The sequence below is a fragment of the Equus asinus genome, chromosome 25 (genome assembly GCF_041296235.1).
Source record: "Equus asinus isolate D_3611 breed Donkey chromosome 25, EquAss-T2T_v2, whole genome shotgun sequence".
In the NCBI taxonomy this organism is placed as follows: domain Eukaryota; kingdom Metazoa; phylum Chordata; class Mammalia; order Perissodactyla; family Equidae; genus Equus; species Equus asinus.
Genome location: NC_091814.1, coordinates 15,173,075 through 15,243,714, shown reverse-complemented (window position 1 = coordinate 15,243,714; position 70,640 = coordinate 15,173,075). Strand labels below are relative to the sequence as shown.

At 43.5% G+C, this 70,640-nt stretch overlaps 7 protein-coding genes across 7 annotated transcripts in view; all 7 read left to right on the top strand.

The window, feature by feature from the left end:
- The window catches only part of LOC139042072 (small proline-rich protein 2I-like), a 1,290-nt gene extending 691 nt beyond the window's left edge, over positions 1-599 (top strand). Inside the window, exon 1 of the mRNA XM_070497780.1 lies at positions 1-599. This exon is cut by the window's left edge and continues 691 nt beyond it. Within this exon, the coding sequence (XP_070353881.1) occupies positions 15-203 (189 nt within the window). The 5' untranslated portion in view covers positions 1-14 and the 3' untranslated portion in view covers positions 204-599.
- Positions 600-10,140: 9,541 nt separating this feature from the next.
- Positions 10,141-10,774, top strand: LOC139042064 (small proline-rich protein 2I-like). Its single transcript, XM_070497739.1, has one exon. It carries the CDS (start codon positions 10,190-10,192, stop codon positions 10,376-10,378), a length of 189 nt encoding a protein of 62 aa, XP_070353840.1. The 5' UTR covers positions 10,141-10,189; the 3' UTR covers positions 10,379-10,774.
- Positions 10,775-20,316: 9,542 nt separating this feature from the next.
- Positions 20,317-20,950, top strand: LOC139041991 (small proline-rich protein 2I-like). The gene has a single exon (XM_070497378.1). The coding sequence runs from the start codon at positions 20,366-20,368 to the stop codon at positions 20,552-20,554; it is 189 nt and encodes a 62-aa protein (XP_070353479.1). The 5' UTR covers positions 20,317-20,365; the 3' UTR covers positions 20,555-20,950.
- An 8,879-nt stretch (positions 20,951-29,829) lies between these two features.
- On the top strand, positions 29,830-31,121 carry LOC139042073 (small proline-rich protein 2I-like). The gene has a single exon (XM_070497782.1). It carries the CDS (start codon positions 30,537-30,539, stop codon positions 30,723-30,725), a length of 189 nt encoding a protein of 62 aa, XP_070353883.1. The 5' UTR covers positions 29,830-30,536; the 3' UTR covers positions 30,726-31,121.
- Positions 31,122-40,665: 9,544 nt separating this feature from the next.
- LOC139042074 (small proline-rich protein 2I-like) lies at positions 40,666-41,299 on the top strand. The gene has a single exon (XM_070497784.1). It carries the CDS (start codon positions 40,715-40,717, stop codon positions 40,901-40,903), a length of 189 nt encoding a protein of 62 aa, XP_070353885.1. The 5' UTR covers positions 40,666-40,714; the 3' UTR covers positions 40,904-41,299.
- Positions 41,300-50,833: 9,534 nt separating this feature from the next.
- Positions 50,834-51,467, top strand: LOC139042000 (small proline-rich protein 2I-like). Its single transcript, XM_070497420.1, has one exon. It carries the CDS (start codon positions 50,883-50,885, stop codon positions 51,069-51,071), a length of 189 nt encoding a protein of 62 aa, XP_070353521.1. The 5' UTR covers positions 50,834-50,882; the 3' UTR covers positions 51,072-51,467.
- A 9,530-nt stretch (positions 51,468-60,997) lies between these two features.
- Positions 60,998-61,631, top strand: LOC139042004 (small proline-rich protein 2I-like). Its single transcript, XM_070497423.1, has one exon. The coding sequence runs from the start codon at positions 61,047-61,049 to the stop codon at positions 61,233-61,235; it is 189 nt and encodes a 62-aa protein (XP_070353524.1). The 5' UTR covers positions 60,998-61,046; the 3' UTR covers positions 61,236-61,631.
- Positions 61,632-70,640: the final 9,009 nt, after the last annotated feature.

Genomic DNA, 70,640 nt, shown 5'->3' with positions numbered 1-70,640 from the left:
AAGACTCCAGAAAGATGTCTTCTCAACAGCAGCAGTGCAAGCAGCCCTGCCAGCCCCCTCCTGTGTGCCCACCTAAGTGCCCAGAGCCGTGCCCGCCCCCAAAATGCCCTGAGCCGTGCCCACCCCCACAGAGGCAGCAGAAATGCCCTCCTGTGCAACCTCCTCCACCATGCCAGCAGAAGTGCCCGCCCAAGAGCAAGTAACAGCTTCAGCAGCATCAGGATCTGGAAAAGAGAAGGACCATTGGCTCGCCTGCTTCCACAGCTCCACCTTCACCTTCTCTTCCGAGCCTATCATGGTGGCAGAAGCGGCTCCTCCACCCTTCAGCCTGTAAAATGCCCGTGTGACTCCTGACAGCAAAAGGGTTCCTTCCTGAGGCTGTCACACTGCTCCTCTCCAGGAGGTAGCCGAGGAAGGGCATCCTCAGCTGTGCCAGCATCCCAGAGCTTCAGGAGGAAGAGCAGCAGCTCTCTTCCTGGGTGCCAGCAGGGGATGCTCTTGATGTCTTCTGTGTCTGTCTGTCCCCTGGGCAGGCGTTTGTATCACCTGGCAATTGTTCCTTTTCTTCCATTTCCTGAATAAAGTGCCATTTTGTGGGATGGGATATTGTCTTTCTTTGAAAACCTGCTTGTCAGCAATATCCTCTCACCCTTTTGGGTTTCTTTCTATCCTTCTTTGTCCCAAGCCTCAGGTCTCACATTCAGTGTTCTCTGAATTTTGGAGCGCTACCTAACATTCTTTCAATCTCATGTCAAATCCAGGTTATTTCCCTTAATTACTGCCTGATTGATTTTAGGAACAAAGTGTTTAATTCCTCAAGATTTCAATCTCTCTGCTACAAATTGGGGTAAATCCTATTTACATTACCCACTTTTCTCAGGCATGAGATTGAATGGTAATTTAGTTGTCAGAATGCCTGGCACATCTTAGCCCTCGGTAAGGCATCAGATCGTCCTTGTGTCCATCCTCATCATCAACAACCTCGTGACCACCCTCACCCTCACCACAACCTCCACGTTTGCTGCAGCTGCAACGTGCAAGTGTAAGATGCAGAACCAGGATAGGAAACAAGAAGATTCTTAAACTTTATGACTCTGTCGTATTCCGCTGTTCTCTTTCTTTTCTGATTCACTTTATTTTTTACGTGATGTTGCAGATGAAGAGCTTTTCGGGAGTAGCGGAGTCTTCTGCATAAAATCATGGTAGTTCTGAACTCGTGGGGAGCCCAGAAGGAAGAGAAGTAATAAGGCTCCCTACAAGGGAAATCGCTGCCTCCTCTCCCCGTGAAGCCCCTGCTCTTCTTCCTCCAACAACGCACCAAACTTCAGGGTCATGTCATGTATTCTCACCTCCAAAACTCCTTTCTTGGATGCTCTGACCCCATGTTTGAAGAATATTGGGGTTTACATGGTTGCTTAGATTTACGAAATTACTGTTGCCATGCAGCTTCTTTTTGAAGTGCTGAGCCTACTAGGCAGGTCATCTGTGGAAGGAGAGATATGTTCTGTAAATATCCTTTCTGTGTTCCTAAGTGTCCGCAGACTTTAGCGTTAGTTGAAATCACACACACACACACACACACACACACACACACACACACACACACCCCTTTGCCGTTGAGAAATACAGAATTACTTTCAAAACAACAAAGTCTTCCTATTAAATCATAGTGTGCTTTGTCCTATTGAATCTTAAGAAGGTCTTCCTCTCGGTCCATTCTCCACTCCAAAGCTCGAAGTAACAGACTCCAAGAGGATGGAGCTGCAGATGGAAGGAGAGTCCCAGATTACTGCTCAGCCTGCATCAGATTGCGACATGAATGAAAATTAACCCTGTTATTTGAGGTGGTTTCTACTGTAGCTGGCGTTATTTGTTCTCATAGAGAAATGGGTTGTAGGGGAGTGCTACCCCAACAAACCTCCACTCTGTGGCCTATACTGTGGAGTCTGCATGTGCTTGGCAAGGAAGCAGGTACTGGAAAGTTTAAAAATGTTCTTAATATCAAATATGTAAATATGATAGATGTTCGTCAATGGCAAACGTTTGCTGAAATGGCATCTTGATAGCGCGTCTAACTGTTGGTTATTTGTATTGTCCAACAGGGTATTTCACCGGGCTTACATTCAGGAAATCCTTGCTTAGTTTGCAAGCCAAATATGAAAAGAAAAGAATAGAGCCCAGAAATTCGAAGTCTGGTGGAATTAGAAGAGTGAGTGTTCGTGAGCCCCAACGAGTGAGAGATGAGAGGAGAAACGGTTTTGAACTTGAAGTTCACGCTCAGTTGACTGGAACAACACAGAAAAGACGTAGACGTGTGTAATCTTTCCCCCTGTCGTGCTGGATAGTCTCAGGCAGCTCCATTCGGTTCCGAGAAAGGCAGTAAAATCAAGCAGACCTGAGAATGACTTCTAGGAAAGGGCCTGAGTGTGGTTACTAGACCACAGAAACGACCGGAGGAATGACAGGTATCACATTCCTAGTAAGTTTTTGGGGGAATTGATGACTACACAAACTGTGAGCCGAGACTCAAAAGACTTTGATTTTTCAAAAAGAATACAACTCTCCAATCCCCCTCTCCCGCTTTCCACCCCACCCATTTCTGACATGCTCAACAGAGGTAACAAGAAAGAATTACCTCTGGGAGGTGAACAAAGGGGCCAGAGGATGCTGGATGAGGGATTCTCTCCCAGAGAATTGGATCAGAACATGATCAAGGCAAGGAGGAGAAGGAATGGTGAGGTTCCCCAACTTAATTTCCCCTTTGTATGATAGTTGTTCTCTTTCATCTTTCCCACAGCTTTCTCAGGTTATAATGCACAGATGAAATTGCATATATTGAAGTTGTACGAAGTGATAATTTGACATATGCGTACTTCGTGAAATGATTGCCACAATCAGGTTAATTAACACATTCCTCAGCTCACGCATTTACCAGTTGTGTGTGTGTGTATTCGCATGCTTGCGAGTGATGAGAGCTCTTAAGGTGTACTCTCTTATCAAATATCAAGTGTCCAGAACAGAATTATTAACCACAGCCACCAGGCATTACAACACACCCCCGGGGCTTATTTATCTCAACACTCAATACTTGTACCTTTTGACCAACATCTCTGCGTCTCCCTTACCACTCAGGTCCCCTCAGCCACCATTCTACTCTCTGTTTCCATGAGTTCAGCTCTTGTAGATTCTCCAAATAAGCGGTATCAGTCAGCATTTGTCTTTCTCTGTCTGGTTAATTTCTCTCTGCATAATGTCATCTAGTTTCACCCATGTTGTTACTAATGGCAATATTTCACTTTTCTCCATGGCTTGGGAGTATCCCGTTATATACGTGTATATATTTATGCACAAGTATAGGCACCCACACCCACACACACATTGTCTATTTCCATGCATCTGTCCATGGACACTTAGCTTGTCTGCATATCTTGGCTGTATGAAAATTGCTGCAATGAACACGGGAGTGCCGATGTCTTATCTAGGTACAGTTTCATCTCCTTCGGATACATGCCCCAAAGTTGGATTGCTGGATGATATGGTAGTTCTGTTTGTACTTTGTTGAGGAACTTCCACACTGTTTTCCATAGTGGATGGTCCAATTTGCATTCACCTCCACCGTGTACAAGGTTCCCTTTCTCCACATCCTTGTCAGCACTTGTTATTTGTTGTGTTTTGATAATGGTCATTCTAATAAGTATGAGCCGATGTCTCGCTGTGGTTTTGACTTGCGCTTCCCTGATGATCAGCAATGTTAAGCACCTTTTCATGCACCTGTTGACCATTTGTATGTCTTTGGGAAAATATCTGTTGAGGTCCTTTGCCTCTTATTTACTAACATTATTTGATTTTTCTTTTTTCTTTTTTTTTTTTTTGCTATTGACTTGTATAAGTTCCTCACAGACTTTGGACATTAACCCTTATCAGACATAAAGTTTTCAAATATTTACCCCCTCCTGTAGATTGCCCATTCATCTTGTTGATGGCTTCCTTTGCTGTGCAGGAGCCTTTAATTTCTATTCTATCCAGTTTCATTGAGATAGTTATGACACATAACACTGTGCCAGTATGAGATTTCCAATATAATGATCTGATACATGTGTATATTGTGAAATGATTGACACAATAAAGTGAGTTTTCACATCCATTACCTCACATAGTTACGGCTATTTGCATGTGTGGTGAAAACCTTGAATATCTACTCTCTTAGTAACTTTCAGATTTACAACACAGCGTTGCTAACCAGGATCAACATGCTGTCCAGTACATTCCTATGGCTTATTCATCTTGAAACTGGAAATCTGTACCCTTTGACCACTTTCACCCATTTACCATGTTTCCTTACACACCCACCCCAACCCCTGCCGTGCTCTCCTTGGAAACCACCAATCCACTCCTCAGTTCTCTGAGTAGTTTTTGTTTTAGATTCAACATGTAAGTGACATCACACATGATTTGTTTTTCCCATCTGACAAATTTCACTCAGCAAATGCCCTCCAGGTTCATCCTTGTTGTCACACATGGTAGGATTTCCTTATTTGTCATGACGGAACAATATGCCATTATATCTATCAATCAATCCACCTGTCGTTCTATCTATCTAGCTATCATCCATCTATCTTTGTATCGCATTTTCTTTATCCTGTCCTCCACTAATGGACGCTGAGGTTGTTTCCATGTCTTGGCTCTTGTGAGTAATGCTGCTGTGCACCCAAGAGTGCAGATACTCTTCGACGTGGTGGTTTCCTTTCCTTCAGATAGACAGCCAGAAGTGGGTTTGCTGGATGCTATGGGCGTTCTGTTTATTGTTTTTTGAGGAACCTCCATACTGTTTTCCATAGTGGTCGTACCAAGTTGCAGTCTCACCAACAATGTACAAGAGTCCCCTCTTCTACTCATCCTCACCGACACTTGTTGTCTCTTACCTTTCTCAGAATAGCCACTCTGATGGTGTGAGGTGCTTTCTCATGGTGGTTTTGATTTGCATTGCTCTGGTAATTAGTGAGGTGCAGCCCCTTTTCCTTGCTATTGAGCTGTGTAAGTTCCATGCATATTCTGGAAACTAACCTCTGATGGGATCGTGGTTTGCAAATATTTTCTCCCAACTTGCAGGCTGCGTCTTCATAATGTTAATCGTTTCTTTTGCTGTGCAGAAGCTCTTCTGTGTGTTTAATTTTACTTGTTTATCTTTTAATTCTTAGTTTTGTCGATTGTCCTTTTGGTGTCCTATCTATAACATCATTGCCAAGACAAATGTGAAGGGATTTCCCCAGTTTTCTTCTAGGAGTTTTATGATTTCAGGTGCTAACATTTAAATCTTTAATCCCTTTGGAGTTAATTTTTGGGAATGCTGTAAGGTAGGGGGTCCAGCTGTGCTCTTTTGCATGCAGCTGTCCCGTTTAGTCAACGATCATCCTTTCCCCATTCAATGTGCTGGGTCCCCTGGTCAAAGGTTAGTTGGCTGTATATGCTTGCTTTGTGCCTGGTCTCTCTATTATGTTCGGGTGGTCCACCGTCTGTTTTTACGCCAGTACCATCCGTTTTGATTACCACAGCTTTGTAATATAATTTGAAATCAGGAAGTGTGATGCCGCTAGCTATGTTCCTCTTTCTCATGATTCCTTTGGCTTTTTGATGTCTTCTGTGGTTCCATACGAATTTTAGGATTGTTTTTTCTATTTTTGTGATAAACGTCAACGGAAGTTATAGGGATTGCATTGACCCTGTAGATTACTTGGGGCAGTATGAACATTTTAACAATGTTAAATCTTCCAGTCTTTGAACACTGGAGATCTTCCTATTTATCTGAGTCTTCCTCAATTGCTTTCATCCTGTCTTACCGTGTTCAAGGTCCAGGTCTTTCACGTCCCTGATTAAATTTATCCCTAAATATTTTGTTTTTGATGGCATTGTGAATGGGATTACTCTTAGTTTCCCTTTAATAGCTTCTTGTAAGTGTAGAGAAACACCACTCGCTTTTGTATATTGAGTTTGTAACTTTCCTGTCAAGTTGTTTATTAGTTCTGAGAGGTTCTTGGTGAGTTCCTCGGGTTTTCTATGAGATTTACATAAGAGACATGTAAGTTATGCGATCAGCAGGCTGAGACCATTTTCCTTTTCATTGCCAATTAGATCTTTTCATTACTTTTTCTTGCCTAATTGCTCTGTCTAGGACTTTCAGTACTATGTTGAAGAGTGGGGAGAGTGGGCACCCTTGAGTTGTTCCTAATCCTAAATGGAAAGCTTTCTGATTTCACCATCGGGCATGCTATTATCTGTGGGCTTGTCCAATATGGCCTTTGTTATGTTGAGGTACGGTCCGTAGCTATGTAATTCGTGGAGAGTTCCTATCATGAAAGGATGTTGAATTTTGTCAAATGCCTTTTCTGCATCCATTGAGGTGATCATACGATTTTTATCTTTTGTTCTGTTAATGTGATATATCACATTTATTCATTTGTGTCTGAGGAGCTTTCCTTGCAACCCAGGAAACAATCCACATGGATCATGGTGTATGACCCCTTTGATGTGCTGTTGAATTCTGTTTGCCAGTATCCTGAAGTGGTAATGGAGATTGAGCCTTATACTCAGAAACAAAAGCAGAAGGCAGACATCCAAGGGGACTTGCAATTGTCATTTCTCTAAGAAGATCAGGAATATCTCAGCATGGTTAATTCGTGTCTCTTTATCTCTATTTCTCCTCTGTTGTGTTGTAGAATTGTGATTTGAAGGGACTATATTATTCAATGATATAAGACTTATAGTAGTACAATGTGAGATAAAACGTTGAGTCATGAGTTGGAGAAAATTTTCTTCTTTCATCTAATTTTTCTTATAGTAATGATTCACGGTAAAACCCTTAGCAAGTGAGGGACTGGGGATTTAGGATTGAACCTGGGCTTATCTGACTCTTAAAGTCCATAAAGGGAAGCTCTAGGTATGTAGATCAAAGATACACAGATAGATAGTTATATAGATAAATAGATAGATAGATAGATAGATAGATAGATAGATAGATAGACAGACAGATATGTGGTGTTTTGTGTTTGTGTATTCTGTGATCGATGTCTCAGGCTTCAGATGGTGAAACTTGGGAGAAATTGATCGTTAGATGCCGTTCTTTGTCTTGTGGCAGCTCTTGATGTATCTGATCTTGAGGAACTCTGAGTGTGTCTGTTCACCTCTGCAAAATGAAAAGTGACTCCTGCCTGACTTGTTCCGGGCACCAGAGCCGCCATGTCTTTGCTGCCTGCACGGTGATGATTCACAGCCTTTATGAGGGTTGTCCTCAGTGGGAGACTTTCCAGATGCAACCGAGAGTGGATTATCTGAAACTGGAATCCCATTTGAGCAGCTAATTCTCAAATTTTGGATGGCAGAAATCAGACATTTCTCTGAGGATTGACGTTCAGGTGGGGTGTGAGGTTATGGGGCGTGGTAAGTGACCTGCTGAGGAAAGGCTCTTCTCTTGGCTCCCTGAAAAAGTCTAGGTGAGCCATTTGGTGATGACACTGTTTTCAGTCACATGACCTGAAAGTGCTGAAGTGATGGTTCTGTCCTGCCAGGTCACGGCTGAATGTCAACCTTGGTCAAAAGCTCTTCCTTACTGACAGGAACAATGACAGTTCTGGGAACCTAACCTGTTCAACTGAGGGGGTGTGATGCTAGATTGACTTAGGGATCCTTCACGTTCCGTGGCTCCGCAGCTGAGTGTTTCACAAGTTTCGAGCGTCTCCTCTTCCTCCTCCTCCTCATTTTCCGTTTCCCAGTATAAGTCCACATTTCTTGGAAAGCTTCCTGACAATTTGGCCAAGACAATGAGCCTTGAGTCACGTCACTTTAAATGTTGAATGCACAGCATTTAGTCATCCCCAATGACTGCATGAAGATTTAGCAAAGATGTGAAATGGCGACCCACTAAATGCGTTGATCTCATCTCCTGAGTGATGGATATGTCCCAAAGGGGATGGGTAAGAGAGACGTTGAAGCGACTCAAGTGCCCTGCAACTTACGAATGCATAAAGAAGATGTGGTATATATATATGTATATATATGTCGCATATATACATGTATATATGTATAGAAACACACACACACTGGCACACACAATGGAATACTACTCACCCACAAAAAAACCCAAAATCGTGTCATTTGCAACAACATGGATCTACCTTGAATGTTTGATGTTAAGTGACATAGGCCAGACAGAGCAAGACAAATACTGCATGATTTCACTCACATAGGGAAGATACGCAAACACACGGATAAAGAGGACAGATTAGTGGTTACCAGAGGGGAAGGGGCTTGGGGGCTGAGTGAAAGAGGTAAAGGGTCACATATGGATGGCAATGGATAAAAGCCAGAGTAGTGGCGGTGAGCACGATGCAGCCTATACAGAAAGTGATAAATAATAAGGTATGCTGGAAATGACCCAATGTTATAAACCATTATGGTCTCAGTAAAACAATTAGAAAAAGGAGAGGTATACACTGTGGAGGTGAGAGGATAATGTGGCAAGATGAGGGGTCCAGAGGGCTTAAGGAAAAGACAGAGAAACAGCATGCAAATATACTTAAAAAATCATTGTTTTAAAGCCCTAAATCCTGTTTGGAAAGAGAGTGTGAGAAAGCAAATATAGAGGATCAGCCTAAGTCCCTATTTTCTCCTGCTCTTCAGATATTAGTGCTCTGACCCTCTGAATGATGCTAGGTGATGCCGTGGTCCCTGTGGATTCCATGAGGCCCACTTTGGTACAGATATATAAAGGCGGCAGTTTTATGCCCTCAAATTGCAGGAGCAAAGCAGTGAACACAGCATTCTGGAGGTCACCATTTGATTGACCGTTTCTAGGGTTTTTTTTATGGGATGGCTATTGTGCCAATCTGCTGCCTTATCTCAGTCCCTTTTAGAAGAAGAAAAGGAGAGAAGATGAGCAAGCCATGGATCCGAGGGAAATACAGTAAAGGAAGGACTTGGGTTGAAGAGAAAGCTGTCACCTGCTAGTCAGGCTCTTTTCAACCCAGCACATACAGCAAGATGGCAACCATCCAAAGTGGAACCGAGCAGGCAGTTCTATGACTCAGGGAAGGTGGAAGATAGGAGGGGTCTTCTTCCCCAATCAAGAGAGAGGGCCTTGGACCACCAGTTGGGGAATCGCCTAAGTCTCCCCCTGCCGTAAGTCCCCGACACTGAGAGCTAAGGCCGGACCTTGTGAGTCATGAGCACCTAATCCAGAGAGGAGATCCTGGTTCAGGAGATTTCCTGTTTCCAGTGTCCCTGTCAGGCCAGTTCTGGATGGGTTTGCATTTTGTTTGGGAAATTCCGGGGCAGGCCAGTTTTTGGCAGTTGCACTTCGCTCTGGGCTGGGCGTCAAGCCCTATAAAGAGGTGCTCTGCTGCACGACTGTCATCCTCCTGGTACTCGAGTCCCAACCTCCTTTGGAGAACGTGGTGAGTGTGATTTGTTCCGTTGATCTGTTTTGTGGTGCTCTCAGATGTTGAATTTAGTGTGCAGACAGCAAGTTTGTTGAGTCCATAGGTATGATGGTGGGTTTGATGCTACTTAGGTGATGGAAGCTTAGCCTTGAGGCACAATGATATCCTGTCTTGATTCATGTTTCGGTAGCTTGTTTGAGGTCGTGTATGGAAAAGCAATTCACAGGAAAGGTTTGAGATGAAGAAGAGGAAAGACCAAAGTATTTTTCTCTCTGCTCTGTCTCTTTGATTTCCCTTTCCTCCCGCTGGGGTTTCCGAGGCTTAGTAGGTGTGAGGCCCTTGCATTTTTCCTGCTGGCCGTTTGCTCTGTACCTAAGTCAACCTATGGGGACTTCGGAAGAGATCCCGATGATAGTAATTGCTTGCGAGTTTTCCCAGGATTTCAGAACTTCTGATGGCCTTTCATGAAGATGATATTTTCCCACAGAAAACATGACTTGGTTCTTGCAGAGATATTTCCTTTGAAAAAATGATATGAGCAAAGAGAGGATTTTCTCAGGACTGATGAGGCAGTTGGCTAAAGAGGAAGCAGGGTGGTGGAAGGCGCAAAAGAGGGAGTTGAGAGATGAAAGCCCAATCTTGGAAATGGGAGAGGGAACATCTCCCGCTATTCTATCAGCCGCGGTTTCTCTCTCTGGAGGAGTCCCTTCTTGCGAACACTGTCTCTAATTTCTTTCAGCTCCGAAGACTCCAGAAAGATGTCTTCTCAACAGCAGCAGTGCAAGCAGCCCTGCCAGCCCCCTCCTGTGTGCCCACCTAAGTGCCCAGAGCCGTGCCCGCCCCCAAAATGCCCTGAGCCGTGCCCACCCCCACAGAGGCAGCAGAAATGCCCTCCTGTGCAACCTCCTCCACCATGCCAGCAGAAGTGCCCGCCCAAGAGCAAGTAACAGCTTCAGCAGCATCAGGATCTGGAAAAGAGAAGGACCATTGGCTCGCCTGCTTCCACAGCTCCACCTTCACCTTCTCTTCCGAGCCTATCATGGTGGCAGAAGCGGCTCCTCCACCCTTCAGCCTGTAAAATGCCTGTGTGACTCCTGACAGCAAAAGGGTTCCTTCCTGAGGCTGTCACACTGCTCCTCTCCAGGAGGTAGCCGAGGAAGGGCATCCTCAGCTGTGCCAGCATCCCAGAGCTTCAGGAGGAAGAGCAGCAGCTCTCTTCCTGGGTGCCAGCAGGGGATGCTCTTGATGTCTTCTGTGTCTGTCTGTCCCCTGGGCAGGCGTTTGTATCACCTGGCAATTGTTCCTTTTCTTCCATTTCCTGAATAAAGTGCCATTTTGTGGGATGGGATATTGTCTTTCTTTGAAAACCTGCTTGTCAGCAATATCCTCTCACCCTTTTGGGTTTCTTTCTATCCTTCTTTGTCCCAAGCCTCAGGTCTCACATTCAGTGTTCTCTGAATTTTGGAGCGCTACCTAACATTCTTTCAATCTCATGTCAAATCCAGGTTATTTCCCTTAATTACTGCCTGATTGATTTTAGGAACAAAGTGTTTAATTCCTCAAGATTTCAATCTCTCTGCTACAAATTGGGGTAAATCCTATTTACATTACCCACTTTTCTCAGGCATGAGATTGAATGGTAATTTAGTTGTCAGAATGCCTGGCACATCTTAGCCCTCGGTAAGGCATCAGATCGTCCTTGTGTCCATCCTCATCATCAACAACCTCGTGACCACCCTCACCCTCACCACAACCTCCACGTTTGCTGCAGCTGCAACGTGCAAGTGTAAGATGCAGAACCAGGATAGGAAACAAGAAGATTCTTAAACTTTATGACTCTGTCGTATTCCGCTGTTCTCTTTCTTTTCTGATTCACTTTATTTTTTACGTGATGTTGCAGATGAAGAGCTTTTCGGGAGTAGCGGAGTCTTCTGCATAAAATCATGGTAGTTCTGAACTCGTGGGGAGCCCAGAAGGAAGAGAAGTAATAAGGCTCCCTACAAGGGAAATCGCTGCCTCCTCTCCCCGTGAAGCCCCTGCTCTTCTTCCTCCAACAACGCACCAAACTTCAGGGTCATGTCATGTATTCTCACCTCCAAAACTCCTTTCTTGGATGCTCTGACCCCATGTTTGAAGAATATTGGGGTTTACATGGTTGCTTAGATTTACGAAATTACTGTTGCCATGCAGCTTCTTTTTGAAGTGCTGAGCCTACTAGGCAGGTCATCTGTGGAAGGAGAGATATGTTCTGTAAATATCCTTTCTGTGTTCCTAAGTGTCCGCAGACTTTAGCGTTAGTTGAAATCACACACACACACACACACACACACACACACACACACACACACACCCCTTTGCCGTTGAGAAATACAGAATTACTTTCAAAACAACAAAGTCTTCCTATTAAATCATAGTGTGCTTTGTCCTATTGAATCTTAAGAAGGTCTTCCTCTCGGTCCATTCTCCACTCCAAAGCTCGAAGTAACAGACTCCAAGAGGATGGAGCTGCAGATGGAAGGAGAGTCCCAGATTACTGCTCAGCCTGCATCAGATTGCGACATGAATGAAAATTAACCCTGTTATTTGAGGTGGTTTCTACTGTAGCTGGCGTTATTTGTTCTCATAGAGAAATGGGTTGTAGGGGAGTGCTACCCCAACAAACCTCCACTCTGTGGCCTATACTGTGGAGTCTGCATGTGCTTGGCAAGGAAGCAGGTACTGGAAAGTTTAAAAATGTTCTTAATATCAAATATGTAAATATGATAGATGTTCGTCAATGGCAAACGTTTGCTGAAATGGCATCTTGATAGCGCGTCTAACTGTTGGTTATTTGTATTGTCCAACAGGGTATTTCACCGGGCTTACATTCAGGAAATCCTTGCTTAGTTTGCAAGCCAAATATGAAAAGAAAAGAATAGAGCCCAGAAATTCGAAGTCTGGTGGAATTAGAAGAGTGAGTGTTCGTGAGCCCCAACGAGTGAGAGATGAGAGGAGAAACGGTTTTGAACTTGAAGTTCACGCTCAGTTGACTGGAACAACACAGAAAAGACGTAGACGTGTGTAATCTTTCCCCCTGTCGTGCTGGATAGTCTCAGGCAGCTCCATTCGGTTCCGAGAAAGGCAGTAAAATCAAGCAGACCTGAGAATGACTTCTAGGAAAGGGCCTGAGTGTGGTTACTAGACCACAGAAACGACCGGAGGAATGACAGGTATCACATTCCTAGTAAGTTTTTGGGGGAATTGATGACTACACAAACTGTGAGCCGAGACTCAAAAGACTTTGATTTTTCAAAAAGAATACAACTCTCCAATCCCCCTCTCCCGCTTTCCACCCCACCCATTTCTGACATGCTCAACAGAGGTAACAAGAAAGAATTACCTCTGGGAGGTGAACAAAGGGGCCAGAGGATGCTGGATGAGGGATTCTCTCCCAGAGAATTGGATCAGAACATGATCAAGGCAAGGAGGAGAAGGAATGGTGAGGTTCCCCAACTTAATTTCCCCTTTGTATGATAGTTGTTCTCTTTCATCTTTCCCACAGCTTTCTCAGGTTATAATGCACAGATGAAATTGCATATATTGAAGTTGTACGAAGTGATAATTTGACATATGCGTACTTCGTGAAATGATTGCCACAATCAGGTTAATTAACACATTCCTCAGCTCACGCATTTACCAGTTGTGTGTGTGTGTATTCGCATGCTTGCGAGTGATGAGAGCTCTTAAGGTGTACTCTCTTATCAAATATCAAGTGTCCAGAACAGAATTATTAACCACAGCCACCAGGCATTACAACACACCCCCGGGGCTTATTTATCTCAACACTCAATACTTGTACCTTTTGACCAACATCTCTGCGTCTCCCTTACCACTCAGGTCCCCTCAGCCACCATTCTACTCTCTGTTTCCATGAGTTCAGCTCTTGTAGATTCTCCAAATAAGCGGTATCAGTCAGCATTTGTCTTTCTCTGTCTGGTTAATTTCTCTCTGCATAATGTCATCTAGTTTCACCCATGTTGTTACTAATGGCAATATTTCACTTTTCTCCATGGCTTGGGAGTATCCCGTTATATACGTGTATATATTTATGCACAAGTATAGGCACCCACACCCACACACACATTGTCTATTTCCATGCATCTGTCCATGGACACTTAGCTTGTCTGCATATCTTGGCTGTATGAAAATTGCTGCAATGAACACGGGAGTGCCGATGTCTTATCTAGGTACAGTTTCATCTCCTTCGGATACATGCCCCAAAGTTGGATTGCTGGATGATATGGTAGTTCTGTTTGTACTTTGTTGAGGAACTTCCACACTGTTTTCCATAGTGGATGGTCCAATTTGCATTCACCTCCACCGTGTACAAGGTTCCCTTTCTCCACATCCTTGTCAGCACTTGTTATTTGTTGTGTTTTGATAATGGTCATTCTAATAAGTATGAGCCGATGTCTCGCTGTGGTTTTGACTTGCGCTTCCCTGATGATCAGCAATGTTAAGCACCTTTTCATGCACCTGTTGACCATTTGTATGTCTTTGGGAAAATATCTGTTGAGGTCCTTTGCCTCTTATTTACTAACATTATTTGATTTTTCTTTTTTCTTTTTTTTTTTTTTTGCTATTGACTTGTATAAGTTCCTCACAGACTTTGGACATTAACCCTTATCAGACATAAAGTTTTCAAATATTTACCCCCTCCTGTAGATTGCCCATTCATCTTGTTGATGGCTTCCTTTGCTGTGCAGGAGCCTTTAATTTCTATTCTATCCAGTTTCATTGAGATAGTTATGACACATAACACTGTGCCAGTATGAGATTTCCAATATAATGATCTGATACATGTGTATATTGTGAAATGATTGACACAATAAAGTGAGTTTTCACATCCATTACCTCACATAGTTACGGCTATTTGCATGTGTGGTGAAAACCTTGAATATCTACTCTCTTAGTAACTTTCAGATTTACAACACAGCGTTGCTAACCAGGATCAACATGCTGTCCAGTACATTCCTATGGCTTATTCATCTTGAAACTGGAAATCTGTACCCTTTGACCACTTTCACCCATTTACCATGTTTCCTTACACACCCACCCCAACCCCTGCCGTGCTCTCCTTGGAAACCACCAATCCACTCCTCAGTTCTCTGAGTAGTTTTTGTTTTAGATTCAACATGTAAGTGACATCACACATGATTTGTTTTTCCCATCTGACAAATTTCACTCAGCAAATGCCCTCCAGGTTCATCCTTGTTGTCACACATGGTAGGATTTCCTTATTTGTCATGACGGAACAATATGCCATTATATCTATCAATCAATCCACCTGTCGTTCTATCTATCTAGCTATCATCCATCTATCTTTGTATCGCATTTTCTTTATCCTGTCCTCCACTAATGGACGCTGAGGTTGTTTCCATGTCTTGGCTCTTGTGAGTAATGCTGCTGTGCACCCAAGAGTGCAGATACTCTTCGACGTGGTGGTTTCCTTTCCTTCAGATAGACAGCCAGAAGTGGGTTTGCTGGATGCTATGGGCGTTCTGTTTATTGTTTTTTGAGGAACCTCCATACTGTTTTCCATAGTGGTCGTACCAAGTTGCAGTCTCACCAACAATGTACAAGAGTCCCCTCTTCTACTCATCCTCACCGACACTTGTTGTCTCTTACCTTTCTCAGAATAGCCACTCTGATGGTGTGAGGTGCTTTCTCATGGTGGTTTTGATTTGCATTGCTCTGGTAATTAGTGAGGTGCAGCCCCTTTTCCTTGCTATTGAGCTGTGTAAGTTCCATGCATATTCTGGAAACTAACCTCTGATGGGATCGTGGTTTGCAAATATTTTCTCCCAACTTGCAGGCTGCGTCTTCATAATGTTAATCGTTTCTTTTGCTGTGCAGAAGCTCTTCTGTGTGTTTAATTTTACTTGTTTATCTTTTAATTCTTAGTTTTGTCGATTGTCCTTTTGGTGTCCTATCTATAACATCATTGCCAAGACAAATGTGAAGGGATTTCCCCAGTTTTCTTCTAGGAGTTTTATGATTTCAGGTGCTAACATTTAAATCTTTAATCCCTTTGGAGTTAATTTTTGGGAATGCTGTAAGGTAGGGGGTCCAGCTGTGCTCTTTTGCATGCAGCTGTCCCGTTTAGTCAACGATCATCCTTTCCCCATTCAATGTGCTGGGTCCCCTGGTCAAAGGTTAGTTGGCTGTATATGCTTGCTTTGTGCCTGGTCTCTCTATTATGTTCGGGTGGTCCACCGTCTGTTTTTACGCCAGTACCATCCGTTTTGATTACCACAGCTTTGTAATATAATTTGAAATCAGGAAGTGTGATGCCGCTAGCTATGTTCCTCTTTCTCATGATTCCTTTGGCTTTTTGATGTCTTCTGTGGTTCCATACGAATTTTAGGATTGTTTTTTCTATTTTTGTGATAAACGTCAACGGAAGTTATAGGGATTGCATTGACCCTGTAGATTACTTGGGGCAGTATGAACATTTTAACAATGTTAAATCTTCCAGTCTTTGAACACTGGAGATCTTCCTATTTATCTGAGTCTTCCTCAATTGCTTTCATCCTGTCTTACCGTGTTCAAGGTCCAGGTCTTTCACGTCCCTGATTAAATTTATCCCTAAATATTTTGTTTTTGATGGCATTGTGAATGGGATTACTCTTAGTTTCCCTTTAATAGCTTCTTGTAAGTGTAGAGAAACACCACTCGCTTTTGTATATTGAGTTTGTAACTTTCCTGTCAAGTTGTTTATTAGTTCTGAGAGGTTCTTGGTGAGTTCCTCGGGTTTTCTATGAGATTTACATAAGAGACATGTAAGTTATGCGATCAGCAGGCTGAGACCATTTTCCTTTTCATTGCCAATTAGATCTTTTCATTACTTTTTCTTGCCTAATTGCTCTGTCTAGGACTTTCAGTACTATGTTGAAGAGTGGGGAGAGTGGGCACCCTTGAGTTGTTCCTAATCCTAAATGGAAAGCTTTCTGATTTCACCATCGGGCATGCTATTATCTGTGGGCTTGTCCAATATGGCCTTTGTTATGTTGAGGTACGGTCCGTAGCTATGTAATTCGTGGAGAGTTCCTATCATGAAAGGATGTTGAATTTTGTCAAATGCCTTTTCTGCATCCATTGAGGTGATCATACGATTTTTATCTTTTGTTCTGTTAATGTGATATATCACATTTATTCATTTGTGTCTGAGGAGCTTTCCTTGCAACCCAGGAAACAATCCACATGGATCATGGTGTATGACCCCTTTGATGTGCTGTTGAATTCTGTTTGCCAGTATCCTGAAGTGGTAATGGAGATTGAGCCTTATACTCAGAAACAAAAGCAGAAGGCAGACATCCAAGGGGACTTGCAATTGTCATTTCTCTAAGAAGATCAGGAATATCTCAGCATGGTTAATTCGTGTCTCTTTATCTCTATTTCTCCTCTGTTGTGTTGTAGAATTGTGATTTGAAGGGACTATATTATTCAATGATATAAGACTTATAGTAGTACAATGTGAGATAAAACGTTGAGTCATGAGTTGGAGAAAATTTTCTTCTTTCATCTAATTTTTCTTATAGTAATGATTCACGGTAAAACCCTTAGCAAGTGAGGGACTGGGGATTTAGGATTGAACCTGGGCTTATCTGACTCTTAAAGTCCATAAAGGGAAGCTCTAGGTATGTAGATCAAAGATACACAGATAGATAGTTATATAGATAAATAGATAGATAGATAGATAGATAGATAGATAGATAGATAGACAGACAGATATGTGGTGTTTTGTGTTTGTGTATTCTGTGATCGATGTCTCAGGCTTCAGATGGTGAAACTTGGGAGAAATTGATCGTTAGATGCCGTTCTTTGTCTTGTGGCAGCTCTTGATGTATCTGATCTTGAGGAACTCTGAGTGTGTCTGTTCACCTCTGCAAAATGAAAAGTGACTCCTGCCTGACTTGTTCCGGGCACCAGAGCCGCCATGTCTTTGCTGCCTGCACGGTGATGATTCACAGCCTTTATGAGGGTTGTCCTCAGTGGGAGACTTTCCAGATGCAACCGAGAGTGGATTATCTGAAACTGGAATCCCATTTGAGCAGCTAATTCTCAAATTTTGGATGGCCGAAATCAGACATTTCTCTGAGGATTGACGTTCAGGTGGGGTGTGAGGTTATGGGGCGTGGTAAGTGACCTGCTGAGGAAAGGCTCTTCTCTTGGCTCCCTGAAAAAGTCTAGGTGAGCCATTTGGTGATGACACTGTTTTCAGTCACATGACCTGAAAGTGCTGAAGTGATGGTTCTGTCCTGCCAGGTCACGGCTGAATGTCAACCTTGGTCAAAAGCTCTTCCTTACTGACAGGAACAATGACAGTTCTGGGAACCTAACCTGTTCAACTGAGGGGGTGTGATGCTAGATTGACTTAGGGATCCTTCACGTTCCGTGGCTCCGCAGCTGAGTGTTTCACAAGTTTCGAGCGTCTCCTCTTCCTCCTCCTCCTCATTTTCCGTTTCCCAGTATAAGTCCACATTTCTTGGAAAGCTTCCTGACAATTTGGCCAAGACAATGAGCCTTGAGTCACGTCACTTTAAATGTTGAATGCACAGCATTTAGTCATCCCCAATGACTGCATGAAGATTTAGCAAAGATGTGAAATGGCGACCCACTAAATGCGTTGATCTCATCTCCTGAGTGATGGATATGTCCCAAAGGGGATGGGTAAGAGAGACGTTGAAGCGACTCAAGTGCCCTGCAACTTACGAATGCATAAAGAAGATGTGGTATATATATATGTATATATATGTCGCATATATACATGTATATATGTATAGAAACACACACACACTGGCACACACAATGGAATACTACTCACCCACAAAAAAACCCAAAATCGTGTCATTTGCAACAACATGGATCTACCTTGAATGTTTGATGTTAAGTGACATAGGCCAGACAGAGCAAGACAAATACTGCATGATTTCACTCACATAGGGAAGATACGCAAACACACGGATAAAGAGGACAGATTAGTGGTTACCAGAGGGGAAGGGGCTTGGGGGCTGAGTGAAAGAGGTAAAGGGTCACATATGGATGGCAATGGATAAAAGCCAGAGTAGTGGCGGTGAGCACGATGCAGCCTATACAGAAAGTGATAAATAATAAGGTATGCTGGAAATGACCCAATGTTATAAACCATTATGGTCTCAGTAAAACAATTAGAAAAAGGAGAGGTATACACTGTGGAGGTGAGAGGATAATGTGGCAAGATGAGGGGTCCAGAGGGCTTAAGGAAAAGACAGAGAAACAGCATGCAAATATACTTAAAAAATCATTGTTTTAAAGCCCTAAATCCTGTTTGGAAAGAGAGTGTGAGAAAGCAAATATAGAGGATCAGCCTAAGTCCCTATTTTCTCCTGCTCTTCAGATATTAGTGCTCTGACCCTCTGAATGATGCTAGGTGATGCCGTGGTCCCTGTGGATTCCATGAGGCCCACTTTGGTACAGATATATAAAGGCGGCAGTTTTATGCCCTCAAATTGCAGGAGCAAAGCAGTGAACACAGCATTCTGGAGGTCACCATTTGATTGACCGTTTCTAGGGTTTTTTTTATGGGATGGCTATTGTGCCAATCTGCTGCCTTATCTCAGTCCCTTTTAGAAGAAGAAAAGGAGAGAAGATGAGCAAGCCATGGATCCGAGGGAAATACAGTAAAGGAAGGACTTGGGTTGAAGAGAAAGCTGTCACCTGCTAGTCAGGCTCTTTTCAACCCAGCACATACAGCAAGATGGCAACCATCCAAAGTGGAACCGAGCAGGCAGTTCTATGACTCAGGGAAGGTGGAAGATAGGAGGGGTCTTCTTCCCCAATCAAGAGAGAGGGCCTTGGACCACCAGTTGGGGAATCGCCTAAGTCTCCCCCTGCCGTAAGTCCCCGACACTGAGAGCTAAGGCCGGACCTTGTGAGTCATGAGCACCTAATCCAGAGAGGAGATCCTGGTTCAGGAGATTTCCTGTTTCCAGTGTCCCTGTCAGGCCAGTTCTGGATGGGTTTGCATTTTGTTTGGGAAATTCCGGGGCAGGCCAGTTTTTGGCAGTTGCACTTCGCTCTGGGCTGGGCGTCAAGCCCTATAAAGAGGTGCTCTGCTGCACGACTGTCATCCTCCTGGTACTCGAGTCCCAACCTCCTTTGGAGAACGTGGTGAGTGTGATTTGTTCCGTTGATCTGTTTTGTGGTGCTCTCAGATGTTGAATTTAGTGTGCAGACAGCAAGTTTGTTGAGTCCATAGGTATGATGGTGGGTTTGATGCTACTTAGGTGATGGAAGCTTAGCCTTGAGGCACAATGATATCCTGTCTTGATTCATGTTTCGGTAGCTTGTTTGAGGTCGTGTATGGAAAAGCAATTCACAGGAAAGGTTTGAGATGAAGAAGAGGAAAGACCAAAGTATTTTTCTCTCTGCTCTGTCTCTTTGATTTCCCTTTCCTCCCGCTGGGGTTTCCGAGGCTTAGTAGGTGTGAGGCCCTTGCATTTTTCCTGCTGGCCGTTTGCTCTGTACCTAAGTCAACCTATGGGGACTTCGGAAGAGATCCCGATGATAGTAATTGCTTGCGAGTTTTCCCAGGATTTCAGAACTTCTGATGGCCTTTCATGAAGATGATATTTTCCCACAGAAAACATGACTTGGTTCTTGCAGAGATATTTCCTTTGAAAAAATGATATGAGCAAAGAGAGGATTTTCTCAGGACTGATGAGGCAGTTGGCTAAAGAGGAAGCAGGGTGGTGGAAGGCGCAAAAGAGGGAGTTGAGAGATGAAAGCCCAATCTTGGAAATGGGAGAGGGAACATCTCCCGCTATTCTATCAGCCGCGGTTTCTCTCTCTGGAGGAGTCCCTTCTTGCGAACACTGTCTCTAATTTCTTTCAGCTCCGAAGACTCCAGAAAGATGTCTTCTCAACAGCAGCAGTGCAAGCAGCCCTGCCAGCCCCCTCCTGTGTGCCCACCTAAGTGCCCAGAGCCGTGCCCGCCCCCAAAATGCCCTGAGCCGTGCCCACCCCCACAGAGGCAGCAGAAATGCCCTCCTGTGCAACCTCCTCCACCATGCCAGCAGAAGTGCCCGCCCAAGAGCAAGTAACAGCTTCAGCAGCATCAGGATCTGGAAAAGAGAAGGACCATTGGCTCGCCTGCTTCCACAGCTCCACCTTCACCTTCTCTTCCGAGCCTATCATGGTGGCAGAAGCGGCTCCTCCACCCTTCAGCCTGTAAAATGCCTGTGTGACTCCTGACAGCAAAAGGGTTCCTTCCTGAGGCTGTCACACTGCTCCTCTCCAGGAGGTAGCCGAGGAAGGGCATCCTCAGCTGTGCCAGCATCCCAGAGCTTCAGGAGGAAGAGCAGCAGCTCTCTTCCTGGGTGCCAGCAGGGGATGCTCTTGATGTCTTCTGTGTCTGTCTGTCCCCTGGGCAGGCGTTTGTATCACCTGGCAATTGTTCCTTTTCTTCCATTTCCTGAATAAAGTGCCATTTTGTGGGATGGGATATTGTCTTTCTTTGAAAACCTGCTTGTCAGCAATATCCTCTCACCCTTTTGGGTTTCTTTCTATCCTTCTTTGTCCCAAGCCTCAGGTCTCACATTCAGTGTTCTCTGAATTTTGGAGCGCTACCTAACATTCTTTCAATCTCATGTCAAATCCAGGTTATTTCCCTTAATTACTGCCTGATTGATTTTAGGAACAAAGTGTTTAATTCCTCAAGATTTCAATCTCTCTGCTACAAATTGGGGTAAATCCTATTTACATTACCCACTTTTCTCAGGCATGAGATTGAATGGTAATTTAGTTGTCAGAATGCCTGGCACATCTTAGCCCTCGGTAAGGCATCAGATCGTCCTTGTGTCCATCCTCATCATCAACAACCTCGTGACCTCCCTCACCCTCACCACAACCTCCACGTTTGCTGCAGCTGCAACGTGCAAGTGTAAGATGCAGAACCAGGATAGGAAACAAGAAGATTCTTAAACTTTATGACTCTGTCGTATTCCGCTGTTCTCTTTCTTTTCTGATTCACTTTATTTTTTACGTGATGTTGCAGATGAAGAGCTTTTCGGGAGTAGCGGAGTCTTCTGCATAAAATCATGGTAGTTCTGAACTCGTGGGGAGCCCAGAAGGAAGAGAAGTAATAAGGCTCCCTACAAGGGAAATCGCTGCCTCCTCTCCCCGTGAAGCCCCTGCTCTTCTTCCTCCAACAACGCACCAAACTTCAGGGTCATGTCATGTATTCTCACCTCCAAAACTCCTTTCTTGGATGCTCTGACCCCATGTTTGAAGAATATTGGGGTTTACATGGTTGCTTAGATTTACAAAATTACTGTTGCCATGCAGCTTCTTTTTGAAGTGCGGAGCCTACTAGGCAGGTCATCTGTGGAAGGAGAGATATGTTCTGTAAATATCCTTTCTGTGTTCCTAAGTGTCCGCAGACTTTAGCGTTAGTTGAAATCACACACACACACACACACACACACACACACACACACACCCCTTTGCCGTTGAGAAATACAGAATTACTTTCAAAACAACAAAGTCTTCCTATTAAATCATAGTGTGCTTTGTCCTATTGAATCTTAAGAAGGTCTTCCTCTCGGTCCATTCTCCACTCCAAAGCTCGAAGTAACAGACTCCAAGAGGATGGAGCTGCAGATGGAAGGAGAGTCCCAGATTACTGCTCAGCCTGCATCAGATTGCGACATGAATGAAAATTAACCCTGTTATTTGAGGTGGTTTCTACTGTAGCTGGCGTTATTTGTTCTCATAGAGAAATGGGTTGTAGGGGAGTGCTACCCCAACAAACCTCCACTCTGTGGCCTATACTGTGGAGTCTGCATGTGCTTGGCAAGGAAGCAGGTACTGGAAAGTTTAAAAATGTTCTTAATATCAAATATGTAAATATGATAGATGTTCGTCAATGGCAAACGTTTGCTGAAATGGCATCTTGATAGCGCGTCTAACTGTTGGTTATTTGTATTGTCCAACAGGGTATTTCACCGGGCTTACATTCAGGAAATCCTTGCTTAGTTTGCAAGCCAAATATGAAAAGAAAAGAATAGAGCCCAGAAATTCGAAGTCTGGTGGAATTAGAAGAGTGAGTGTTCGTGAGCCCCAACGAGTGAGAGATGAGAGGAGAAACGGTTTTGAACTTGAAGTTCACTCTCAGTTGACTGGAACAACACAGAAAAGACGTAGACGTGTGTAATCTTTCCCCCTGTCGTGCTGGATAGTCTCAGGCAGCTCCATTCGGTTCCGAGAAAGGCAGTAAAATCAAGCAGACCTGAGAATGACTTCTAGGAAAGGGCCTGAGTGTGGTTACTAGACCACAGAAACGACCGGAGGAATGACAGGTATCACATTCCTAGTAAGTTTTTGGGGGAATTGATGACTACACAAACTGTGAGCCGAGACTCAAAAGACTTTGATTTTTCAAAAAGAATACAACTCTCCAATCCCCCTCTCCCGCTTTCCACCCCACCCATTTCTGACATGCTCAACAGAGGTAACAAGAAAGAATTACCTCTGGGAGGTGAACAAAGGGGCCAGAGGATGCTGGATGAGGGATTCTCTCCCAGAGAATTGGATCAGAACATGATCAAGGCAAGGAGGAGAAGGAATGGTGAGGTTCCCCAACTTAATTTCCCCTTTGTATGATAGTTGTTCTCTTTCATCTTTCCCACAGCTTTCTCAGGTTATAATGCACAGATGAAATTGCATATATTGAAGTTGTACGAAGTGATAATTTGACATATGCGTACTTCGTGAAATGATTGCCACAATCAGGTTAATTAACACATTCCTCAGCTCACGCATTTACCAGTTGTGTGTGTGTGTATTCGCATGCTTGCGAGTGATGAGAGCTCTTAAGGTGTACTCTCTTATCAAATATCAAGTGTCCAGAACAGAATTATTAACCACAGCCACCAGGCATTACAACACACCCCCGGGGCTTATTTATCTCAACACTCAATACTTGTACCTTTTGACCAACATCTCTGCGTCTCCCTTACCACTCAGGTCCCCTCAGCCACCATTCTACTCTCTGTTTCCATGAGTTCAGCTCTTGTAGATTCTCCAAATAAGCGGTATCAGTCAGCATTTGTCTTTCTCTGTCTGGTTAATTTCTCTCTGCATAATGTCATCTAGTTTCACCCATGTTGTTACTAATGGCAATATTTCACTTTTCTCCATGGCTTGGGAGTATCCCGTTATATACGTGTATATATTTATGCACAAGTATAGGCACCCACACCCACACACACATTGTCTATTTCCATGCATCTGTCCATGGACACTTAGCTTGTCTGCATATCTTGGCTGTATGAAAATTGCTGCAATGAACACGGGAGTGCCGATGTCTTATCTAGGTACAGTTTCATCTCCTTCGGATACATGCCCCAAAGTTGGATTGCTGGATGATATGGTAGTTCTGTTTGTACTTTGTTGAGGAACTTCCACACTGTTTTCCATAGTGGATGGTCCAATTTGCATTCACCTCCACCGTGTACAAGGTTCCCTTTCTCCACATCCTTGTCAGCACTTGTTATTTGTTGTGTTTTGATAATGGTCATTCTAATAAGTATGAGCCGATGTCTCGCTGTGGTTTTGACTTGCGCTTCCCTGATGATCAGCAATGTTAAGCACCTTTTCATGCACCTGTTGACCATTTGTATGTCTTTGGGAAAATATCTGTTGAGGTCCTTTGCCTCTTATTTACTAACATTATTTGATTTTTCTTTTTTCTTTTTTTTTTTTTTTGCTATTGACTTGTATAAGTTCCTCACAGACTTTGGACATTAACCCTTATCAGACATAAAGTTTTCAAATATTTACCCCCTCCTGTAGATTGCCCATTCATCTTGTTGATGGCTTCCTTTGCTGTGCAGGAGCCTTTAATTTCTATTCTATCCAGTTTCATTGAGATAGTTATGACACATAACACTGTGCCAGTATGAGATTTCCAATATAATGATCTGATACATGTGTATATTGTGAAATGATTGACACAATAAAGTGAGTTTTCACATCCATTACCTCACATAGTTACGGCTATTTGCATGTGTGGTGAAAACCTTGAATATCTACTCTCTTAGTAACTTTCAGATTTACAACACAGCGTTGCTAACCAGGATCAACATGCTGTCCAGTACATTCCTATGGCTTATTCATCTTGAAACTGGAAATCTGTACCCTTTGACCACTTTCACCCATTTACCATGTTTCCTTACACACCCACCCCAACCCCTGCCGTGCTCTCCTTGGAAACCACCAATCCACTCCTCAGTTCTCTGAGTAGTTTTTGTTTTAGATTCAACATGTAAGTGACATCACACATGATTTGTTTTTCCCATCTGACAAATTTCACTCAGCAAATGCCCTCCAGGTTCATCCTTGTTGTCACACATGGTAGGATTTCCTTATTTGTCATGACGGAACAATATGCCATTATATCTATCAATCAATCCACCTGTCGTTCTATCTATCTAGCTATCATCCATCTATCTTTGTATCGCATTTTCTTTATCCTGTCCTCCACTAATGGACGCTGAGGTTGTTTCCATGTCTTGGCTCTTGTGAGTAATGCTGCTGTGCACCCAAGAGTGCAGATACTCTTCGACGTGGTGGTTTCCTTTCCTTCAGATAGACAGCCAGAAGTGGGTTTGCTGGATGCTATGGGCGTTCTGTTTATTGTTTTTTGAGGAACCTCCATACTGTTTTCCATAGTGGTCGTACCAAGTTGCAGTCTCACCAACAATGTACAAGAGTCCCCTCTTCTACTCATCCTCACCGACACTTGTTGTCTCTTACCTTTCTCAGAATAGCCACTCTGATGGTGTGAGGTGCTTTCTCATGGTGGTTTTGATTTGCATTGCTCTGGTAATTAGTGAGGTGCAGCCCCTTTTCCTTGCTATTGAGCTGTGTAAGTTCCATGCATATTCTGGAAACTAACCTCTGATGGGATCGTGGTTTGCAAATATTTTCTCCCAACTTGCAGGCTGCGTCTTCATAATGTTAATCGTTTCTTTTGCTGTGCAGAAGCTCTTCTGTGTGTTTAATTTTACTTGTTTATCTTTTAATTCTTAGTTTTGTCGATTGTCCTTTTGGTGTCCTATCTATAACATCATTGCCAAGACAAATGTGAAGGGATTTCCCCAGTTTTCTTCTAGGAGTTTTATGATTTCAGGTGCTAACATTTAAATCTTTAATCCCTTTGGAGTTAATTTTTGGGAATGCTGTAAGGTAGGGGGTCCAGCTGTGCTCTTTTGCATGCAGCTGTCCCGTTTAGTCAACGATCATCCTTTCCCCATTCAATGTGCTGGGTCCCCTGGTCAAAGGTTAGTTGGCTGTATATGCTTGCTTTGTGCCTGGTCTCTCTATTATGTTCGGGTGGTCCACCGTCTGTTTTTACGCCAGTACCATCCGTTTTGATTACCACAGCTTTGTAATATAATTTGAAATCAGGAAGTGTGATGCCGCTAGCTATGTTCCTCTTTCTCATGATTCCTTTGGCTTTTTGATGTCTTCTGTGGTTCCATACGAATTTTAGGATTGTTTTTTTCTATTTTTGTGATAAACGTCAACGGAAGTTATAGGGATTGCATTGACCCTGTAGATTACTTGGGGCAGTATGAACATTTTAACAATGTTAAATCTTCCAGTCTTTGAACACTGGAGATCTTCCTATTTATCTGAGTCTTCCTCAATTGCTTTCATCCTGTCTTACCGTGTTCAAGGTCCAGGTCTTTCACGTCCCTGATTAAATTTATCCCTAAATATTTTGTTTTTGATGGCATTGTGAATGGGATTACTCTTAGTTTCCCTTTAATAGCTTCTTGTAAGTGTAGAGAAACACCACTCGCTTTTGTATATTGAGTTTGTAACTTTCCTGTCAAGTTGTTTATTAGTTCTGAGAGGTTCTTGGTGAGTTCCTCGGGTTTTCTATGAGATTTACATAAGAGACATGTAAGTTATGCGATCAGCAGGCTGAGACCATTTTCCTTTTCATTGCCAATTAGATCTTTTCATTACTTTTTCTTGCCTAATTGCTCTGTCTAGGACTTTCAGTACTATGTTGAAGAGTGGGGAGAGTGGGCACCCTTGAGTTGTTCCTAATCCTAAATGGAAAGCTTTCTGATTTCACCATCGGGCATGCTATTATCTGTGGGCTTGTCCAATATGGCCTTTGTTATGTTGAGGTACGGTCCGTAGCTATGTAATTCGTGGAGAGTTCCTATCATGAAAGGATGTTGAATTTTGTCAAATGCCTTTTCTGCATCCATTGAGGTGATCATACGATTTTTATCTTTTGTTCTGTTAATGTGATATATCACATTTATTCATTTGTGTCTGAGGAGCTTTCCTTGCAACCCAGGAAACAATCCACATGGATCATGGTGTATGACCCCTTTGATGTGCTGTTGAATTCTGTTTGCCAGTATCCTGAAGTGGTAATGGAGATTGAGCCTTATACTCAGAAACAAAAGCAGAAGGCAGACATCCAAGGGGACTTGCAATTGTCATTTCTCTAAGAAGATCAGGAATATCTCAGCATGGTTAATTCGTGTCTCTTTATCTCTATTTCTCCTCTGTTGTGTTGTAGAATTGTGATTTGAAGGGACTATATTATTCAATGATATAAGACTTATAGTAGTACAATGTGAGATAAAACGTTGAGTCATGAGTTGGAGAAAATTTTCTTCTTTCATCTAATTTTTCTTATAGTAATGATTCACGGTAAAACCCTTAGCAAGTGAGGGACTGGGGATTTAGGATTGAACCTGGGCTTATCTGACTCTTAAAGTCCATAAAGGGAAGCTCTAGGTATGTAGATCAAAGATACACAGATAGATAGTTATATAGATAAATAGATAGATAGATAGATAGATAGATAGATAGATAGATAGACAGACAGATATGTGGTGTTTTGTGTTTGTGTATTCTGTGATCGATGTCTCAGGCTTCAGATGGTGAAACTTGGGAGAAATTGATCGTTAGATGCCGTTCTTTGTCTTGTGGCAGCTCTTGATGTATCTGATCTTGAGGAACTCTGAGTGTGTCTGTTCACCTCTGCAAAATGAAAAGTGACTCCTGCCTGACTTGTTCCGGGCACCAGAGCCGCCATGTCTTTGCTGCCTGCACGGTGATGATTCACAGCCTTTATGAGGGTTGTCCTCAGTGGGAGACTTTCCAGATGCAACCGAGAGTGGATTATCTGAAACTGGAATCCCATTTGAGCAGCTAATTCTCAAATTTTGGATGGCCGAAATCAGACATTTCTCTGAGGATTGACGTTCAGGTGGGGTGTGAGGTTATGGGGCGTGGTAAGTGACCTGCTGAGGAAAGGCTCTTCTCTTGGCTCCCTGAAAAAGTCTAGGTGAGCCATTTGGTGATGACACTGTTTTCAGTCACATGACCTGAAAGTGCTGAAGTGATGGTTCTGTCCTGCCAGGTCACGGCTGAATGTCAACCTTGGTCAAAAGCTCTTCCTTACTGACAGGAACAATGACAGTTCTGGGAACCTAACCTGTTCAACTGAGGGGGTGTGATGCTAGATTGACTTAGGGATCCTTCACGTTCCGTGGCTCCGCAGCTGAGTGTTTCACAAGTTTCGAGCGTCTCCTCTTCCTCCTCCTCCTCATTTTCCGTTTCCCAGTATAAGTCCACATTTCTTGGAAAGCTTCCTGACAATTTGGCCAAGACAATGAGCCTTGAGTCACGTCACTTTAAATGTTGAATGCACAGCATTTAGTCATCCCCAATGACTGCATGAAGATTTAGCAAAGATGTGAAATGGCGACCCACTAAATGCGTTGATCTCATCTCCTGAGTGATGGATATGTCCCAAAGGGGATGGGTAAGAGAGACGTTGAAGCGACTCAAGTGCCCTGCAACTTACGAATGCATAAAGAAGATGTGGTATATATATATGTATATATATGTCGCATATATACATGTATATATGTATAGAAACACACACACACTGGCACACACAATGGAATACTACTCACCCACAAAAAAACCCAAAATCGTGTCATTTGCAACAACATGGATCTACCTTGAATGTTTGATGTTAAGTGACATAGGCCAGACAGAGCAAGACAAATACTGCATGATTTCACTCACATAGGGAAGATACGCAAACACACGGATAAAGAGGACAGATTAGTGGTTACCAGAGGGGAAGGGGCTTGGGGGCTGAGTGAAAGAGGTAAAGGGTCACATATGGATGGCAATGGATAAAAGCCAGAGTAGTGGCGGTGAGCACGATGCAGCCTATACAGAAAGTGATAAATAATAAGGTATGCTGGAAATGACCCAATGTTATAAACCATTATGGTCTCAGTAAAACAATTAGAAAAAGGAGAGGTATACACTGTGGAGGTGAGAGGATAATGTGGCAAGATGAGGGGTCCAGAGGGCTTAAGGAAAAGACAGAGAAACAGCATGCAAATATACTTAAAAAATCATTGTTTTAAAGCCCTAAATCCTGTTTGGAAAGAGAGTGTGAGAAAGCAAATATAGAGGATCAGCCTAAGTCCCTATTTTCTCCTGCTCTTCAGATATTAGTGCTCTGACCCTCTGAATGATGCTAGGTGATGCCGTGGTCCCTGTGGATTCCATGAGGCCCACTTTGGTACAGATATATAAAGGCGGCAGTTTTATGCCCTCAAATTGCAGGAGCAAAGCAGTGAACACAGCATTCTGGAGGTCACCATTTGATTGACCGTTTCTAGGGTTTTTTTTATGGGATGGCTATTGTGCCAATCTGCTGCCTTATCTCAGTCCCTTTTAGAAGAAGAAAAGGAGAGAAGATGAGCAAGCCATGGATCCGAGGGAAATACAGTAAAGGAAGGACTTGGGTTGAAGAGAAAGCTGTCACCTGCTAGTCAGGCTCTTTTCAACCCAGCACATACAGCAAGATGGCAACCATCCAAAGTGGAACCGAGCAGGCAGTTCTATGACTCAGGGAAGGTGGAAGATAGGAGGGGTCTTCTTCCCCAATCAAGAGAGAGGGCCTTGGACCACCAGTTGGGGAATCGCCTAAGTCTCCCCCTGCCGTAAGTCCCCGACACTGAGAGCTAAGGCCGGACCTTGTGAGTCATGAGCACCTAATCCAGAGAGGAGATCCTGGTTCAGGAGATTTCCTGTTTCCAGTGTCCCTGTCAGGCCAGTTCTGGATGGGTTTGCATTTTGTTTGGGAAATTCCGGGGCAGGCCAGTTTTTGGCAGTTGCACTTCGCTCTGGGCTGGGCGTCAAGCCCTATAAAGAGGTGCTCTGCTGCACGACTGTCATCCTCCTGGTACTCGAGTCCCAACCTCCTTTGGAGAACGTGGTGAGTGTGATTTGTTCCGTTGATCTGTTTTGTGGTGCTCTCAGATGTTGAATTTAGTGTGCAGACAGCAAGTTTGTTGAGTCCATAGGTATGATGGTGGGTTTGATGCTACTTAGGTGATGGAAGCTTAGCCTTGAGGCACAATGATATCCTGTCTTGATTCATGTTTCGGTAGCTTGTTTGAGGTCGTGTATGGAAAAGCAATTCACAGGAAAGGTTTGAGATGAAGAAGAGGAAAGACCAAAGTATTTTTCTCTCTGCTCTGTCTCTTTGATTTCCCTTTCCTCCCGCTGGGGTTTCCGAGGCTTAGTAGGTGTGAGGCCCTTGCATTTTTCCTGCTGGCCGTTTGCTCTGTACCTAAGTCAACCTATGGGGACTTCGGAAGAGATCCCGATGATAGTAATTGCTTGCGAGTTTTCCCAGGATTTCAGAACTTCTGATGGCCTTTCATGAAGATGATATTTTCCCACAGAAAACATGACTTGGTTCTTGCAGAGATATTTCCTTTGAAAAAATGATATGAGCAAAGAGAGGATTTTCTCAGGACTGATGAGGCAGTTGGCTAAAGAGGAAGCAGGGTGGTGGAAGGCGCAAAAGAGGGAGTTGAGAGATGAAAGCCCAATCTTGGAAATGGGAGAGGGAACATCTCCCGCTATTCTATCAGCCGCGGTTTCTCTCTCTGGAGGAGTCCCTTCTTGCGAACACTGTCTCTAATTTCTTTCAGCTCCGAAGACTCCAGAAAGATGTCTTCTCAACAGCAGCAGTGCAAGCAGCCCTGCCAGCCCCCTCCTGTGTGCCCACCTAAGTGCCCAGAGCCGTGCCCGCCCCCAAAATGCCCTGAGCCGTGCCCACCCCCACAGAGGCAGCAGAAATGCCCTCCTGTGCAACCTCCTCCACCATGCCAGCAGAAGTGCCCGCCCAAGAGCAAGTAACAGCTTCAGCAGCATCAGGATCTGGAAAAGAGAAGGACCATTGGCTCGCCTGCTTCCACAGCTCCACCTTCACCTTCTCTTCCGAGCCTATCATGGTGGCAGAAGCGGCTCCTCCACCCTTCAGCCTGTAAAATGCCCGTGTGACTCCTGACAGCAAAAGGGTTCCTTCCTGAGGCTGTCACACTGCTCCTCTCCAGGAGGTAGCCGAGGAAGGGCATCCTCAGCTGTGCCAGCATCCCAGAGCTTCAGGAGGAAGAGCAGCAGCTCTCTTCCTGGGTGCCAGCAGGGGATGCTCTTGATGTCTTCTGTGTCTGTCTGTCCCCTGGGCAGGCGTTTGTATCACCTGGCAATTGTTCCTTTTCTTCCATTTCCTGAATAAAGTGCCATTTTGTGGGATGGGATATTGTCTTTCTTTGAAAACCTGCTTGTCAGCAATATCCTCTCACCCTTTTGGGTTTCTTTCTATCCTTCTTTGTCCCAAGCCTCAGGTCTCACATTCAGTGTTCTCTGAATTTTGGAGCGCTACCTAACATTCTTTCAATCTCATGTCAAATCCAGGTTATTTCCCTTAATTACTGCCTGATTGATTTTAGGAACAAAGTGTTTAATTCCTCAAGATTTCAATCTCTCTGCTACAAATTGGGGTAAATCCTATTTACATTACCCACTTTTCTCAGGCATGAGATTGAATGGTAATTTAGTTGTCAGAATGCCTGGCACATCTTAGCCCTCGGTAAGGCATCAGATCGTCCTTGTGTCCATCCTCATCATCAACAACCTCGTGACCACCCTCACCCTCACCACAACCTCCACGTTTGCTGCAGCTGCAACGTGCAAGTGTAAGATGCAGAACCAGGATAGGAAACAAGAAGATTCTTAAACTTTATGACTCTGTCGTATTCCGCTGTTCTCTTTCTTTTCTGATTCACTTTATTTTTTACGTGATGTTGCAGATGAAGAGCTTTTCGGGAGTAGCGGAGTCTTCTGCATAAAATCATGGTAGTTCTGAACTCGTGGGGAGCCCAGAAGGAAGAGAAGTAATAAGGCTCCCTACAAGGGAAATCGCTGCCTCCTCTCCCCGTGAAGCCCCTGCTCTTCTTCCTCCAACAACGCACCAAACTTCAGGGTCATGTCATGTATTCTCACCTCCAAAACTCCTTTCTTGGATGCTCTGACCCCATGTTTGAAGAATATTGGGGTTTACATGGTTGCTTAGATTTACGAAATTACTGTTGCCATGCAGCTTCTTTTTGAAGTGCTGAGCCTACTAGGCAGGTCATCTGTGGAAGGAGAGATATGTTCTGTAAATATCCTTTCTGTGTTCCTAAGTGTCCGCAGACTTTAGCGTTAGTTGAAATCACACACACACACACACACACACACACACACACACACACACACACACCCCTTTGCCGTTGAGAAATACAGAATTACTTTCAAAACAACAAAGTCTTCCTATTAAATCATAGTGTGCTTTGTCCTATTGAATCTTAAGAAGGTCTTCCTCTCGGTCCATTCTCCACTCCAAAGCTCGAAGTAACAGACTCCAAGAGGATGGAGCTGCAGATGGAAGGAGAGTCCCAGATTACTGCTCAGCCTGCATCAGATTGCGACATGAATGAAAATTAACCCTGTTATTTGAGGTGGTTTCTACTGTAGCTGGCGTTATTTGTTCTCATAGAGAAATGGGTTGTAGGGGAGTGCTACCCCAACAAACCTCCACTCTGTGGCCTATACTGTGGAGTCTGCATGTGCTTGGCAAGGAAGCAGGTACTGGAAAGTTTAAAAATGTTCTTAATATCAAATATGTAAATATGATAGATGTTCGTCAATGGCAAACGTTTGCTGAAATGGCATCTTGATAGCGCGTCTAACTGTTGGTTATTTGTATTGTCCAACAGGGTATTTCACCGGGCTTACATTCAGGAAATCCTTGCTTAGTTTGCAAGCCAAATATGAAAAGAAAAGAATAGAGCCCAGAAATTCGAAGTCTGGTGGAATTAGAAGAGTGAGTGTTCGTGAGCCCCAACGAGTGAGAGATGAGAGGAGAAACGGTTTTGAACTTGAAGTTCACGCTCAGTTGACTGGAACAACACAGAAAAGACGTAGACGTGTGTAATCTTTCCCCCTGTCGTGCTGGATAGTCTCAGGCAGCTCCATTCGGTTCCGAGAAAGGCAGTAAAATCAAGCAGACCTGAGAATGACTTCTAGGAAAGGGCCTGAGTGTGGTTACTAGACCACAGAAACGACCGGAGGAATGACAGGTATCACATTCCTAGTAAGTTTTTGGGGGAATTGATGACTACACAAACTGTGAGCCGAGACTCAAAAGACTTTGATTTTTCAAAAAGAATACAACTCTCCAATCCCCCTCTCCCGCTTTCCACCCCACCCATTTCTGACATGCTCAACAGAGGTAACAAGAAAGAATTACCTCTGGGAGGTGAACAAAGGGGCCAGAGGATGCTGGATGAGGGATTCTCTCCCAGAGAATTGGATCAGAACATGATCAAGGCAAGGAGGAGAAGGAATGGTGAGGTTCCCCAACTTAATTTCCCCTTTGTATGATAGTTGTTCTCTTTCATCTTTCCCACAGCTTTCTCAGGTTATAATGCACAGATGAAATTGCATATATTGAAGTTGTACGAAGTGATAATTTGACATATGCGTACTTCGTGAAATGATTGCCACAATCAGGTTAATTAACACATTCCTCAGCTCACGCATTTACCAGTTGTGTGTGTGTGTATTCGCATGCTTGCGAGTGATGAGAGCTCTTAAGGTGTACTCTCTTATCAAATATCAAGTGTCCAGAACAGAATTATTAACCACAGCCACCAGGCATTACAACACACCCCCGGGGCTTATTTATCTCAACACTCAATACTTGTACCTTTTGACCAACATCTCTGCGTCTCCCTTACCACTCAGGTCCCCTCAGCCACCATTCTACTCTCTGTTTCCATGAGTTCAGCTCTTGTAGATTCTCCAAATAAGCGGTATCAGTCAGCATTTGTCTTTCTCTGTCTGGTTAATTTCTCTCTGCATAATGTCATCTAGTTTCACCCATGTTGTTACTAATGGCAATATTTCACTTTTCTCCATGGCTTGGGAGTATCCCGTTATATACGTGTATATATTTATGCACAAGTATAGGCACCCACACCCACACACACATTGTCTATTTCCATGCATCTGTCCATGGACACTTAGCTTGTCTGCATATCTTGGCTGTATGAAAATTGCTGCAATGAACACGGGAGTGCCGATGTCTTATCTAGGTACAGTTTCATCTCCTTCGGATACATGCCCCAAAGTTGGATTGCTGGATGATATGGTAGTTCTGTTTGTACTTTGTTGAGGAACTTCCACACTGTTTTCCATAGTGGATGGTCCAATTTGCATTCACCTCCACCGTGTACAAGGTTCCCTTTCTCCACATCCTTGTCAGCACTTGTTATTTGTTGTGTTTTGATAATGGTCATTCTAATAAGTATGAGCCGATGTCTCGCTGTGGTTTTGACTTGCGCTTCCCTGATGATCAGCAATGTTAAGCACCTTTTCATGCACCTGTTGACCATTTGTATGTCTTTGGGAAAATATCTGTTGAGGTCCTTTGCCTCTTATTTACTAACATTATTTGATTTTTCTTTTTTCTTTTTTTTTTTTTTTGCTATTGACTTGTATAAGTTCCTCACAGACTTTGGACATTAACCCTTATCAGACATAAAGTTTTCAAATATTTACCCCCTCCTGTAGATTGCCCATTCATCTTGTTGATGGCTTCCTTTGCTGTGCAGGAGCCTTTAATTTCTATTCTATCCAGTTTCATTGAGATAGTTATGACACATAACACTGTGCCAGTATGAGATTTCCAATATAATGATCTGATACATGTGTATATTGTGAAATGATTGACACAATAAAGTGAGTTTTCACATCCATTACCTCACATAGTTACGGCTATTTGCATGTGTGGTGAAAACCTTGAATATCTACTCTCTTAGTAACTTTCAGATTTACAACACAGCGTTGCTAACCAGGATCAACATGCTGTCCAGTACATTCCTATGGCTTATTCATCTTGAAACTGGAAATCTGTACCCTTTGACCACTTTCACCCATTTACCATGTTTCCTTACACACCCACCCCAACCCCTGCCGTGCTCTCCTTGGAAACCACCAATCCACTCCTCAGTTCTCTGAGTAGTTTTTGTTTTAGATTCAACATGTAAGTGACATCACACATGATTTGTTTTTCCCATCTGACAAATTTCACTCAGCAAATGCCCTCCAGGTTCATCCTTGTTGTCACACATGGTAGGATTTCCTTATTTGTCATGACGGAACAATATGCCATTATATCTATCAATCAATCCACCTGTCGTTCTATCTATCTAGCTATCATCCATCTATCTTTGTATCGCATTTTCTTTATCCTGTCCTCCACTAATGGACGCTGAGGTTGTTTCCATGTCTTGGCTCTTGTGAGTAATGCTGCTGTGCACCCAAGAGTGCAGATACTCTTCGACGTGGTGGTTTCCTTTCCTTCAGATAGACAGCCAGAAGTGGGTTTGCTGGATGCTATGGGCGTTCTGTTTATTGTTTTTTGAGGAACCTCCATACTGTTTTCCATAGTGGTCGTACCAAGTTGCAGTCTCACCAACAATGTACAAGAGTCCCCTCTTCTACTCATCCTCACCGACACTTGTTGTCTCTTACCTTTCTCAGAATAGCCACTCTGATGGTGTGAGGTGCTTTCTCATGGTGGTTTTGATTTGCATTGCTCTGGTAATTAGTGAGGTGCAGCCCCTTTTCCTTGCTATTGAGCTGTGTAAGTTCCATGCATATTCTGGAAACTAACCTCTGATGGGATCGTGGTTTGCAAATATTTTCTCCCAACTTGCAGGCTGCGTCTTCATAATGTTAATCGTTTCTTTTGCTGTGCAGAAGCTCTTCTGTGTGTTTAATTTTACTTGTTTATCTTTTAATTCTTAGTTTTGTCGATTGTCCTTTTGGTGTCCTATCTATAACATCATTGCCAAGACAAATGTGAAGGGATTTCCCCAGTTTTCTTCTAGGAGTTTTATGATTTCAGGTGCTAACATTTAAATCTTTAATCCCTTTGGAGTTAATTTTTGGGAATGCTGTAAGGTAGGGGGTCCAGCTGTGCTCTTTTGCATGCAGCTGTCCCGTTTAGTCAACGATCATCCTTTCCCCATTCAATGTGCTGGGTCCCCTGGTCAAAGGTTAGTTGGCTGTATATGCTTGCTTTGTGCCTGGTCTCTCTATTATGTTCGGGTGGTCCACCGTCTGTTTTTACGCCGGTACCATCCGTTTTGATTACCACAGCTTTGTAATATAATTTGAAATCAGGAAGTGTGATGCCGCTAGCTATGTTCCTCTTTCTCATGATTCCTTTGGCTTTTTGATGTCTTCTGTGGTTCCATACGAATTTTAGGATTGTTTTTTCTATTTTTGTGATAAACGTCAACGGAAGTTATAGGGATTGCATTGACCCTGTAGATTACTTGGGGCAGTATGAACATTTTAACAATGTTAAATCTTCCAGTCTTTGAACACTGGAGATCTTCCTATTTATCTGAGTCTTCCTCAATTGCTTTCATCCTGTCTTACCGTGTTCAAGGTCCAGGTCTTTCACGTCCCTGATTAAATTTATCCCTAAATATTTTGTTTTTGATGGCATTGTGAATGGGATTACTCTTAGTTTCCCTTTAATAGCTTCTTGTAAGTGTAGAGAAACACCACTCGCTTTTGTATATTGAGTTTGTAACTTTCCTGTCAAGTTGTTTATTAGTTCTGAGAGGTTCTTGGTGAGTTCCTCGGGTTTTCTATGAGATTTACATAAGAGACATGTAAGTTATGCGATCAGCAGGCTGAGACCATTTTCCTTTTCATTGCCAATTAGATCTTTTCATTACTTTTTCTTGCCTAATTGCTCTGTCTAGGACTTTCAGTACTATGTTGAAGAGTGGGGAGAGTGGGCACCCTTGAGTTGTTCCTAATCCTAAATGGAAAGCTTTCTGATTTCACCATCGGGCATGCTATTATCTGTGGGCTTGTCCAATATGGCCTTTGTTATGTTGAGGTACGGTCCGTAGCTATGTAATTCGTGGAGAGTTCCTATCATGAAAGGATGTTGAATTTTGTCAAATGCCTTTTCTGCATCCATTGAGGTGATCATACGATTTTTATCTTTTGTTCTGTTAATGTGATATATCACATTTATTCATTTGTGTCTGAGGAGCTTTCCTTGCAACCCAGGAAACAATCCACATGGATCATGGTGTATGACCCCTTTGATGTGCTGTTGAATTCTGTTTGCTAGTATCCTGAAGTGGTAATGGAGATTGAGCCTTATACTCAGAAACAAAAGCAGAAGGCAGACATCCAAGGGGACTTGCAATTGTCATTTCTCTAAGAAGATCAGGAATATCTCAGCATGGTTAATTCGTGTCTCTTTATCTCTATTTCTCCTCTGTTGTGTTGTAGAATTGTGATTTGAAGGGACTATATTATTCAATGATATAAGACTTATAGTAGTACAATGTGAGATAAAACGTTGAGTCATGAGTTGGAGAAAATTTTCTTCTTTCATCTAATTTTTCTTATAGTAATGATTCACGGTAAAACCCTTAGCAAGTGAGGGACTGGGGATTTAGGATTGAACCTGGGCTTATCTGACTCTTAAAGTCCATAAAGGGAAGCTCTAGGTATGTAGATCAAAGATACACAGATAGATAGTTATATAGATAAATAGATAGATAGATAGATAGATAGATAGATAGATAGATAGACAGACAGATATGTGGTGTTTTGTGTTTGTGTATTCTGTGATCGATGTCTCAGGCTTCAGATGGTGAAACTTGGGAGAAATTGATCGTTAGATGCCGTTCTTTGTCTTGTGGCAGCTCTTGATGTATCTGATCTTGAGGAACTCTGAGTGTGTCTGTTCACCTCTGCAAAATGAAAAGTGACTCCTGCCTGACTTGTTCCGGGCACCAGAGCCGCCATGTCTTTGCTGCCTGCACGGTGATGATTCACAGCCTTTATGAGGGTTGTCCTCAGTGGGAGACTTTCCAGATGCAACCGAGAGTGGATTATCTGAAACTGGAATCCCATTTGAGCAGCTAATTCTCAAATTTTGGATGGCCGAAATCAGACATTTCTCTGAGGATTGACGTTCAGGTGGGGTGTGAGGTTATGGGGTGTGGTAAGTGACCTGCTGAGGAAAGGCTCTTCTCTTGGCTCCCTGAAAAAGTCTAGGTGAGCCATTTGGTGATGACACTGTTTTCAGTCACATGACCTGAAAGTGCTGAAGTGATGGTTCTGTCCTGCCAGGTCACGGCTGAATGTCAACCTTGGTCAAAAGCTCTTCCTTACTGACAGGAACAATGACAGTTCTGGGAACCTAACCTGTTCAACTGAGGGGGTGTGATGCTAGATTGACTTAGGGATCCTTCACGTTCCGTGGCTCCGCAGCTGAGTGTTTCACAAGTTTCGAGCGTCTCCTCTTCCTCCTCCTCCTCATTTTCCGTTTCCCAGTATAAGTCCACATTTCTTGGAAAGCTTCCTGACAATTTGGCCAAGACAATGAGCCTTGAGTCACGTCACTTTAAATGTTGAATGCACAGCATTTAGTCATCCCCAATGACTGCATGAAGATTTAGCAAAGATGTGAAATGGCGACCCACTAAATGCGTTGATCTCATCTCCTGAGTGATGGATATGTCCCAAAGGGGATGGGTAAGAGAGACGTTGAAGCGACTCAAGTGCCCTGCAACTTACGAATGCATAAAGAAGATGTGGTATATATATATGTATATATATGTCGCATATATACATGTATATATGTATAGAAACACACACACACTGGCACACACAATGGAATACTACTCACCCACAAAAAAACCCAAAATCGTGTCATTTGCAACAACATGGATCTACCTTGAATGTTTGATGTTAAGTGACATAGGCCAGACAGAGCAAGACAAATACTGCATGATTTCACTCACATAGGGAAGATACGCAAACACACGGATAAAGAGGACAGATTAGTGGTTACCAGAGGGGAAGGGGCTTGGGGGCTGAGTGAAAGAGGTAAAGGGTCACATATGGATGGCAATGGATAAAAGCCAGAGTAGTGGCGGTGAGCACGATGCAGCCTATACAGAAAGTGATAAATAATAAGGTATGCTGGAAATGACCCAATGTTATAAACCATTATGGTCTCAGTAAAACAATTAGAAAAAGGAGAGGTATACACTGTGGAGGTGAGAGGATAATGTGGCAAGATGAGGGGTCCAGAGGGCTTAAGGAAAAGACAGAGAAACAGCATGCAAATATACTTAAAAAATCATTGTTTTAAAGCCCTAAATCCTGTTTGGAAAGAGAGTGTGAGAAAGCAAATATAGAGGATCAGCCTAAGTCCCTATTTTCTCCTGCTCTTCAGATATTAGTGCTCTGACCCTCTGAATGATGCTAGGTGATGCCGTGGTCCCTGTGGATTCCATGAGGCCCACTTTGGTACAGATATATAAAGGCGGCAGTTTTATGCCCTCAAATTGCAGGAGCAAAGCAGTGAACACAGCATTCTGGAGGTCACCATTTGATTGACCGTTTCTAGGGTTTTTTTTATGGGATGGCTATTGTGCCAATCTGCTGCCTTATCTCAGTCCCTTTTAGAAGAAGAAAAGGAGAGAAGATGAGCAAGCCATGGATCCGAGGGAAATACAGTAAAGGAAGGACTTGGGTTGAAGAGAAAGCTGTCACCTGCTAGTCAGGCTCTTTTCAACCCAGCACATACAGCAAGATGGCAACCATCCAAAGTGGAACCGAGCAGGCAGTTCTATGACTCAGGGAAGGTGGAAGATAGGAGGGGTCTTCTTCCCCAATCAAGAGAGAGGGCCTTGGACCACCAGTTGGGGAATCGCCTAAGTCTCCCCCTGCCGTAAGTCCCCGACACTGAGAGCTAAGGCCGGACCTTGTGAGTCATGAGCACCTAATCCAGAGAGGAGATCCTGGTTCAGGAGATTTCCTGTTTCCAGTGTCCCTGTCAGGCCAGTTCTGGATGGGTTTGCATTTTGTTTGGGAAATTCCGGGGCAGGCCAGTTTTTGGCAGTTGCACTTCGCTCTGGGTTGGGCGTCAAGCCCTATAAAGAGGTGCTCTGCTGCACGACTGTCATCCTCCTGGTACTCGAGTCCCAACCTCCTTTGGAGAACGTGGTGAGTGTGATTTGTTCCGTTGATCTGTTTTGTGGTGCTCTCAGATGTTGAATTTAGTGTGCAGACAGCAAGTTTGTTGAGTCCATAGGTATGATGGTGGGTTTGATGCTACTTAGGTGATGGAAGCTTAGCCTTGAGGCACAATGATATCCTGTCTTGATTCATGTTTCGGTAGCTTGTTTGAGGTCGTGTATGGAAAAGCAATTCACAGGAAAGGTTTGAGATGAAGAAGAGGAAAGACCAAAGTATTTTTCTCTCTGCTCTGTCTCTTTGATTTCCCTTTCCTCCCGCTGGGGTTTCCGAGGCTTAGTAGGTGTGAGGCCCTTGCATTTTTCCTGCTGGCCGTTTGCTCTGTACCTAAGTCAACCTATGGGGACTTCGGAAGAGATCCCGATGATAGTAATTGCTTGCGAGTTTTCCCAGGATTTCAGAACTTCTGATGGCCTTTCATGAAGATGATATTTTCCCACAGAAAACATGACTTGGTTCTTGCAGAGATATTTCCTTTGAAAAAATGATATGAGCAAAGAGAGGATTTTCTCAGGACTGATGAGGCAGTTGGCTAAAGAGGAAGCAGGGTGGTGGAAGGCGCAAAAGAGGGAGTTGAGAGATGAAAGCCCAATCTTGGAAATGGGAGAGGGAACATCTCCCGCTATTCTATCAGCCGCGGTTTCTCTCTCTGGAGGAGTCCCTTCTTGCGAACACTGTCTCTAATTTCTTTCAGCTCCGAAGACTCCAGAAAGATGTCTTCTCAACAGCAGCAGTGCAAGCAGCCCTGCCAGCCCCCTCCTGTGTGCCCACCTAAGTGCCCAGAGCCGTGCCCGCCCCCAAAATGCCCTGAGCCGTGCCCACCCCCACAGAGGCAGCAGAAATGCCCTCCTGTGCAACCTCCTCCACCATGCCAGCAGAAGTGCCCGCCCAAGAGCAAGTAACAGCTTCAGCAGCATCAGGATCTGGAAAAGAGAAGGACCATTGGCTCGCCTGCTTCCACAGCTCCACCTTCACCTTCTCTTCCGAGCCTATCATGGTGGCAGAAGCGGCTCCTCCACCCTTCAGCCTGTAAAATGCCTGTGTGACTCCTGACAGCAAAAGGGTTCCTTCCTGAGGCTGTCACACTGCTCCTCTCCAGGAGGTAGCCGAGGAAGGGCATCCTCAGCTGTGCCAGCATCCCAGAGCTTCAGGAGGAAGAGCAGCAGCTCTCTTCCTGGGTGCCAGCAGGGGATGCTCTTGATGTCTTCTGTGTCTGTCTGTCCCCTGGGCAGGCGTTTGTATCACCTGGCAATTGTTCCTTTTCTTCCATTTCCTGAATAAAGTGCCATTTTGTGGGATGGGATATTGTCTTTCTTTGAAAACCTGCTTGTCAGCAATATCCTCTCACCCTTTTGGGTTTCTTTCTATCCTTCTTTGTCCCAAGCCTCAGGTCTCACATTCAGTGTTCTCTGAATTTTGGAGCGCTACCTAACATTCTTTCAATCTCATGTCAAATCCAGGTTATTTCCCTTAATTACTGCCTGATTGATTTTAGGAACAAAGTGTTTAATTCCTCAAGATTTCAATCTCTCTGCTACAAATTGGGGTAAATCCTATTTACATTACCCACTTTTCTCAGGCATGAGATTGAATGGTAATTTAGTTGTCAGAATGCCTGGCACATCTTAGCCCTCGGTAAGGCATCAGATCGTCCTTGTGTCCATCCTCATCATCAACAACCTCGTGACCACCCTCACCCTCACCACAACCTCCACGTTTGCTGCAGCTGCAACGTGCAAGTGTAAGATGCAGAACCAGGATAGGAAACAAGAAGATTCTTAAACTTTATGACTCTGTCGTATTCCGCTGTTCTCTTTCTTTTCTGATTCACTTTATTTTTTACGTGATGTTGCAGATGAAGAGCTTTTCGGGAGTAGCGGAGTCTTCTGCATAAAATCATGGTAGTTCTGAACTCGTGGGGAGCCCAGAAGGAAGAGAAGTAATAAGGCTCCCTACAAGGGAAATCGCTGCCTCCTCTCCCCGTGAAGCCCCTGCTCTTCTTCCTCCAACAACGCACCAAACTTCAGGGTCATGTCATGTATTCTCACCTCCAAAACTCCTTTCTTGGATGCTCTGACCCCATGTTTGAAGAATATTGGGGTTTACATGGTTGCTTAGATTTACGAAATTACTGTTGCCATGCAGCTTCTTTTTGAAGTGCTGAGCCTACTAGGCAGGTCATCTGTGGAAGGAGAGATATGTTCTGTAAATATCCTTTCTGTGTTCCTAAGTGTCCGCAGACTTTAGCGTTAGTTGAAATCACACACACACACACACACACACACACACACACACACACACACACCCCTTTGCCGTTGAGAAATACAGAATTACTTTCAAAACAACAAAGTCTTCCTATTAAATCATAGTGTGCTTTGTCCTATTGAATCTTAAGAAGGTCTTCCTCTCGGTCCATTCTCCACTCCAAAGCTCGAAGTAACAGACTCCAAGAGGATGGAGCTGCAGATGGAAGGAGAGTCCCAGATTACTGCTCAGCCTGCATCAGATTGCGACATGAATGAAAATTAACCCTGTTATTTGAGGTGGTTTCTACTGTAGCTGGCGTTATTTGTTCTCATAGAGAAATGGGTTGTAGGGGAGTGCTACCCCAACAAACCTCCACTCTGTGGCCTATACTGTGGAGTCTGCATGTGCTTGGCAAGGAAGCAGGTACTGGAAAGTTTAAAAATGTTCTTAATATCAAATATGTAAATATGATAGATGTTCGTCAATGGCAAACGTTTGCTGAAATGGCATCTTGATAGCGCGTCTAACTGTTGGTTATTTGTATTGTCCAACAGGGTATTTCACCGGGCTTACATTCAGGAAATCCTTGCTTAGTTTGCAAGCCAAATATGAAAAGAAAAGAATAGAGCCCAGAAATTCGAAGTCTGGTGGAATTAGAAGAGTGAGTGTTCGTGAGCCCCAACGAGTGAGAGATGAGAGGAGAAACGGTTTTGAACTTGAAGTTCACTCTCAGTTGACTGGAACAACACAGAAAAGACGTAGACGTGTGTAATCTTTCCCCCTGTCGTGCTGGATAGTCTCAGGCAGCTCCATTCGGTTCCGAGAAAGGCAGTAAAATCAAGCAGACCTGAGAATGACTTCTAGGAAAGGGCCTGAGTGTGGTTACTAGACCACAGAAACGACCGGAGGAATGACAGGTATCACATTCCTAGTAAGTTTTTGGGGGAATTGATGACTACACAAACTGTGAGCCGAGACTCAAAAGACTTTGATTTTTCAAAAAGAATACAACTCTCCAATCCCCCTCTCCCGCTTTCCACCCCACCCATTTCTGACATGCTCAACAGAGGTAACAAGAAAGAATTACCTCTGGGAGGTGAACAAAGGGGCCAGAGGATGCTGGATGAGGGATTCTCTCCCAGAGAATTGGATCAGAACATGATCAAGGCAAGGAGGAGAAGGAATGGTGAGGTTCCCCAACTTAATTTCCCCTTTGTATGATAGTTGTTCTCTTTCATCTTTCCCACAGCTTTCTCAGGTTATAATGCACAGATGAAATTGCATATATTGAAGTTGTACGAAGTGATAATTTGACATATGCGTACTTCGTGAAATGATTGCCACAATCAGGTTAATTAACACATTCCTCAGCTCACGCATTTACCAGTTGTGTGTGTGTGTATTCGCATGCTTGCGAGTGATGAGAGCTCTTAAGGTGTACTCTCTTATCAAATATCAAGTGTCCAGAACAGAATTATTAACCACAGCCACCAGGCATTACAACACACCCCCGGGGCTTATTTATCTCAACACTCAATACTTGTACCTTTTGACCAACATCTCTGCGTCTCCCTTACCACTCAGGTCCCCTCAGCCACCATTCTACTCTCTGTTTCCATGAGTTCAGCTCTTGTAGATTCTCCAAATAAGCGGTATCAGTCAGCATTTGTCTTTCTCTGTCTGGTTAATTTCTCTCTGCATAATGTCATCTAGTTTCACCCATGTTGTTACTAATGGCAATATTTCACTTTTCTCCATGGCTTGGGAGTATCCCGTTATATACGTGTATATATTTATGCACAAGTATAGGCACCCACACCCACACACACATTGTCTATTTCCATGCATCTGTCCATGGACACTTAGCTTGTCTGCATATCTTGGCTGTATGAAAATTGCTGCAATGAACACGGGAGTGCCGATGTCTTATCTAGGTACAGTTTCATCTCCTTCGGATACATGCCCCAAAGTTGGATTGCTGGATGATATGGTAGTTCTGTTTGTACTTTGTTGAGGAACTTCCACACTGTTTTCCATAGTGGATGGTCCAATTTGCATTCACCTCCACCGTGTACAAGGTTCCCTTTCTCCACATCCTTGTCAGCACTTGTTATTTGTTGTGTTTTGATAATGGTCATTCTAATAAGTATGAGCCGATGTCTCGCTGTGGTTTTGACTTGCGCTTCCCTGATGATCAGCAATGTTAAGCACCTTTTCATGCACCTGTTGACCATTTGTATGTCTTTGGGAAAATATCTGTTGAGGTCCTTTGCCTCTTATTTACTAACATTATTTGATTTTTCTTTTTTCTTTTTTTTTTTTTTTGCTATTGACTTGTATAAGTTCCTCACAGACTTTGGACATTAACCCTTATCAGACATAAAGTTTTCAAATATTTACCCCCTCCTGTAGATTGCCCATTCATCTTGTTGATGGCTTCCTTTGCTGTGCAGGAGCCTTTAATTTCTATTCTATCCAGTTTCATTGAGATAGTTATGACACATAACACTGTGCCAGTATGAGATTTCCAATATAATGATCTGATACATGTGTATATTGTGAAATGATTGACACAATAAAGTGAGTTTTCACATCCATTACCTCACATAGTTACGGCTATTTGCATGTGTGGTGAAAACCTTGAATATCTACTCTCTTAGTAACTTTCAGATTTACAACACAGCGTTGCTAACCAGGATCAACATGCTGTCCAGTACATTCCTATGGCTTATTCATCTTGAAACTGGAAATCTGTACCCTTTGACCACTTTCACCCATTTACCATGTTTCCTTACACACCCACCCCAACCCCTGCCGTGCTCTCCTTGGAAACCACCAATCCACTCCTCAGTTCTCTGAGTAGTTTTTGTTTTAGATTCAACATGTAAGTGACATCACACATGATTTGTTTTTCCCATCTGACAAATTTCACTCAGCAAATGCCCTCCAGGTTCATCCTTGTTGTCACACATGGTAGGATTTCCTTATTTGTCATGACGGAACAATATGCCATTATATCTATCAATCAATCCACCTGTCGTTCTATCTATCTAGCTATCATCCATCTATCTTTGTATCGCATTTTCTTTATCCTGTCCTCCACTAATGGACGCTGAGGTTGTTTCCATGTCTTGGCTCTTGTGAGTAATGCTGCTGTGCACCCAAGAGTGCAGATACTCTTCGACGTGGTGGTTTCCTTTCCTTCAGATAGACAGCCAGAAGTGGGTTTGCTGGATGCTATGGGCGTTCTGTTTATTGTTTTTTGAGGAACCTCCATACTGTTTTCCATAGTGGTCGTACCAAGTTGCAGTCTCACCAACAATGTACAAGAGTCCCCTCTTCTACTCATCCTCACCGACACTTGTTGTCTCTTACCTTTCTCAGAATAGCCACTCTGATGGTGTGAGGTGCTTTCTCATGGTGGTTTTGATTTGCATTGCTCTGGTAATTAGTGAGGTGCAGCCCCTTTTCCTTGCTATTGAGCTGTGTAAGTTCCATGCATATTCTGGAAACTAACCTCTGATGGGATCGTGGTTTGCAAATATTTTCTCCCAACTTGCAGGCTGCGTCTTCATAATGTTAATCGTTTCTTTTGCTGTGCAGAAGCTCTTCTGTGTGTTTAATTTTACTTGTTTATCTTTTAATTCTTAGTTTTGTCGATTGTCCTTTTGGTGTCCTATCTATAACATCATTGCCAAGACAAATGTGAAGGGATTTCCCCAGTTTTCTTCTAGGAGTTTTATGATTTCAGGTGCTAACATTTAAATCTTTAATCCCTTTGGAGTTAATTTTTGGGAATGCTGTAAGGTAGGGGGTCCAGCTGTGCTCTTTTGCATGCAGCTGTCCCGTTTAGTCAACGATCATCCTTTCCCCATTCAATGTGCTGGGTCCCCTGGTCAAAGGTTAGTTGGCTGTATATGCTTGCTTTGTGCCTGGTCTCTCTATTATGTTCGGGTGGTCCACCATCTGTTTTTACGCCGGTACCATCCGTTTTGATTACCACAGCTTTGTAATATAATTTGAAATCAGGAAGTGTGATGCCGCTAGCTATGTTCCTCTTTCTCATGATTCCTTTGGCTTTTTGATGTCTTCTGTGGTTCCATACGAATTTTAGGATTGTTTTTTCTATTTTTGTGATAAACGTCAACGGAAGTTATAGGGATTGCATTGACCCTGTAGATTACTTGGGGCAGTATGAACATTTTAACAATGTTAAATCTTCCAGTCTTTGAACACTGGAGATCTTCCTATTTATCTGAGTCTTCCTCAATTGCTTTCATCCTGTCTTACCGTGTTCAAGGTCCAGGTCTTTCACGTCCCTGATTAAATTTATCCCTAAATATTTTGTTTTTGATGGCATTGTGAATGGGATTACTCTTAGTTTCCCTTTAATAGCTTCTTGTAAGTGTAGAGAAACACCACTCGCTTTTGTATATTGAGTTTGTAACTTTCCTGTCAAGTTGTTTATTAGTTCTGAGAGGTTCTTGGTGAGTTCCTCGGGTTTTCTATGAGATTTACATAAGAGACATGTAAGTTATGCGATCAGCAGGCTGAGACCATTTTCCTTTTCATTGCCAATTAGATCTTTTCATTACTTTTTCTTGCCTAATTGCTCTGTCTAGGACTTTCAGTACTATGTTGAAGAGTGGGGAGAGTGGGCACCCTTGAGTTGTTCCTAATCCTAAATGGAAAGCTTTCTGATTTCACCATCGGGCATGCTATTATCTGTGGGCTTGTCCAATATGGCCTTTGTTATGTTGAGGTACGGTCCGTAGCTATGTAATTCGTGGAGAGTTCCTATCATGAAAGGATGTTGAATTTTGTCAAATGCCTTTTCTGCATCCATTGAGGTGATCATACGATTTTTATCTTTTGTTCTGTTAATGTGATATATCACATTTATTCATTTGTGTCTGAGGAGCTTTCCTTGCAACCCAGGAAACAATCCACATGGATCATGGTGTATGACCCCTTTGATGTGCTGTTGAATTCTGTTTGCCAGTATCCTGAAGTGGTAATGGAGATTGAGCCTTATACTCAGAAACAAAAGCAGAAGGCAGACATCCAAGGGGACTTGCAATTGTCATTTCTCTAAGAAGATCAGGAATATCTCAGCATGGTTAATTCGTGTCTCTTTATCTCTATTTCTCCTCTGTTGTGTTGTAGAATTGTGATTTGAAGGGACTATATTATTCAATGATATAAGACTTATAGTAGTACAATGTGAGATAAAACGTTGAGTCATGAGTTGGAGAAAATTTTCTTCTTTCATCTAATTTTTCTTATAGTAATGATTCACGGTAAAACCCTTAGCAAGTGAGGGACTGGGGATTTAGGATTGAACCTGGGCTTATCTGACTCTTAAAGTCCATAAAGGGAAGCTCTAGGTATGTAGATCAAAGATACACAGATAGATAGTTATATAGATAAATAGATAGATAGATAGATAGATAGATAGATAGACAGACAGATATGTGGTGTTTTGTGTTTGTGTATTCTGTGATCGATGTCTCAGGCTTCAGATGGTGAAACTTGGGAGAAATTGATCGTTAGATGCCGTTCTTTGTCTTGTGGCAGCTCTTGATGTATCTGATCTTGAGGAACTCTGAGTGTGTCTGTTCACCTCTGCAAAATGAAAAGTGACTCCTGCCTGACTTGTTCCGGGCACCAGAGCCGCCATGTCTTTGCTGCCTGCACGGTGATGATTCACAGCCTTTATGAGGGTTGTCCTCAGTGGGAGACTTTCCAGATGCAACCGAGAGTGGATTATCTGAAACTGGAATCCCATTTGAGCAGCTAATTCTCAAATTTTGGATGGCCGAAATCAGACATTTCTCTGAGGATTGACGTTCAGGTGGGGTGTGAGGTTATGGGGCGTGGTAAGTGACCTGCTGAGGAAAGGCTCTTCTCTTGGCTCCCTGAAAAAGTCTAGGTGAGCCATTTGGTGATGACACTGTTTTCAGTCACATGACCTGAAAGTGCTGAAGTGATGGTTCTGTCCTGCCAGGTCACGGCTGAATGTCAACCTTGGTCAAAAGCTCTTCCTTACTGACAGGAACAATGACAGTTCTGGGAACCTAACCTGTTCAACTGAGGGGGTGTGATGCTAGATTGACTTAGGGATCCTTCACGTTCCGTGGCTCCGCAGCTGAGTGTTTCACAAGTTTCGAGCGTCTCCTCTTCCTCCTCCTCCTCATTTTCCGTTTCCCAGTATAAGTCCACATTTCTTGGAAAGCTTCCTGACAATTTGGCCAAGACAATGAGCCTTGAGTCACGTCACTTTAAATGTTGAATGCACAGCATTTAGTCATCCCCAATGACTGCATGAAGATTTAGCAAAGATGTGAAATGGCGACCCACTAAATGCGTTGATCTCATCTCCTGAGTGATGGATATGTCCCAAAGGGGATGGGTAAGAGAGACGTTGAAGCGACTCAAGTGCCCTGCAACTTACGAATGCATAAAGAAGATGTGGTATATATATATGTATATATATGTCGCATATATACATGTATATATGTATAGAAACACACACACACTGGCACACACAATGGAATACTACTCACCCACAAAAAAACCCAAAATCGTGTCATTTGCAACAACATGGATCTACCTTGAATGTTTGATGTTAAGTGACATAGGCCAGACAGAGCAAGACAAATACTGCATGATTTCACTCACATAGGGAAGATACGCAAACACACGGATAAAGAGGACAGATTAGTGGTTACCAGAGGGGAAGGGGCTTGGGGGCTGAGTGAAAGAGGTAAAGGGTCACATATGGATGGCAATGGATAAAAGCCAGAGTAGTGGCGGTGAGCACGATGCAGCCTATACAGAAAGTGATAAATAATAAGGTATGCTGGAAATGACCCAATGTTATAAACCATTATGGTCTCAGTAAAACAATTAGAAAAAGGAGAGGTATACACTGTGGAGGTGAGAGGATAATGTGGCAAGATGAGGGGTCCAGAGGGCTTAAGGAAAAGACAGAGAAACAGCATGCAAATATACTTAAAAAATCATTGTTTTAAAGCCCTAAATCCTGTTTGGAAAGAGAGTGTGAGAAAGCAAATATAGAGGATCAGCCTAAGTCCCTATTTTCTCCTGCTCTTCAGATATTAGTGCTCTGACCCTCTGAATGATGCTAGGTGATGCCGTGGTCCCTGTGGATTCCATGAGGCCCACTTTGGTACAGATATATAAAGGCGGCAGTTTTATGCCCTCAAATTGCAGGAGCAAAGCAGTGAACACAGCATTCTGGAGGTCACCATTTGATTGACCGTTTCTAGGGTTTTTTTTATGGGATGGCTATTGTGCCAATCTGCTGCCTTATCTCAGTCCCTTTTAGAAGAAGAAAAGGAGAGAAGATGAGCAAGCCATGGATCCGAGGGAAATACAGTAAAGGAAGGACTTGGGTTGAAGAGAAAGCTGTCACCTGCTAGTCAGGCTCTTTTCAACCCAGCACATACAGCAAGATGGCAACCATCCAAAGTGGAACCGAGCAGGCAGTTCTATGACTCAGGGAAGGTGGAAGATAGGAGGGGTCTTCTTCCCCAATCAAGAGAGAGGGCCTTGGACCACCAGTTGGGGAATCGCCTAAGTCTCCCCCTGCCGTAAGTCCCCGACACTGAGAGCTAAGGCCGGACCTTGTGAGTCATGAGCACCTAATCCAGAGAGGAGATCCTGGTTCAGGAGATTTCCTGTTTCCAGTGTCCCTGTCAGGCCAGTTCTGGATGGGTTTGCATTTTGTTTGGGAAATTCCGGGGCAGGCCAGTTTTTGGCAGTTGCACTTCGCTCTGGGTTGGGCGTCAAGCCCTATAAAGAGGTGCTCTGCTGCACGACTGTCATCCTCCTGGTACTCGAGTCCCAACCTCCTTTGGAGAACGTGGTGAGTGTGATTTGTTCCGTTGATCTGTTTTGTGGTGCTCTCAGATGTTGAATTTAGTGTGCAGACAGCAAGTTTGTTGAGTCCATAGGTATGATGGTGGGTTTGATGCTACTTAGGTGATGGAAGCTTAGCCTTGAGGCACAATGATATCCTGTCTTGATTCATGTTTCGGTAGCTTGTTTGAGGTCGTGTATGGAAAAGCAATTCACAGGAAAGGTTTGAGATGAAGAAGAGGAAAGACCAAAGTATTTTTCTCTCTGCTCTGTCTCTTTGATTTCCCTTTCCTCCCGCTGGGGTTTCCGAGGCTTAGTAGGTGTGAGGCCCTTGCATTTTTCCTGCTGGCCGTTTGCTCTGTACCTAAGTCAACCTATGGGGACTTCGGAAGAGATCCCGATGATAGTAATTGCTTGCGAGTTTTCCCAGGATTTCAGAACTTCTGATGGCCTTTCATGAAGATGATATTTTCCCACAGAAAACATGACTTGGTTCTTGCAGAGATATTTCCTTTGAAAAAATGATATGAGCAAAGAGAGGATTTTCTCAGGACTGATGAGGCAGTTGGCTAAAGAGGAAGCAGGGTGGTGGAAGGCGCAAAAGAGGGAGTTGAGAGATGAAAGCCCAATCTTGGAAATGGGAGAGGGAACATCTCCCGCTATTCTATCAGCCGCGGTTTCTCTCTCTGGAGGAGTCCCTTCTTGCGAACACTGTCTCTAATTTCTTTCAGCTCCGAAGACTCCAGAAAGATGTCTTCTCAACAGCAGCAGTGCAAGCAGCCCTGCCAGCCCCCTCCTGTGTGCCCACCTAAGTGCCCAGAGCCGTGCCCGCCCCCAAAATGCCCTGAGCCGTGCCCACCCCCACAGAGGCAGCAGAAATGCCCTCCTGTGCAACCTCCTCCACCATGCCAGCAGAAGTGCCCGCCCAAGAGCAAGTAACAGCTTCAGCAGCATCAGGATCTGGAAAAGAGAAGGACCATTGGCTCGCCTGCTTCCACAGCTCCACCTTCACCTTCTCTTCCGAGCCTATCATGGTGGCAGAAGCGGCTCCTCCACCCTTCAGCCTGTAAAATGCCTGTGTGACTCCTGACAGCAAAAGGGTTCCTTCCTGAGGCTGTCACACTGCTCCTCTCCAGGAGGTAGCCGAGGAAGGGCATCCTCAGCTGTGCCAGCATCCCAGAGCTTCAGGAGGAAGAGCAGCAGCTCTCTTCCTGGGTGCCAGCAGGGGATGCTCTTGATGTCTTCTGTGTCTGTCTGTCCCCTGGGCAGGCGTTTGTATCACCTGGCAATTGTTCCTTTTCTTCCATTTCCTGAATAAAGTGCCATTTTGTGGGATGGGATATTGTCTTTCTTTGAAAACCTGCTTGTCAGCAATATCCTCTCACCCTTTTGGGTTTCTTTCTATCCTTCTTTGTCCCAAGCCTCAGGTCTCACATTCAGTGTTCTCTGAATTTTGGAGCGCTACCTAACATTCTTTCAATCTCATGTCAAATCCAGGTTATTTCCCTTAATTACTGCCTGATTGATTTTAGGAACAAAGTGTTTAATTCCTCAAGATTTCAATCTCTCTGCTACAAATTGGGGTAAATCCTATTTACATTACCCACTTTTCTCAGGCATGAGATTGAATGGTAATTTAGTTGTCAGAATGCCTGGCACATCTTAGCCCTCGGTAAGGCATCAGATCGTCCTTGTGTCCATCCTCATCATCAACAACCTCGTGACCACCCTCACCCTCACCACAACCTCCACGTTTGCTGCAGCTGCAACGTGCAAGTGTCAGATGCAGAACCAGGATAGGAAACAAGAAGATTCTTAAACTTTATGACTCTGTCGTATTCCGCTGTTCTCTTTCTTTTCTGATTCACTTTATTTTTTACGTGATGTTGCAGATGAAGAGCTTTTCGGGAGTAGCGGAGTCTTCTGCATAAAATCATGGTAGTTCTGAACTCGTGGGGAGCCCAGAAGGAAGAGAAGTAATAAGGCTCCCTACAAGGGAAATCGCTGCCTCCTCTCCCCGTGAAGCCCCTGCTCTTCTTCCTCCAACAACGCACCAAACTTCAGGGTCATGTCATGTATTCTCACCTCCAAAACTCCTTTCTTGGATGCTCTGACCCCATGTTTGAAGAATATTGGGGTTTACATGGTTGCTTAGATTTACGAAATTACTGTTGCCATGCAGCTTCTTTTTGAAGTGCTGAGCCTACTAGGCAGGTCATCTGTGGAAGGAGAGATATGTTCTGTAAATATCCTTTCTGTGTTCCTAAGTGTCCGCAGACTTTAGCGTTAGTTGAAATCACACACACACACACACACACACACACACACACACACACACACACCCCTTTGCCGTTGAGAAATACAGAATTACTTTCAAAACAACAAAGTCTTCCTATTAAATCATAGTGTGCTTTGTCCTATTGAATCTTAAGAAGGTCTTCCTCTCGGTCCATTCTCCACTCCAAAGCTCGAAGTAACAGACTCCAAGAGGATGGAGCTGCAGATGGAAGGAGAGTCCCAGATTACTGCTCAGCCTGCATCAGATTGCGACATGAATGAAAATTAACCCTGTTATTTGAGGTGGTTTCTACTGTAGCTGGCGTTATTTGTTCTCATAGAGAAATGGGTTGTAGGGGAGTGCTACCCCAACAAACCTCCACTCTGTGGCCTATACTGTGGAGTCTGCATGTGCTTGGCAAGGAAGCAGGTACTGGAAAGTTTAAAAATGTTCTTAATATCAAATATGTAAATATGATAGATGTTCGTCAATGGCAAACGTTTGCTGAAATGGCATCTTGATAGCGCGTCTAACTGTTGGTTATTTGTATTGTCCAACAGGGTATTTCACCGGGCTTACATTCAGGAAATCCTTGCTTAGTTTGCAAGCCAAATATGAAAAGAAAAGAATAGAGCCCAGAAATTCGAAGTCTGGTGGAATTAGAAGAGTGAGTGTTCGTGAGCCCCAACGAGTGAGAGATGAGAGGAGAAACGGTTTTGAACTTGAAGTTCACTCTCAGTTGACTGGAACAACACAGAAAAGACGTAGACGTGTGTAATCTTTCCCCCTGTCGTGCTGGATAGTCTCAGGCAGCTCCATTCGGTTCCGAGAAAGGCAGTAAAATCAAGCAGACCTGAGAATGACTTCTAGGAAAGGGCCTGAGTGTGGTTACTAGACCACAGAAACGACCGGAGGAATGACAGGTATCACATTCCTAGTAAGTTTTTGGGGGAATTGATGACTACACAAACTGTGAGCCGAGACTCAAAAGACTTTGATTTTTCAAAAAGAATACAACTCTCCAATCCCCCTCTCCCGCTTTCCACCCCACCCATTTCTGACATGCTCAACAGAGGTAACAAGAAAGAATTACCTCTGGGAGGTGAACAAAGGGGCCAGAGGATGCTGGATGAGGGATTCTCTCCCAGAGAATTGGATCAGAACATGATCAAGGCAAGGAGGAGAAGGAATGGTGAGGTTCCCCAACTTAATTTCCCCTTTGTATGATAGTTGTTCTCTTTCATCTTTCCCACAGCTTTCTCAGGTTATAATGCACAGATGAAATTGCATATATTGAAGTTGTACGAAGTGATAATTTGACATATGCGTACTTCGTGAAATGATTGCCACAATCAGGTTAATTAACACATTCCTCAGCTCACGCATTTACCAGTTGTGTGTGTGTGTATTCGCATGCTTGCGAGTGATGAGAGCTCTTAAGGTGTACTCTCTTATCAAATATCAAGTGTCCAGAACAGAATTATTAACCACAGCCACCAGGCATTACAACACACCCCCGGGGCTTATTTATCTCAACACTCAATACTTGTACCTTTTGACCAACATCTCTGCGTCTCCCTTACCACTCAGGTCCCCTCAGCCACCATTCTACTCTCTGTTTCCATGAGTTCAGCTCTTGTAGATTCTCCAAATAAGCGGTATCAGTCAGCATTTGTCTTTCTCTGTCTGGTTAATTTCTCTCTGCATAATGTCATCTAGTTTCACCCATGTTGTTACTAATGGCAATATTTCACTTTTCTCCATGGCTTGGGAGTATCCCGTTATATACGTGTATATATTTATGCACAAGTATAGGCACCCACACCCACACACACATTGTCTATTTCCATGCATCTGTCCATGGACACTTAGCTTGTCTGCATATCTTGGCTGTATGAAAATTGCTGCAATGAACACGGGAGTGCCGATGTCTTATCTAGGTACAGTTTCATCTCCTTCGGATACATGCCCCAAAGTTGGATTGCTGGATGATATGGTAGTTCTGTTTGTACTTTGTTGAGGAACTTCCACACTGTTTTCCATAGTGGATGGTCCAATTTGCATTCACCTCCACCGTGTACAAGGTTCCCTTTCTCCACATCCTTGTCAGCACTTGTTATTTGTTGTGTTTTGATAATGGTCATTCTAATAAGTATGAGCCGATGTCTCGCTGTGGTTTTGACTTGCGCTTCCCTGATGATCAGCAATGTTAAGCACCTTTTCATGCACCTGTTGACCATTTGTATGTCTTTGGGAAAATATCTGTTGAGGTCCTTTGCCTCTTATTTACTAACATTATTTGATTTTTCTTTTTTCTTTTTTTTTTTTTTTGCTATTGACTTGTATAAGTTCCTCACAGACTTTGGACATTAACCCTTATCAGACATAAAGTTTTCAAATATTTACCCCCTCCTGTAGATTGCCCATTCATCTTGTTGATGGCTTCCTTTGCTGTGCAGGAGCCTTTAATTTCTATTCTATCCAGTTTCATTGAGATAGTTATGACACATAACACTGTGCCAGTATGAGATTTCCAATATAATGATCTGATACATGTGTATATTGTGAAATGATTGACACAATAAAGTGAGTTTTCACATCCATTACCTCACATAGTTACGGCTATTTGCATGTGTGGTGAAAACCTTGAATATCTACTCTCTTAGTAACTTTCAGATTTACAACACAGCGTTGCTAACCAGGATCAACATGCTGTCCAGTACATTCCTATGGCTTATTCATCTTGAAACTGGAAATCTGTACCCTTTGACCACTTTCACCCATTTACCATGTTTCCTTACACACCCACCCCAACCCCTGCCGTGCTCTCCTTGGAAACCACCAATCCACTCCTCAGTTCTCTGAGTAGTTTTTGTTTTAGATTCAACATGTAAGTGACATCACACATGATTTGTTTTTCCCATCTGACACATTTCACTCAGCAAATGCCCTCCAGGTTCATCCTTGTTGTCACACATGGTAGGATTTCCTTATTTGTCATGACGGAACAATATGCCATTATATCTATCAATCAATCCACCTGTCGTTCTATCTATCTAGCTATCATCCATCTATCTTTGTATCGCATTTTCTTTATCCTGTCCTCCACTAATGGACGCTGAGGTTGTTTCCATGTCTTGGCTCTTGTGAGTAATGCTGCTGTGCACCCAAGAGTGCAGATACTCTTCGACGTGGTGGTTTCCTTTCCTTCAGATAGACAGCCAGAAGTGGGTTTGCTGGATGCTATGGGCGTTCTGTTTATTGTTTTTTGAGGAACCTCCATACTGTTTTCCATAGTGGTCGTACCAAGTTGCAGTCTCACCAACAATGTACAAGAGTCCCCTCTTCTACTCATCCTCGCCGACACTTGTTACCTCTTACCTTTCTCAGAATAGCCACTCTGATGGTGTGAGGTGCTTTCTCATGGTGGTTTTGATTTGCATTGCTCTGGTGATTGGTGATGTTCAGCCCCTTTTCGTTTCTATTGAGTTGTGTAAGTTCCATGCATATTCTGGAAACTAACCTCTGATGGGATCGTGGTTTGCAAATATTTTCTCCCAACTTGCAGGCTGCGTCTTCATAATGTTAATCGTTTCTTTTGCTGTGCAGAAGCTCTTCTGTGTGTTTAATTTTACTTGTTTATCTTTTAATTCTTAGTTTTGTCGATTGTCCTTTTGGTGTCCTATCTATAACATCATTGCCAAGACAAATGTGAAGGGATTTCCCCAGTTTTCTTCTAGGAGTTTTATGATTTCAGGTGCTAACATTTAAATCTTTAATCCCTTTGGAGTTAATTTTTGGGAATGCTGTAAGGTAGGGGGTCCAGCTGTGCTCTTTTGCATGCAGCTGTCCCGTTTAGTCAACGATCATCCTTTCCCCATTCAATGTGCTGGGTCCCCTGGTCAAAGGTTAGTTGGCTGTATATGCTTGCTTTGTGCCTGGTCTCTCTATTATGTTCGGGTGGTCCACCGTCTGTTTTTACGCCGGTACCATCCGTTTTGATTACCACAGCTTTGTAATATAATTTGAAATCAGGAAGTGTGATGCCGCTAGCTATGTTCCTCTTTCTCATGATTCCTTTGGCTTTTTGATGTCTTCTGTGGTTCCATACGAATTTTAGGATTGTTTTTTCTATTTTTGTGATAAACGTCAACGGAAGTTATAGGGATTGCATTGACCCTGTAGATTACTTGGGGCAGTATGAACATTTTAACAATGTTAAATCTTCCAGTCTTTGAACACTGGAGATCTTCCTATTTATCTGAGTCTTCCTCAATTGCTTTCATCCTGTCTTACCGTGTTCAAGGTCCAGGTCTTTCACGTCCCTGATTAAATTTATCCCTAAATATTTTGTTTTTGATGGCATTGTGAATGGGATTACTCTTAGTTTCCCTTTAATAGCTTCTTGTAAGTGTAGAGAAACACCACTCGCTTTTGTATATTGAGTTTGTAACTTTCCTGTCAAGTTGTTTATTAGTTCTGAGAGGTTCTTGGTGAGTTCCTCGGGTTTTCTATGAGATTTACATAAGAGACATGTAAGTTATGCGATCAGCAGGCTGAGACCATTTTCCTTTTCCTTGCCAATTAGATCTTTTCATTACTTTTTCTTGCCTAATTGCTCTGTCTAGGACTTTCAGTACTATGTTGAAGAGTGGGGAGAGTGGGCACCCTTGAGTTGTTCCTAATCCTAAATGGAAAGCTTTCTGATTTCACCATCGGGCATGCTATTATCTGTGGGCTTGTCCAATATGGCCTTTATTATGTTGAGGTACGGTCCGTAGCTATGTAATTCGTGGAGAGTTCCTATCATGAAAGGATGTTGAATTTTGTCAAATGCCTTTTCTGCATCCATTGAGGTGATCATACGATTTTTATCTTTTGTTCTGTTAATGTGATATATCACATTTATTCATTTGTGTCTGAGGAGCTTTCCTTGCAACCCAGGAAACAATCCACATGGATCATGGTGTATGACCCCTTTGATGTGCTGTTGAATTCTGTTTGCTAGTATCCTGAAGTGGTAATGGAGATTGAGCCTTATACTCAGAAACAAAAGCAGAAGGCAGACATCCAAGGGGACTTGCAATTGTCATTTCTCTAAGAAGATCAGGAATATCTCAGCATGGTTAATTCGTGTCTCTTTATCTCTATTTCTCCTCTGTTGTGTTGTAGAATTGTGATTTGAAGGGACTATATTATTCAATGATATAAGACTTATAGTAGTACAATGTGAGATAAAACGTTGAGTCATGAGTTGGAGAAAATTTTCTTCTTTCATCTAATTTTTCTTATAGTAATGATTCACGGTAAAACCCTTAGCAAGTGAGGGACTGGGGATTTAGGATTGAACCTGGGCTTATCTGACTCTTAAAGTCCATAAAGGGAAGCTCTAGGTATGTAGATCAAAGATACACAGATAGATAGTTATATAGATAAATAGATAGATAGATAGATAGATAGATAGACAGACAGATATGTGGTGTTTTGTGTTTGTGTATTCTGTGATCGATGTCTCAGGCTTCAGATGGTGAAACTTGGGAGAAATTGATCGTTAGATGCCGTTCTTTGTCTTGTGGCAGCTCTTGATGTATCTGATCTTGAGGAACTCTGAGTGTGTCTGTTCACCTCTGCAAAATGAAAAGTGACTCCTGCCTGACTTGTTCCGGGCACCAGAGCCGCCATGTCTTTGCTGCCTGCACGGTGATGATTCACAGCCTTTATGAGGGTTGTCCTCAGTGGGAGACTTTCCAGATGCAACCGAGAGTGGATTATCTGAAACTGGAATCCCATTTGAGCAGCTAATTCTCAAATTTTGGATGGCCGAAATCAGACATTTCTCTGAGGATTGACGTTCAGGTGGGGTGTGAGGTTATGGGGCGTGGTAAGTGACCTGCTGAGGAAAGGCTCTTCTCTTGGCTCCCTGAAAAAGTCTAGGTGAGCCATTTGGTGATGACACTGTTTTCAGTCACATGACCTGAAAGTGCTGAAGTGATGGTTCTGTCCTGCCAGGTCACGGCTGAATGTCAACCTTGGTCAAAAGCTCTTCCTTACTGACAGGAACAATGACAGTTCTGGGAACCTAACCTGTTCAACTGAGGGGGTGTGATGCTAGATTGACTTAGGGATCCTTCACGTTCCGTGGCTCCGCAGCTGAGTGTTTCACAAGTTTCGAGCGTCTCCTCTTCCTCCTCCTCCTCATTTTCCGTTTCCCAGTATAAGTCCACATTTCTTGGAAAGCTTCCTGACAATTTGGCCAAGACAATGAGCCTTGAGTCACGTCACTTTAAATGTTGAATGCACAGCATTTAGTCATCCCCAATGACTGCATGAAGATTTAGCAAAGATGTGAAATGGCGACCCACTAAATGCGTTGATCTCATCTCCTGAGTGATGGATATGTCCCAAAGGGGATGGGTAAGAGAGACGTTGAAGCGACTCAAGTGCCCTGCAACTTACGAATGCATAAAGAAGATGTGGTATATATATATGTATATATATGTCGCATATACACATGTATATATGTATAGAAACACACACACACTGACACACACAATGGAATACTACTCACCCACAAAAAAACCCAAAATCGTGTCATTTGCAACAACATGGATCTACCTTGAATGTTTGATGTTAAGTGACATAGGCCAGACAGAGCAAGACAAATACTGCATGATTTCACTCACATAGGGAAGATACGCAAACACACGGATAAAGAGGACAGATTAGTGGTTACCAGAGGGGAAGGGGCTTGGGGGCTGAGTGAAAGAGGTAAAGGGTCACATATGGATGGCAATGGATAAAAGCCAGAGTAGTGGCGGTGAGCACGATGCAGCCTATACAGAAAGTGATAAATAATAAGGTATGCTGGAAATGACCCAATGTTATAAACCATTATGGTCTCAGTAAAACAATTAGAAAAAGGAGAGGTATACACTGTGGAGGTGAGAGGATAATGTGGCAAGATGAGGGGTCCAGAGGGCTTAAGGAAAAGACAGAGAAACAGCATGCAAATATACTTAAAAAATCATTGTTTTAAAGCCCTAAATCCTGTTTGGAAAGAGAGTGTGAGAAAGCAAATATAGAGGATCAGCCTAAGTCCCTATTTTCTCCTGCTCTTCAGATATTAGTGCTCTGACCCTCTGAATGATGCTAGGTGATGCCGTGGTCCCTGTGGATTCCATGAGGCCCACTTTGGTACAGATATATAAAGGCGGCAGTTTTATGCCCTCAAATTGCAGGAGCAAAGCAGTGAACACAGCATTCTGGAGGTCACCATTTGATTGACCGTTTCTAGGGTTTTTTTTATGGGATGGCTATTGTGCCAATCTGCTGCCTTATCTCAGTCCCTTTTAGAAGAAGAAAAGGAGAGAAGATGAGCAAGCCATGGATCCGAGGGAAATACAGTAAAGGAAGGACTTGGGTTGAAGAGAAAGCTGTCACCTGCTAGTCAGGCTCTTTTCAACCCAGCACATACAGCAAGATGGCAACCATCCAAAGTGGAACCGAGCAGGCAGTTCTATGACTCAGGGAAGGTGGAAGATAGGAGGGGTCTTCTTCCCCAATCAAGAGAGAGGGCCTTGGACCACCAGTTGGGGAATCGCCTAAGTCTCCCCCTGCCATAAGTCCCCGACACTGAGAGCTAAGGCCGGACCTTGTGAGTCATGAGCACCTAATCCAGAGAGGAGATCCTGGTTCAGGAGATTTCCTGTTTCCAGTGTCCCTGTCAGGCCAGTTCTGGATGGGTTTGCATTTTGTTTGGGAAATTCCGGGGCAGGCCAGTTTTTGGCAGTTGCACTTCGCTCTGGGTTGGGCGTCAAGCCCTATAAAGAGGTGCTCTGCTGCACGACTGTCATCCTCCTGGTACTCGAGTCCCAACCTCCTTTGGAGAACGTGGTGAGTGTGATTTGTTCCATTGATCTGTTTTGTGGTGCTCTCAGATGTTGAATTTAGTGTGCAGACAGCAAGTTTGTTGAGTCCATAGGTATGATGGTGGGTTTGATGCTACTTAGGTGATGGAAGCTTAGCCTTGAGGCACAATGATATCCTGTCTTGATTCATGTTTCGGTAGCTTGTTTGAGGTCGTGTATGGAAAAGCAATTCACAGGAAAGGTTTGAGATGAAGAAGAGGAAAGACCAAAGTATTTTTCTCTCTGCTCTGTCTCTTTGATTTCCCTTTCCTCCCGCTGGGGTTTCCGAGGCTTAGTAGGTGTGAGGCCCTTGCATTTTTCCTGCTGGCCGTTTGCTCTGTACCTAAGTCAACCTATGGGGACTTCGGAAGAGATCCCGATGATAGTAATTGCTTGCGAGTTTTCCCAGGATTTCAGAACTTCTGATGGCCTTTCATGAAGATGATATTTTCCCACAGAAAACATGACTTGGTTCTTGCAGAGATATTTCCTTTGAAAAAATGATATGAGCAAAGAGAGGATTTTCTCAGGACTGATGAGGCAGTTGGCTAAAGAGGAAGCAGGGTGGTGGAAGGCGCAAAAGAGGGAGTTGAGAGATGAAAGCCCAATCTTGGAAATGGGAGAGGGAACATCTCCCGCTATTCTATCAGCCGCGGTTTCTCTCTCTGGAGGAGTCCCTTCTTGCGAACACTGTCTCTAATTTCTTTCAGCTCCGAAGACTCCAGAAAGATGTCTTCTCAACAGCAGCAGTGCAAGCAGCCCTGCCAGCCCCCTCCTGTGTGCCCACCTAAGTGCCCAGAGCCGTGCCCGCCCCCAAAATGCCCTGAGCCGTGCCCACCCCCACAGAGGCAGCAGAAATGCCCTCCTGTGCAACCTCCTCCACCATGCCAGCAGAAGTGCCCGCCCAAGAGCAAGTAACAGCTTCAGCAGCATCAGGATCTGGAAAAGAGAAGGACCATTGGCTCGCCTGCTTCCACAGCTCCACCTTCACCTTCTCTTCCGAGCCTATCATGGTGGCAGAAGCGGCTCCTCCACCCTTCAGCCTGTAAAATGCCTGTGTGACTCCTGACAGCAAAAGGGTTCCTTCCTGAGGCTGTCACACTGCTCCTCTCCAGGAGGTAGCCGAGGAAGGGCATCCTCAGCTGTGCCAGCATCCCAGAGCTTCAGGAGGAAGAGCAGCAGCTCTCTTCCTGGGTGCCAGCAGGGGATGCTCTTGATGTCTTCTGTGTCTGTCTGTCCCCTGGGCAGGCGTTTGTATCACCTGGCAATTGTTCCTTTTCTTCCATTTCCTGAATAAAGTGCCATTTTGTGGGATGGGATATTGTCTTTCTTTGAAAACCTGCTTGTCAGCAATATCCTCTCACCCTTTTGGGTTTCTTTCTATCCTTCTTTGTCCCAAGCCTCAGGTCTCACATTCAGTGTTCTCTGAATTTTGGAGCGCTACCTAACATTCTTTCAATCTCATGTCAAATCCAGGTTATTTCCCTTAATTACTGCCTGATTGATTTTAGGAACAAAGTGTTTAATTCCTCAAGATTTCAATCTCTCTGCTACAAATTGGGGTAAATCCTATTTACATTACCCACTTTTCTCAGGCATGAGATTGAATGGTAATTTAGTTGTCAGAATGCCTGGCACATCTTAGCCCTCGGTAAGGCATCAGATCGTCCTTGTGTCCATCCTCATCATCAACAACCTCGTGACCACCCTCACCCTCACCACAACCTCCACGTTTGCTGCAGCTGCAACGTGCAAGTGTCAGATGCAGAACCAGGATAGGAAACAAGAAGATTCTTAAACTTTATGACTCTGTCGTATTCCGCTGTTCTCTTTCTTTTCTGATTCACTTTATTTTTTACGTGATGTTGCAGATGAAGAGCTTTTCGGGAGTAGCGGAGTCTTCTGTATAAAATCATGGTAGTTCTGAACTCGTGGGGAGCCCAGAAGGAAGAGAAGTAATAAGGCTCCCTACAAGGGAAATCGCTGCCTCCTCTCCCCATGAAGCCCCTGCTCTTCTTCCTCCAACAACGCACCAAACTTCAGGGTCATGTCATGTATTCTCACCTCCAAAACTCCTTTCTTGGATGCTCTGACCCCATGTTTGAAGAATATTGGGGTTTACATGGTTGCTTAGATTTACGAAATTACTGTTGCCATGCAGCTTCTTTTTGAAGTGCGGAGCCTACTAGGCAGGTCATCTGTGGAAGGAGAGATATGTTCTGTAAATATCCTTTCTGTGTTCCTAAGTGTCCGCAGACTTTAGCGTTAGTTGAAATCACACACACACACACACACACACACACACACACACACACACACCCCTTTGCCGTTGAGAAATACAGAATTACTTTCAAAACAACAAAGTCTTCCTATTAAATCATAGTGTGCTTTGTCCTATTGAATCTTAAGAAGGTCTTCCTCTCGGTCCATTCTCCACTCCAAAGCTCGAAGTAACAGACTCCAAGAGGATGGAGCTGCAGATGGAAGGAGAGTCCCAGATTACTGCTCAGCCTGCATCAGATTGCGACATGAATGAAAATTAACCCTGTTATTTGAGGTGGTTTCTACTGTAGCTGGCGTTATTTGTTCTCATAGAGAAATGGGTTGTAGGGGAGTGCTACCCCAACAAACCTCCACTCTGTGGCCTATACTGTGGAGTCTGCATGTGCTTGGCAAGGAAGCAGGTACTGGAAAGTTTAAAAATGTTCTTAATATCAAATATGTAAATATGATAGATGTTCGTCAATGGCAAACGTTTGCTGAAATGGCATCTTGATAGCGCGTCTAACTGTTGGTTATTTGTATTGTCCAACAGGGTATTTCACCGGGCTTACATTCAGGAAATCCTTGCTTAGTTTGCAAGCCAAATATGAAAAGAAAAGAATAGAGCCCAGAAATTCGAAGTCTGGTGGAATTAGAAGAGTGAGTGTTCGTGAGCCCCAACGAGTGAGAGATGAGAGGAGAAACGGTTTTGAACTTGAAGTTCACTCTCAGTTGACTGGAACAACACAGAAAAGACGTAGACGTGTGTAATCTTTCCCCCTGTCGTGCTGGATAGTCTCAGGCAGCTCCATTCGGTTCCGAGAAAGGCAGTAAAATCAAGCAGACCTGAGAATGACTTCTAGGAAAGGGCCTGAGTGTGGTTACTAGACCACAGAAACGACCGGAGGAATGACAGGTATCACATTCCTAGTAAGTTTTTGGGGGAATTGATGACTACACAAACTGTGAGCCGAGACTCAAAAGACTTTGATTTTTCAAAAAGAATACAACTCTCCAATCCCCCTCTCCCGCTTTCCACCCCACTCATTTCTGACATGCTCAACAGAGGTAACAAGAAAGAATTACCTCTGGGAGGTGAACAAAGGGGCCAGAGGATGCTGGATGAGGGATTCTCTCCCAGAGAATTGGATCAGAACATGATCAAGGCAAGGAGGAGAAGGAATGGTGAGGTTCCCCAACTTAATTTCCCCTTTGTATGATAGTTGTTCTCTTTCATCTTTCCCACAGCTTTCTCAGGTTATAATGCACAGATGAAATTGCATATATTGAAGTTGTACGAAGTGATAATTTGACATATGCGTACTTCGTGAAATGATTGCCACAATCAGGTTAATTAACACATTCCTCAGCTCACGCATTTACCAGTTGTGTGTGTGTGTATTCGCATGCTTGCGAGTGATGAGAGCTCTTAAGGTGTACTCTCTTATCAAATATCAAGTGTCCAGAACAGAATTATTAACCACAGCCACCAGGCATTACAACACACCCCCGGGGCTTATTTATCTCAACACTCAATACTTGTACCTTTTGACCAACATCTCTGCGTCTCCCTTACCACTCAGGTCCCCTCAGCCACCATTCTACTCTCTGTTTCCATGAGTTCAGCTCTTGTAGATTCTCCAAATAAGCGGTATCAGTCAGCATTTGTCTTTCTCTGTCTGGTTAATTTCTCTCTGCATAATGTCATCTAGTTTCACCCATGTTGTTACTAATGGCAATATTTCACTTTTCTCCATGGCTTGGGAGTATCCCGTTATATACGTGTATATATTTATGCACAAGTATAGGCACCCACACCCACACACACATTGTCTATTTCCATGCATCTGTCCATGGACACTTAGCTTGTCTGCATATCTTGGCTGTATGAAAATTGCTGCAATGAACACGGGAGTGCCGATGTCTTATCTAGGTACAGTTTCATCTCCTTCGGATACATGCCCCAAAGTTGGATTGCTGGATGATATGGTAGTTCTGTTTGTACTTTGTTGAGGAACTTCCACACTGTTTTCCATAGTGGATGGTCCAATTTGCATTCACCTCCACCGTGTACAAGGTTCCCTTTCTCCACATCCTTGTCAGCACTTGTTATTTGTTGTGTTTTGATAATGGTCATTCTAATAAGTATGAGCCGATGTCTCGCTGTGGTTTTGACTTGCGCTTCCCTGATGATCAGCAATGTTAAGCACCTTTTCATGCACCTGTTGACCATTTGTATGTCTTTGGGAAAATATCTGTTGAGGTCCTTTGCCTCTTATTTACTAACATTATTTGATTTTTCTTTTTTCTTTTTTTTTTTTTTTGCTATTGACTTGTATAAGTTCCTCACAGACTTTGGACATTAACCCTTATCAGACATAAAGTTTTCAAATATTTACCCCCTCCTGTAGATTGCCCATTCATCTTGTTGATGGCTTCCTTTGCTGTGCAGGAGCCTTTAATTTCTATTCTATCCAGTTTCATTGAGATAGTTATGACACATAACACTGTGCCAGTATGAGATTTCCAATATAATGATCTGATACATGTGTATATTGTGAAATGATTGACACAATAAAGTGAGTTTTCACATCCATTACCTCACATAGTTACGGCTATTTGCATGTGTGGTGAAAACCTTGAATATCTACTCTCTTAGTAACTTTCAGATTTACAACACAGCGTTGCTAACCAGGATCAACATGCTGTCCAGTACATTCCTATGGCTTATTCATCTTGAAACTGGAAATCTGTACCCTTTGACCACTTTCACCCATTTACCATGTTTCCTTACACACCCACCCCAACCCCTGCCGTGCTCTCCTTGGAAACCACCAATCCACTCCTCAGTTCTCTGAGTAGTTTTTGTTTTAGATTCAACATGTAAGTGACATCACACATGATTTGTTTTTCCCATCTGACAAATTTCACTCAGCAAATGCCCTCCAGGTTCATCCTTGTTGTCACACATGGTAGGATTTCCTTATTTGTCATGACGGAACAATATGCCATTATATCTATCAATCAATCCACCTGTCGTTCTATCTATCTAGCTATCATCCATCTATCTTTGTATCGCATTTTCTTTATCCTGTCCTCCACTAATGGACGCTGAGGTTGTTTCCATGTCTTGGCTCTTGTGAGTAATGCTGCTGTGCACCCAAGAGTGCAGATACTCTTCGACGTGGTGGTTTCCTTTCCTTCAGATAGACAGCCAGAAGTGGGTTTGCTGGATGCTATGGGCGTTCTGTTTATTGTTTTTTGAGGAACCTCCATACTGTTTTCCATAGTGGTCGTACCAAGTTGCAGTCTCACCAACAATGTACAAGAGTCCCCTCTTCTACTCATCCTCACCGACACTTGTTGTCTCTTACCTTTCTCAGAATAGCCACTCTGATGGTGTGAGGTGCTTTCTCATGGTGGTTTTGATTTGCATTGCTCTGGTAATTAGTGAGGTGCAGCCCCTTTTCCTTGCTATTGAGCTGTGTAAGTTCCATGCATATTCTGGAAACTAACCTCTGATGGGATCGTGGTTTGCAAATATTTTCTCCCAACTTGCAGGCTGCGTCTTCATAATGTTAATCGTTTCTTTTGCTGTGCAGAAGCTCTTCTGTGTGTTTAATTTTACTTGTTTATCTTTTAATTCTTAGTTTTGTCGATTGTCCTTTTGGTGTCCTATCTATAACATCATTGCCAAGACAAATGTGAAGGGATTTCCCCAGTTTTCTTCTAGGAGTTTTATGATTTCAGGTGCTAACATTTAAATCTTTAATCCCTTTGGAGTTAATTTTTGGGAATGCTGTAAGGTAGGGGGTCCAGCTGTGCTCTTTTGCATGCAGCTGTCCCGTTTAGTCAACGATCATCCTTTCCCCATTCAATGTGCTGGGTCCCCTGGTCAAAGGTTAGTTGGCTGTATATGCTTGCTTTGTGCCTGGTCTCTCTATTATGTTCGGGTGGTCCACCGTCTGTTTTTACGCCAGTACCATCCGTTTTGATTACCACAGCTTTGTAATATAATTTGAAATCAGGAAGTGTGATGCCGCTAGCTATGTTCCTCTTTCTCATGATTCCTTTGGCTTTTTGATGTCTTCTGTGGTTCCATACGAATTTTAGGATTGTTTTTTCTATTTTTGTGATAAACGTCAACGGAAGTTATAGGGATTGCATTGACCCTGTAGATTACTTGGGGCAGTATGAACATTTTAACAATGTTAAATCTTCCAGTCTTTGAACACTGGAGATCTTCCTATTTATCTGAGTCTTCCTCAATTGCTTTCATCCTGTCTTACCGTGTTCAAGGTCCAGGTCTTTCACGTCCCTGATTAAATTTATCCCTAAATATTTTGTTTTTGATGGCATTGTGAATGGGATTACTCTTAGTTTCCCTTTAATAGCTTCTTGTAAGTGTAGAGAAACACCACTCGCTTTTGTATATTGAGTTTGTAACTTTCCTGTCAAGTTGTTTATTAGTTCTGAGAGGTTCTTGGTGAGTTCCTCGGGTTTTCTATGAGATTTACATAAGAGACATGTAAGTTATGCGATCAGCAGGCTGAGACCATTTTCCTTTTCCTTGCCAATTAGATCTTTTCATTACTTTTTCTTGCCTAATTGCTCTGTCTAGGACTTTCAGTACTATGTTGAAGAGTGGGGAGAGTGGGCACCCTTGAGTTGTTCCTAATCCTAAATGGAAAGCTTTCTGATTTCACCATCGGGCATGCTATTATCTGTGGGCTTGTCCAATATGGCCTTTATTATGTTGAGGTACGGTCCGTAGCTATGTAATTCGTGGAGAGTTCCTATCATGAAAGGATGTTGAATTTTGTCAAATGCCTTTTCTGCATCCATTGAGGTGATCATACGATTTTTATCTTTTGTTCTGTTAATGTGATATATCACATTTATTCATTTGTGTCTGAGGAGCTTTCCTTGCAACCCAGGAAACAATCCACATGGATCATGGTGTATGACCCCTTTGATGTGCTGTTGAATTCTGTTTGCTAGTATCCTGAAGTGGTAATGGAGATTGAGCCTTATACTCAGAAACAAAAGCAGAAGGCAGACATCCAAGGGGACTTGCAATTGTCATTTCTCTAAGAAGATCAGGAATATCTCAGCATGGTTAATTCGTGTCTCTTTATCTCTATTTCTCCTCTGTTGTGTTGTAGAATTGTGATTTGAAGGGACTATATTATTCAATGATATAAGACTTATAGTAGTACAATGTGAGATAAAACGTTGAGTCATGAGTTGGAGAAAATTTTCTTCTTTCATCTAATTTTTCTTATAGTAATGATTCACGGTAAAACCCTTAGCAAGTGAGGGACTGGGGATTTAGGATTGAACCTGGGCTTATCTGACTCTTAAAGTCCATAAAGGGAAGCTCTAGGTATGTAGATCAAAGATACACAGATAGATAGTTATATAGATAAATAGATAGATAGATAGATAGATAGATAGATAGATAGATAGATAGACAGACAGATATGTGGTGTTTTGTGTTTGTGTATTCTGTGATCGATGTCTCAGGCTTCAGATGGTGAAACTTGGGAGAAATTGATCGTTAGATGCCGTTCTTTGTCTTGTGGCAGCTCTTGATGTATCTGATCTTGAGGAACTCTGAGTGTGTCTGTTCACCTCTGCAAAATGAAAAGTGACTCCTGCCTGACTTGTTCCGGGCACCAGAGCCGCCATGTCTTTGCTGCCTGCACGGTGATGATTCACAGCCTTTATGAGGGTTGTCCTCAGTGGGAGACTTTCCAGATGCAACCGAGAGTGGATTATCTGAAACTGGAATCCCATTTGAGCAGCTAATTCTCAAATTTTGGATGGCAGAAATCAGACATTTCTCTGAGGATTGACGTTCAGGTGGGGTGTGAGGTTATGGGGCGTGGTAAGTGACCTGCTGAGGAAAGGCTCTTCTCTTGGCTCCCTGAAAAAGTCTAGGTGAGCCATTTGGTGATGACACTGTTTTCAGTCACATGACCTGAAAGTGCTGAAGTGATGGTTCTGTCCTGCCAGGTCACGGCTGAATGTCAACCTTGGTCAAAAGCTCTTCCTTACTGACAGGAACAATGACAGTTCTGGGAACCTAACCTGTTCAACTGAGGGGGTGTGATGCTAGATTGACTTAGGGATCCTTCACGTTCCGTGGCTCCGCAGCTGAGTGTTTCACAAGTTTCGAGCGTCTCCTCTTCCTCCTCCTCCTCATTTTCCGTTTCCCAGTATAAGTCCACATTTCTTGGAAAGCTTCCTGACAATTTGGCCAAGACAATGAGCCTTGAGTCACGTCACTTTAAATGTTGAATGCACAGCATTTAGTCATCCCCAATGACTGCATGAAGATTTAGCAAAGATGTGAAATGGCGACCCACTAAATGCGTTGATCTCATCTCCTGAGTGATGGATATGTCCCAAAGGGGATGGGTAAGAGAGACGTTGAAGCGACTCAAGTGCCCTGCAACTTACGAATGCATAAAGAAGATGTGGTATATATATATGTATATATATGTCGCATATACACATGTATATATGTATAGAAACACACACACACTGACACACACAATGGAATACTACTCACCCACAAAAAAACCCAAAATCGTGTCATTTGCAACAACATGGATCTACCTTGAATGTTTGATGTTAAGTGACATAGGCCAGACAGAGCAAGACAAATACTGCATGATTTCACTCACATAGGGAAGATACGCAAACACACGGATAAAGAGGACAGATTAGTGGTTACCAGAGGGGAAGGGGCTTGGGGGCTGAGTGAAAGAGGTAAAGGGTCACATATGGATGGCAATGGATAAAAGCCAGAGTAGTGGCGGTGAGCACGATGCAGCCTATACAGAAAGTGATAAATAATAAGGTATGCTGGAAATGACCCAATGTTATAAACCATTATGGTCTCAGTAAAACAATTAGAAAAAGGAGAGGTATACACTGTGGAGGTGAGAGGATAATGTGGCAAGATGAGGGGTCCAGAGGGCTTAAGGAAAAGACAGAGAAACAGCATGCAAATATACTTAAAAAATCATTGTTTTAAAGCCCTAAATCCTGTTTGGAAAGAGAGTGTGAGAAAGCAAATATAGAGGATCAGCCTAAGTCCCTATTTTCTCCTGCTCTTCAGATATTAGTGCTCTGACCCTCTGAATGATGCTAGGTGATGCCGTGGTCCCTGTGGATTCCATGAGGCCCACTTTGGTACAGATATATAAAGGCGGCAGTTTTATGCCCTCAAATTGCAGGAGCAAAGCAGTGAACACAGCATTCTGGAGGTCACCATTTGATTGACCGTTTCTAGGGTTTTTTTTATGGGATGGCTATTGTGCCAATCTGCTGCCTTATCTCAGTCCCTTTTAGAAGAAGAAAAGGAGAGAAGATGAGCAAGCCATGGATCCGAGGGAAATACAGTAAAGGAAGGACTTGGGTTGAAGAGAAAGCTGTCACCTGGTAGTCAGGCTCTTTTCAACCCAGCACATACAGCAAGATGGCAACCATCCAAAGTGGAACCGAGCAGGCAGTTCTATGACTCAGGGAAGGTGGAAGATAGGAGGGGTCTTCTTCCCCAATCAAGAGAGAGGGCCTTGGACCACCAGTTGGGGAATCGCCTAAGTCTCCCCCTGCCATAAGTCCCCGACACTGAGAGCTAAGGCCGGACCTTGTGAGTCATGAGCACCTAATCCAGAGAGGAGATCCTGGTTCAGGAGATTTCCTGTTTCCAGTGTCCCTGTCAGGCCAGTTCTGGATGGGTTTGCATTTTGTTTGGGAAATTCCGGGGCAGGCCAGTTTTTGGCAGTTGCACTTCGCTCTGGGCTGGGCGTCAAGCCCTATAAAGAGGTGCTCTGCTGCACGACTGTCATCCTCCTGGTACTCGAGTCCCAACCTCCTTTGGAGAACGTGGTGAGTGTGATTTGTTCCGTTGATCTGTTTTGTGGTGCTCTCAGATGTTGAATTTAGTGTGCAGACAGCAAGTTTGTTGAGTCCATAGGTATGATGGTGGGTTTGATGCTACTTAGGTGATGGAAGCTTAGCCTTGAGGCACAATGATATCCTGTCTTG

Bases quoted from the DNA above. Each gene is read 5' to 3' on its own strand.
- LOC139042004 (XM_070497423.1), top strand. From the start codon at position 61,047: ATGTCTTCTCAACAGCAGCAGTGCAAGCAGCCCTGCCAGCCCCCTCCT.
- LOC139041991 (XM_070497378.1), top strand. From the start codon at position 20,366: ATGTCTTCTCAACAGCAGCAGTGCAAGCAGCCCTGCCAGCCCCCTCCT.
- LOC139042000 (XM_070497420.1), top strand. From the start codon at position 50,883: ATGTCTTCTCAACAGCAGCAGTGCAAGCAGCCCTGCCAGCCCCCTCCT.
- LOC139042073 (XM_070497782.1), top strand. From the start codon at position 30,537: ATGTCTTCTCAACAGCAGCAGTGCAAGCAGCCCTGCCAGCCCCCTCCT.
- LOC139042074 (XM_070497784.1), top strand. From the start codon at position 40,715: ATGTCTTCTCAACAGCAGCAGTGCAAGCAGCCCTGCCAGCCCCCTCCT.
- LOC139042064 (XM_070497739.1), top strand. From the start codon at position 10,190: ATGTCTTCTCAACAGCAGCAGTGCAAGCAGCCCTGCCAGCCCCCTCCT.